The following is a 72,089-nucleotide window of genomic DNA, read 5'->3' as shown; positions in this document are numbered from 1 at the left end:
CAAAATTGCTCTGAATATAATCTGTCAGAAAAAATATACAATGCCCTATTCTACTCTGTTTTGGAGTATGTACACCAACTCAGTATGCTCTCTCATGTAAAATACAGAAATTCTAATTTTACGTGAATCGAAAAAATTCTAGATATTATCTAGGCACCCCAATGTTAAAAGCAAAATTGCTATTAATATAATCTGTCAGATAAAATATACAATGCCCTTTACTTCTTTGTTTTGTAGTATATACACCAACCCAATATGCTCTCTCATGTATAATACAGAAATTCTAATTCTACCCACATCGAAAAAATATAAATATTATCTAGGCACCCCAATGTTAAAAAATAAATTGCTCTGAATATAATCTGTCAGAAAAAATATACAATGCCCTATTCTACTTAATTTTTGGAGTATATACAACAACTCAGTATGCTCTCTCATGTAAAATACCTAAATTCTATTTTTAAATGAATCGGTAAGTTTCTAAATATTATCTAGGCACCGCAATGTTAAAAACAAAATTGCTCTGAAAAAAATCTGTCAGAATAAAGGTACAATGCCTTTTCTACTCTGTTTTGTAGTATATACAGCAACACAATATGCTCTGTCAGGTAAAATACAGAAATTAAAATTCTACCCGAACCGAAAAATCTAAATATTATTTAGTCAACCCAATGTTAAAAACAAAATTGCTCTGAATATAATCTGTCAGAAATAATATACAATGTCCTATTCTACTCTCTTTTTGAGTATATACACCAACTCAATATGCTCTCTCATGTAAAATACCGAAATTCTAATTTTACGCGAATCGAAATAAACCTAAATAATATCTAGGCGCCCAAAAGTTAAAAGAAAATGGCTCTGAATATAGTCTGTTAGAAAAAATATACAATGCCTTATTTTACTCTGTTTTGGAGTATATACACCAACTCAAAATGGTGTCTCATGTAAAATACAGAAATTGTAATTTTACCCGAATCAAAAAAATCTACATATTAATTAGTCAAACCAACGTTAAAAACAAAATTGCTCTGAATATAATCTGTCCGAGAAAATATACAATGCCCTATTCTACTCTGTTTTGCATTATATACACCAACTCAATATATTCTTTTATGTAAAATACAGAAATTCTATATTTAAGCAAATCGAAAAATATCTAAATATTATCTAGGCACCCCAATGTTACAAGCAAAATTGCTCTGAATATAATCTGTCAAAAAAAATACACAATGCCATTTTTTACTCTTTTTTGTAGTATATACACCAACTCAATATGCTCTGACATGTAAAATACAGAAATTCTAATTTTATAAGTATCGAAAAAATCTAAATATTATGTAGGCACGTCTATGTTAAAAACAAAATTGCTCTGAATATAATCTTTCAGAAAAAATATACAATGCCCTATTCTACTCTGTTTTGGAGTATGTACACCAACTCAGTATGGTCGCTCATGTAAAATACTGAAATTCCAATTTTACCCGTATCGAGAAAATCAAAATATTATGTAGACAACCCAATGTTACAAACAAAATTGCTCTGAATATAATCTGTCACAAAAAATATTCAATCCCCTATTCTACTCTGCTTCGGAGTATATACAACAACACAATATGCTCTATAATGTAAAATACAGAAATTCTAATTTTACTGGAATCGAAAATATCTAAATATTATCTAGGCACCTCAGTGTTAAAAAAAATTGCTCTGAATATAATCTGTCATAAAAAATATACAATGCCCTATTCTACTCTGTTTTGGAGTATATACACCAACTCAGTATGCTCTCTCATGTAAAATATCAAAATTCTAATTTTACGTGAATCGAAAATAATCTAAATATTATCTAGGCACCCCAACGTTAAAAGCAAAATTGCTCTGAATATAATCTGTCTGACAAAATATACAATGCCCTATTCTATTCTGTTTTGGAGTATATACACCAACGCAGTATGCTCTCTCATGTAAAATAACGAAATTCTAATTTTACCAGAGTCTAATAAATGTAAATATTATGTAGGCAACCCAATGTTAAAAGCAATATTGCTCTGAATATAATCTGACAGAAAAAATATAAAATGCCCTTTTCTACTCTCTTTTGTAATATATACACTACCTCAATATGCTCTCTCACGTAAAATACAGAAGTTCGAAATTTACGTGAATCAAAAAAAATCTAAATAAATCTAGGCGCCCAAAAGTTAAAAGAAAATGGCTGTGAATATAGTCTGTTAGGAAAAATATACAATGCCTTATTCTTCTCTGTTTTAAAGTATATACACCAACTCAGTATGCTCTCTTATGTAAAATACCGAAATTATAATATTACCAAAATTGAAAAAATCTAAATATTATCTAGGCACCCCAATGTTAAAAGCAAAATTGCTCTGAATATAATCTGTCAGAAAAAATATACAATGCCCTATTCTACTCTGTTTTGGAGTATATAAACCAACTTCATATGCTATCATGTAAAATACAGAAATTCTATATTTAGCAAATCAAAAAAAATCTAAATATAATCTAAGCACCCCAATGTTAAATAAAATATTGCTCTGAATATAATCTGTCAGAAAAAATATACAATGCCCTATTCTAATCGGTTTTTGCGTATATACACCAACTCCATATGCTCTCTCATGTAAAATACAGAAATTCTATATTTAAGGGAATCGTGTAAATCTAAATATTATCTAGGCACCACAATGTTGAAAACAATATTGTTCTGGGCATAATCTGTCAGAAAAAATATGCAATGCCCTTTTCTACTCTGTTTTGTAGTATATACAACAACTCAATATGCTCCTTTATGAAAAATACAAAAATTCTAATTTTACCTGAATTGAAAATATCTAACTATTATCAAAGCACCCCAATGTTAAAAAAAAAAAACTGCTCTGAATATAATCTGTCAGAAAAAATATACAATGACCTATTCTACTCTGTTTTGGAGTATATACACCAACTCAGTGTGCTCCCTCACGTAAAATACCTAAATTCGAAAATTACGCGAATCGAAAAAAATGTAAATAACATATAGGCGCCCCAAAGTTAAAAGAAAATGGCTCTGAATATAGTCTGTTAGACAAAATATACAATGCCTTATTCTACTCTGTTTTGGAGTATATACACCAACTCAGTATGCTCTCTAATGTAATATACAGAAATTCTAATTTCACCCGAATCGAAAAAATCTAAATATTATCTAGGCATCGCAGTGTTAAAAACAAAATTGCTCTGAATATAACCTGTCAGAAAAAATACACAATGCCCTATTCTACTCTGTTTTGGAGTACATACACCAACTCCATATGCTCTCTCATGTAAAATACAGAAATTCTATATTTAAGCGAATCGAAAAAATCTAAATATTATCTAGGCACCCAAAGGTTAAAAGCAAAATTGCTCTGAATATAATCTGTGAGAAATAATATATAATGCCCTATTCTTCTCTGTTTTGGGGTATATATAACAACTCCATATGCTCTCTCATGTAAAATACAGAAATTCTATATTTAAGCGACTCGAAATAAATATAAGTATTATCTAGGCACCCCAATGTTAAAAACAAAATTTCTCTGAATATAATCTCTCAGAAAAAATATACAATTCCCTTTTCTACTTTGTTTTGGAGTATATACACCAACTCAGTTTGCGCTCTGAAGGAAAATAGAGAAATTCTAATTTTACCCTAATCAAAAAAAGTAAATACATTTTAGGCACCCCAATGTAAAAAACAAAACTGCTCTGAATATAATCTGTCAGATAAAATATACAATGCACTATTCTACTCTTTTTTGGAGTATATACACCAACTCCATTTGCTCTCTCATGTAAAATACAGAAATTCTAATTTTACTCGAATCGAAAAAATCTAAATATTATCTAGGACCCCCTATGTTAAAAACAAAATTGCTCTGAAAATAATCAGTCAGAAAAAATATACAATGCCCTATTCTACTCTGTTTTGGAGTATATACAAAAACTGCATATGCTCTCTCAGGTAAAATACCAAAATTCTAATTTTACGTGAATCGAAAAAAATCTAAATAATATCTACGCACCCCAAAGTTAAAACAAATTGGCTCTGAATATAGTCTGTTAGAAAAAATATACAATAGCTTATTCTACTCTGTTTTGGAGTATATACACCAACTCAGTATGCTCTCTCATGTAAAATACAGAAATTCTAATTTTACCCGAATTGAAAAAATCTAAATATTATCTAGGAACACCAATGTTAAAAACAATATTGCTCTGAATATAGTATGTCAGAGAACATATACAATGCCTTATTCTACTCTGTTTTGGAGTATATACACCAACTCAGTATGCTCTCCCATGTAAAATACCGAAATTCTAATTTTATGCGTATCGATATACATCTAACAAATATGTAGCCACCCCAAATATAAAAGAAAACGGCTCTAAATATAGTCTGTTAGAAAAAATATACAATTCCTTATTCTACTCTGTTTTGGAGTATATACAACAACTCAGTATGCTCTCTCATGTAAAATACAGAAATTCTAATTTTTCCCGAATCAAAAAAATCTAAACATTATCTAGGCACCCCATTGTTAAAAACCAAATTGCTCTGAACATAATCTGTCATAAAAAATATACAATGCCATTTTCTACTCTGTTTTGGAGTACATACACCAACTCCATATGCTGTATCATTTAAATAAAGAAATTCTATATTTAAGCAAATCGAAAAAAATCTAAATATTATCTAGGCACCCCAATATTAAAAACAAAATTTCTCTGAATATAATCTGTTAGAAAAAATATACAATGCCCTTTTCTACTCTGTTTAGAAGTATATACACCAACTCAGTTTGCACTCTGAAGGAAAACAGAGAAATTCTAATTTTACCCTAATCAAAAAAATCTAAATATTCTTTAGGCACCCCAATGTTAAAAACAAAACTGCTCTGAATATAATCTGTCAGAAAAAAGAAACAATGCCCTATTCTACTCTTTTTTGGAGTATATACACCAATTCCATATGCTCTCTCATGTAAAATACAGAAATTCTAATTTTACACGAATAGAAACAATCTAAATATTATCTAGGCATTCCATCATTAAAAACAAAAAGGCTCTGAATATAATCAGTCAGAAAAAGTAAACTATGCCCTATTCTACTCTGTTTTGTAGTACATACACAAACTCCATATGCTCTTTCATGTAAAATACAGAAATTCTATATGTAAGCGAATAAAAAAAATCTAAATATTATCTAGGCACCCGAAGGTTAAAAGCAAAATTGCTCTGAATATCATCTGTCAGAAATAATATATAATACCATATTCTACTCTCTTTTTGGAATATATACACCAGCTCCATATGCTCTCTCATGTAAAACACTGAAATACTTATTTTACGTGAATGGAAAAAAACCTAAAGAATATCTAGGCACCCCAAAGTTAATATAAAATGACTCTGAATATAGTCTGTAGAAAAAATATACAATGCCTTATTCTACTCTGTTTTGGAGTATATACACCAACTCAGTATGCTCTCTCATGTAAAATACCGAAATTCTAATTTCACCCGAATCGAAAAAATCTAAATGTGATCTAGGCACCACAATGTTAAAAACAAAATTGTTCTGAATATAATCTGTCAGAAAAAATATACAATACCCTATTCTACTCTTTTTTGGTGTATATAAACCTACTCAGTATGCTCTCTCATGTAAAATAGAGAAATTCTAAATTTACGTGGATCTAAAAAAATCTAAATATTATCTAGGCACCCCAAAGTTAACAGCAAAATTGCTCTGAATATAATCTGTCAGAAAAAATGTACAATGCCCTATTCTACTCTGTTTTGTAGTATATACACAAACTCCATATGATCTCTCATGTAAAATACAAAAATTCCATACTTAAGCGAATAGAGAAAATCTAAATATTATCTAGGCAACCCAATGTCTAAAACAATATTGTTCTGGGTATAATCTGTCAGAGAAAATATACAATGCCCTTTTCTACTCTGTTTTGTAGTATATACACCAACTCAATATGCTCTTTCACGTAAAACACAAAAATTCTAATTTTACCCGAATCGAAAATATCTAAATATTATCAAAGCACCACAGTGTTAAAAAAAAAACTGCTCTGAATATAATCTGTCAGAAAAAATATACAATGACCTATTCTACTCTGTTTTGGAGTATATACACCAACTTTATATGCTCTCTAATGTAAAATACAGAAATTCTATATTTAACGGAATCCAAAGAGATCTAAATATTATCTAGGCACCCAAATGTAAAAAGCAAAATTGCTCTAAATATATTCTGTCAGAGAAAATATACAATTCCCAATTCTACTCTACTTTGGAGTATATACACCATCTCAATATGCTCTCTCATGGAAAATACAGAAATTCTATATTTAAGCGAATCGAAACACATCTAATTATTATCTAGGCACCCCAAGGTTAAAAGCAAAATTTCTCGGCATACAATCTGTCAGAAAAAGTATACAATGCCCTATTCTAATCTGTTTTGGAGTATATAAACAAACTCAATATGCTCTCTCACGTAAAATACCGAAATTCTAACTTTAAGTGAATGGAATAAAAAACAACGAATATCTAGGCGCCCCAATCTTCAAAGAAAATGGCTCTGAATATAGTCTGTAAGATAAAAAAAACAATGCCTTATTCTACTCTGTTTTGGAGTATATACATCAACTCAGTATGCTCTCTCATGTAAAATACAGAAATTCTAATTTTACCCGAATGGAAACAATCTAAATATAATCTAGGTGCCCCAAAGATAATGGAAAATGGCTCAAAATAAAGTCTGTAAGAAAAAATATACAATGCCTTATTCTACTTTATTTTGGAGTATATACACCAACTCAGTATGCTCTCTCATTTAAAATACCGAAATTCTAATTTTACCCGAATCGAAAAAATCTAAATATGATCTAGGCACCCCAATGTTAAAAACAAAATTGCTCTGAATACAATCTGTCAGAAAAAATATACAATGCCCTATTCAACTCTTTTTTGGTGTATATAAACCAACTCAGTATGCTCTCTCATGTAAAATAGAGAAATTCTAAATTCACGTGGATCTAAAAAAATCTAAATATTATCTAGACACCCCAAAGTTAAAAGCAAAATTGCTATGAATATAATCTGTCAGAAAAAATATACAATGCCCTATTCTACTCTGTTTTGGAGTATATACACCAACTCCATATGCTCTCTCATGTAAAATACAGAAATTCTATATTTAAGCGAACAGAGAAAACCTAAATATTATCTAGGCAATCCAATGTTAAAAGCAAAATTGCTCCGAATATAATCTGTCAGAAAAAATATCCAATGGCCTTTTCTACTCTGTTATGGTGTATATACACCAACTCAATATGCTCTCTCATGTAAAATACCGAAATTCTCAGTTTACGGGAATCGAAAAAAACCTAAATAATATCTACGCGCCCCAAAGTTAAAACTAAATGACTCTGAATATAGTCTGTATACAATTCTTTATTCTACTCTGTTTTACAGTATATACACCAACTCAGTATGCTCCCTCATGTAAAATACCGAAATTCTAAATTTACGCAAATCGAAAAAAATGTAAATAACATCTAGACGCCCCAAGTTAAAAGAAAATGGCTCCAATGTTAAAAGAAAAATTGCTCTGAATATAATCTGTCAGAAGAAATATACAATGCCCTACTCTACTCCGTTTTGGTGTAAATACACCAACTCAGTATGCTCTCTCATGTAAAATACCGAAATTCTAATTTTACCCGAATCGAAAAATTTTAAATATTATCTAGGTACCCGAAGATTAAAAGCAAAATTGCTCTGAATATAATCTGTCAGAAATAATATACAATGCCCCTTTCTACTCTGTTTTGAAGTATATACACCAACTCAAAATGCTTTCTCATGTAAAATACCAAAATTATTAATTTACGTGAATCGAAAAAAATCTAAATATTATCCCGGCACCCCAATGTTAAAAACAAAATTTCTCTGAATATAATCTCTCAGAAAAAATATACAATGCCCTATTCTACTTTGTTTTGCAGTATATACAGCAACTCCATCTGCTCTCTCATGTAAAATACAGAAATTCTATATTTAAGCGAATCGAAAAAATTCTAAATATTATCTAGGCAACACAATGTTAAATGCAAAACTGCTCTGCATATATTGTCATAAAAGTATACAATGTCCTTTTCTACTCTGTTTTGGAGTATATACACCAACTCAATATGCTCTCTCAGGTAAAATACGGAAATTCAAACATTACGCGAATCAAATAAAGTCTACATAATATCTATGCGCCCCAAAGTTAAAAGAAAATGGCTCTGAATATAGTCTGTTAGACAAAATATACAATGCCGTATTCTACTCTGTTTTGGAGTATATACACCAACTCCATATGCTCTCTCATGTAAAATACTGAAATTCAATATTTAAGCGAATCAAAAAAATTCTAAATATTACCTAGGCACACCAATGTTAAAAGCAAAATTGCTCTGTATATAATCTGTGAGAAAAAGTATACAATGCCCTATTCTACTCTGCTTTGGATTATATGAATCAACACAATATGCGCTCTCATGTAAAATACCGAAATTCTAATTTTACCCGAATCGAAAAATTCTAAATATTATCTAGGCACCTCAATGTTAAAAACAAAATTGCTCTGAATATAATATGTCAGAAAAAATATACAATGCCCTATTCTACTGTTTTCGAGTATATACAACAACTCCATATTCTCTCTGATGTAAAATACAGAAATTCTAATTTTACCCAAATCGAAAAAATCTAAATATTAACTACGCACCACAATGTTACACGCAAAATTGCTCTGAATATAATCTGTCAGAAAAAATATACAAGGCCCTTTTCTACTCTGTTTTGTAGTATAAACACCAACACAATATGCTCTGTCATGTGAAATACAGAAATTCGAATTCCACCGGAATCAAAAAATCCTAAATATTATCTAGGCACCCAAATGTTAAAAGCAAAATTTCTCTGAATATAATCTGTCAGAAAAAATATACAATGCCCCATTCTACTCTGTTTTAAAGTATATACACCAACTGCATATGCTGTCTCATGTAGAATACAGAAATTAAATTCTACCCGAAACGAAATAATCTAAATTTTGTCTAGGCACCCCAATGTTAAAAACAAAATTGCGAGAGGGGACTAAAGATGGCGCTGTGAGAACAACCCAGGATTGGAGCCCGCGTTGAATCTGGAAACGGTGAGTCAGTGCTGCATTTCCAGACTGATCTTTGTTGCCCACAGAACGGAGAAACTCCCAAGTATAAAAAGACACGGGATGCCAGGCAGTAGGTCTGCCTGGCGAAGCCATCAGCCGGGGTGTCGGCGGCCGGCCCTACCCAGCAATCCCCACAAGGCACGCTTCTCCGGGTGCCATGTTGAACCGGCAACCTGAGACTTGAGAGGGCTGGACTTGAGACTGAATGAGACTTGCACAGTAGCCCAGCCCAGGGGATTGCAGGGACAGATGGTTTGGGATACCCAGTGAAATGAACAAAACCGCGATTTCAAACTATCCCAAGCAGACGGCCCGAGACGCTCTGTGGGGGAGGGGCGTCCACCACTACCGAGGCAACCCGCCCCACTGAGATACACGCCCACTGCTGACGCATCCAGCCATTGCCGAGGCAACCCGCCTTAACTGAGATACACGCCCACTGTTGACGCATCCAGCCGTTGCCGAGGCAACCCGTCCCTACTGAGATACACGCCCACTGCTGAAGCAGCCTGCCTTTGCTGAGGCAACACCCTACAATGAAGAGACTCCGCCGCAGGGCGTGGCGAAGACCACAGCAGAGCCTGCAGGAACAGGGCGAATCACACAACAGCAGGGTGGAGCCTGGCAACCAAACCAAGCTAGTCTGCCTTCTAGCTGGGCAGGACACCTCATCGAACATCCAAAAATAAAGCCCAAACCCCTCAATACAGAGCATTTGAGAAAAAAATAAAAGGGTTTTTTAATGAGCGCTGTTGCAGCAGAATCAAACATAGCAGCCTAACAGCCCTGAAGGAACAACAGAGCGCACAGCTCAGCAAGTAAACCCCTATAAAGTACAAACTGTCTCCTCAAGCAGTTACCTGACCCCTCTATATCCAAAAGACTGATATTAGGCAGGCATCATCCTGGGGCAAGGATAGCAGAAAAAGAAACTGGTAGCATCCCTCGCTGTGCCACAGCAGCTAGAGGTGCACCCCAGACAAGCAAGGTCTGGAGCAGACCTCAGCAGTCGTACAGCGAGGGGCTAGACTGGTAGAAGGAAAACCAAGCAACAGAAATACTCCATCATCAACATTCTGGGTGTCCACTAGGAGACCCAATCGAAAAATCAGCAACTACGCAGACGACCAGCGGACAAATCCACAAAGAAGGGAAGAAACCAGCGCAAAAAGGAGGAAAACACCCGAAACCAGAACACCTCGCCTCCTAGAAAGGAACAAAACACCTCACCAGCAAGGGAACAAAGCTGGACAGAGAATGACTGTGACGAAATGATGGAACTAGACTTCAGAAGATGGATAATGAGAAACTTTTGTGAGCTAAAAGATCATGTATTAAATCAATGCAAAGAAACTAAGAACCTTGAAAATAGATTTGAAAAAAGATTCGAGGAAATGATAACAAGAATGGATAACTTAGAGAGGAATATGAATGAATTAAAGGAGCTGAAAAACACCATACGAGAACTTCGCGAAGCAAACACAAGTTTCAATAGCCGAATTGACCAAGCAGAAGAAAGGATATCTGAAGTCGAAGACCAACTCAATGAAATAAAACGAGAAACCAAGATCAGAGAAAAAAGCACAAAAAAAAATGAACAAAGTCTCCAAGAAATGTGGGACTATGTGAAAAGACCTAACCTACGTTTGATAGGTGTACCAGAAGGGGACAAAGAGAATGAACCCAAGCTGGAAAATACTCTTCAGGACATCATCCAGGAAAATTTCCCCCACCTAGCAAGACAAGCCAACACTCAATTGCAGGAAATACAGAGAACACCACAAAGATATTCCGCAAGAATATCAACCCCAAGGCACATAATCGTCAGATTCAACAGGGTTGAAATAAAGGAGAGAATACTAAGGGCAGCCAGAGAGAAAGGTCGGGTCACCCACAAAGGGAAGCCCATCAGACTCACAGCAGATCTCTCGGCAGAAACACTACAAGACAGAAGAGAGTGGGGGCCAATATTCAACATTCTTAAAGAAAAGAACTTTCAACCCAGAATTTCATATCCAGCCAAACTGAGCTTCAGAAGTGAAGGAAAAATAAAATCCTTTGCGAACAAGCAAGTACTCAGAGATTTTGTCACCACCAGGCCTGCTTTACAAGAGCTCCTAAAAGAGGCACTACACATAGAAAGGATCAACCAGTACCAGCCATTCCAAAATCACACTGAATGCTAAAGAGCTTCAACATAATGAATAACCTACAACAACTAACAGGCAAAACGGCCACTTAGCATCAAAATGGCAGTATCAAATTCACACATAACAATATTAACCCTAAATGTAAATGGACTAAATGCACCAATCAAAAGACACAGACTGGCAAATTGGATAAAAATCCAAAACCCATCAGTGTGCTGTATCCAGGAAACCCATCTCACATGCAAGGATACACAAAGGCTCAAAATAAAGGGATGGAGGAAGATTTACCAAGCTAATGGAAAGCAAAAAAAAGCAGGAGTTGCAATTCTCATCTCTGATAAAATAGACTTTAAAGCAACAAAGATCAAAAGAGACAAAGAAGGCCATTACATAATGGTAAAAGGATCGATAAAACAAGAAGAGCTAACGATCCTAAACATATATGGACCCAATGCAGGAGCACCCAGATACATAAGGCAAGTTCTTAATGACTTACAAAAGGACTTAGACTCCCACACAATAATAGTGGGAGACTTTAACACTCCACTGTCAATACTAGACAGATCAACCAGACAGAAAATAAACAAGGATATCCAGGGCTTGAACTCAGACCTGGAGCAAGCAAACCTGATAGACATTTGCAGAACTCTCCACCCCAAATCCACAGAATACACATTCTTCTCAGCACCACATCACACCTACTCTAAAATTGACCACATAATTGGAAGTAAAGCACTGCTCAACAAATGCAAAACAACTGAAATCATAACAAACAACCTCTCAGACAATAGCGCAATCAAGTTAGAACTCAGAATTCAGAAACCGACCCAGAACCGCACAGCTTCATGGAAACTGAACAACTGGCTCTTGAATGTTGACTGGGTAAACAACGAAATGAAGGCAGAAATAAAGAAGTTCTTCGAAACCAATGAGAACGAAGACAAAACGTGCCAGAACCTCTGGGACACATTTAAAGCAGTCTCTAGAGGAAAGTATATAGCAATAAGTGCCCATATGAGGAGAACGGAGAGATCCAAAATTGACACCCTATCGTCAAAATTGAAAGAGCTAGAGGAGCAAGATCAAAAAAACTCAAAACCCAGCAGAAGACAAGAAATAACTAAGATCAGAGCTGAGCTGGAGGAGATTGAGACACGGAAAACCCTTCAAAAAATCAATAAATCCAAGAGCTGGTTTTTTGAAAAGATCAACAAAATAGACAGACCACTAGCCAGATTGATTAAAAAGAAAAGAGAGAACAACCAAATAGATGCAATAAAAAATGATAAAGGGGAAATCACCACAGATTCCACAGAAATTCAAACCATCATCAGAGAATATTACAAACAACTCTATGCACATAAACTAGTAAACCTGGAAGAAATGGATAAATTCCTGGACTCCTGTGTCCTCCCAAGCCTAAACCAGGAGGAAGCTGAAACTATGAATAGACCAATAACCAGGTCTGAAGTTGAGGCAGCAATTAACAGCCTACCACACAAAAAAGCCCAGGTCCAGACGGGTTCACAGCCGAATTCTACCAGACACACAAGGAGGAGCTGGTACCATTCCTTCTAAAACTATTTCAAACAATCCAAAAAGAGGGAATCCTTCCCAAATCATTTTGTGAGACCAACATCATCTTGATACCAAAACCCGGCAGAGACCCAATGAGAAAAGAAAAGTTCAGGCCAATATCCATGATGAACATAGATACAAAAATCTTCAATAAAATATTGGCAAGCCGATTGCAACAGCAAATCAAAAAACTTATTCATCATGATCAAGTAGGATTCATCCCAGGAATGCAAGGCTGGTTCAACATACGCAAGTCTATCAACGTAATTCACCACATAGACAGAACGAAAAACAAAACCACATGATTATCTCAATCGACGCAGAGAAGGCATTTGACAAAATTCAACAGCCCTTTATGCTAAAAACCCTCAATAAACTCGGTATCGATGGAACATATCTCAAAGTAATAAAAGCTATTTATGACAAACCAACAGCCAATATCATACTGAATGGGCAAAAACTGGAAGCATTCCCTTTAAAATCTGGCACTAGACAAGGATGCCCTCTCTCACCACTCCTATTCAATATAGTAGTGGAAGTTCTAGCCAGAGCAATCAGGCAAAAAAAGAAATAAAGGGTATTCAAGTAGGAAAGGTGGAAGCCAAATTGTCTCTATATACAGACGACATGATAGTATACCTAGAAGACCCCATTGCCTCAGCCCAAAAACTCCTGAAACTGATAAGCAACTTCAGCAAAGTCTCAGGATATAAAATCAATGTGCAAAACTCACAAGCATTCTTCTACACCAACAACAGACTTAAAGAAAGCCAAATCAAGAGCGAACTGCCATTCGCAATTGCTACAAAAAGAATAAAATACCTTGGAATACAACTCACAAGGAACGTAAGAGACCTCTACAAGAAGAACTACAAACCACTTCTCAACGAAATCAGAGAGGACACAAACAGATGGAGAAACATTCCATGTTCATGGTTAGGAAGAATTAATATCGTGAAAATGGCTATACTGCCCAAAGTTATTTACAGAATCAATGCTATCCCCATCAAGCTACCACTGACTTTCTTCACAGAACTGGAAAAAACCACCATGAACTTCATATGAAACCAAAAGAGAGCCCGCATAGCCAAGTCAATTCTAAGCAAAAAGAACACAGCGGGGGGCATCACACTACCGGATTTCAAACTATACTACAAGGCTACAGTAATCAAAACAGCATGGTACTGGTACCAAAACAGAGATATAGACCAATGGAACAAAACAGAGGCACTGGAGGCAACACAACATACATACAACTATACAATCTTTGATAAACCTGACAAAAACAAGCAATGGGGAAAGGAATCCAGGTTTAACAAATGGTGTTGGGAAAACTGGCTAGCCATGTGCAGAAAGCAGAAACTGGACCCCTTCCTGACACCTTACACTAAAATTAACTCCAGATGGATTAAAGACTTAAACATAAGACCTGGCACCATAAAAACCCTAGAAGGAAATCTAGGCAAAACTATCCAGGACATAGGAGTAGGCAAGAACTTTATGAACAAAACACCAAGAGCATTGGCAACAAAAGCCAAAATAGACAAATGGGACCTAATCAAACTCCACAGCTTCTGCACGGCAAAAGAAAAAGTCACTAGAGTGGATCGGCAACCAACAAACAGAATGAGAAAAAATTTTCGCAGTCTACCCATCTGACAAAGGGCTGATATCCAGAATTTACAAAGAACTCAAACAGATTTACAGGAAAAAATCAAACAAGCCCATTCAAAAGTGGGCAAAGGATATGAACAGACACTTTACGAAAGAAGACATATATGAGGCCAACAATCATATGAAAAAATGCTCATCGTCACTGGTCATCAGAGAGATGCAAATCAAAACCACATTGAGATACCATCTCACGCCAGTTAGAATGGCGATCATTAAAAAATCTGGAGACAACAGATGCTGGAGAGGATGTGGAGAAAAAGGAACACTTCTACACTGTTGGTGGGAGTGTAAATTAGTTCAACCATTGTGGAAGACAGTGTGACCATTCCTCAAGGCCTTAGAAATAGAAATTCCATTTGACCCAGCAATCCCATTACTGGGTATATATCCAAAAGACTATAAATCGTTCTACTATAAGGATACATGTACACGAATGTTCATTGCAGCACTGTTTACAATAGCAAAGACCTGGAATCAACCCAAATGCCCATTGATAATAGACTGGATTGGAAAAATGTGGCACATATACACCATGGAATATTATGCAGCAATCAGAAATGATGAGTTTGTGTCGTTTGTAGGGACATGGATGAATCTGGAGAACATCATCCTCAGCAAACTGACACAAGAACAGAAAATGAAACACCGCATATTCTCACTCATAGGTGGGTGATGAAAAATGAGAACACATGGACACAGAAAGGGAAGTACTAAACAGTGGCGTCTATTGGGGGGAAAAGGGGAGGGCCAGTGGGAGGGGGAGGTGGGCAGGGATAGCCTGGGGAGAAATGCCAAATGTGGGTGAAGGGGAGAAGAAAAGCAAAGTACACTGCCATGTGTGTACCTACGCAACTGTCTTGCATGCTATGCTCATGTACCCCAAAACCTAAAATCCAATAAAAAATTTAGAAAAAAAACATTGCTCTGAATATGATCTGGCAGAAAAAATAAATATACAATGCCCTATTCTACTCTGTTTTGGAGTATATACACCAACTTTATACGCTCTCTCATGTAAAATACAGAAATTCTATATTTAAGCAAATCGAAAAAAATCTAAATATTATCTAAGCACCACAATGTTAAAAGCAAAATTGCTCTGAATAAAATCTGTCAGAAAAAATATACAGTGCCGTTTTCTACTCTGTTATGTAGCATATATACCAACTCAATATGCTCTCTCATGTAAAATACCGAAATTCTAATTTTACCCGAATAAAAAATCTAAATATTATGTAGGCACCCCAATGTTAAAAGCAAAATTGCTCTGAATATAATCTGTCCGAAAAAATATACAGTGCTCTTTTCTACTCTGTTTTGTAGTATAAACATCAACTCAATATGCTCTCTCATATAAAATACAGAAATTCTAATTTTATACGAATCGACAAAAATCTAAATAATATCTAGGCGCCCCAAACTTAAAAGAAAATGGCTCTTAATATAGTCTGTTAGAAAAAATATACAATGCCTTATTCTACTTTATTTTGGAGTATATACACCATATCAGGATGCTCCTCATGTAATATACAGAAATTCTAATTTTACCCGAATTGAAAAAAATCTAAATATTATCTAGGCACCTCAGTGTTAAAAAGAAAATTGCTCTGAATATAATCTGTCAGAAAAAATAAACAATGCCCTATTCTACGCTGTTTTGGAGTATATACACCAACTCCATATGCTCTCTTTGGTAAAATAGAGAAATTCTATATTTAAGCGAATCAAAAAAAATTTAAATATTATCTAGGCACCCCAATGTTAAAAGAAAAATTGCTCTGAATGTAATCTGTCAGAAAAAATATACAATGCTTTTTACTTCTGTGTTTTGTAGTATATACACCAACTCCATATGCTCTCTCATGTAAAATACAGAAATTCTATATTTAATGGAATTGAAAAAAATCTAAAAATTATCTAGGCACCCCAATGTTAAAAGAAAAATTGCGCTGAATATAATCTGTCAGAGAAAATATACAATGCCCTTTTCTACTCTGTTTTGTAGTATATACACCATCTCAATATGCTCTCTCATATAAAATAACGAAATTCTAATTTTATGTGAATCGAAAAGAATCTAAATAATATCTAGGCACCCCAAAGTTAAAAGAAAATGGTTCTTAATATAGTCTGTAAGAAAAAATATACAATGCCTTAATCTAGTCTTTCTTGGAGTATATACACGAACTCAAAGTGCTCTATCATGTAAAATACAGAAATTCTAATTTTACGTGAATAAAAAAAAATCTAAATATTATCTAGGCACACCAATGTTAAAAACAAAATTGCTCTGAATATATTCTGGCAGAAGAAATATACAATGCCCTATTCTACTCTGTTTTGGAGTATATACACCAACTCCATATGCTCTCTCATGTAAAATACTGAAATTCTATATTTAAGCGAATCGAAAGAAATCTAAATATTATCTAGGCATTCCAATTTTAAAAGCAAAATTGCTCTGAATATAATCTGTCAGAAAATATATACAGTGCCCTTTGCTACTCTGTTATGTAGTATATACAAAAACTCAATATGCTCTCTCATGTAAAATACCGAAATTCTAATTTTACGTGAATTGAAAAAAATCTAAATAATATCTAGGTGCCACAAAGATAAAAGATAATTGCTCTGAATATAATCTGTAAAAAAGAATATACAATGCCTTATTCTACTATGTTTTGGAGTATATACACCAACTCAGGATGCTCTCTCATGTAAAATACAGAAATTCTAATTTTACCAGAATCGAAAAAATCTAAATATTATCTAGGCACCTCAAAGTTAAAAGCAAAATTGCTCTGAATATAATCTGTCAAAATATATACAATGTTCTATTCTACTCTCTTTTGGAGTATATACACCAACTCAGTATGCTCTCTCATGGAAAATACCGAAATTCTAATTTTAAATGAATCGAAAATAATGTAAGTATTATCTAGGCACCCCAATGTTAAAAAAAAATTGCTCTGAATGAAGTCTGTCAGACAAAATATACAATGCCCTTTTCTACTCTGTTTTGTAGTATATACACCAACTCAGTATGCTCTCTCATGTAAAATATGGAAATCCTAATTTTACACGAATCGAAAATGATGTAAATAATATCTAGGCGCCCCAAAGTTAAAAGAAAATGGCTCTGAATATAGTCTGTTAAAAAAAAAATACAATGTTTTATTCTACTCTGTTTTGGAGTATATACACCAACTCAGGATGCTCTCTTATGTAAAATACAGAAATTCTAATTTTATGTGAATCAAAAAAATCAAAATATTATCTATGCACCCCAATGTTAAAAACAAAATTGCTCTGAATATAATCTGTCAGAAAAAATATACAATGCCCTATTCTAATCTGTTTTAAAGTATATACACAAAGTCAATATGCTCTCTCATGTAAAATGCAGACATTCTATATTTAAGCGAATAAAAAAAACCTAAATATTATCTAGGCACCCCTATGTTAAAAGCAAAATTGCTCTGAATATAATCTGCCAGAAAAAATATACAATGCCCTTTTCAACTCGGTTTTGTAGCATATACACCAACTCAATATACTCTGTCATGTAAAATACAGAAATACTAATTCTACCCGAATCAAAAAAATCTAAATATTATCTAGGCACCCCAATGTTAAAAGCAGAATTTCTCTGAATATAATCTGTAAGAGAAAATATACAATGCCCTTTTCTACTCTGTTTTGGAGTATATACACAAACTCAATATGATCTCTCATGTAAAATACCGAAATTCTAATTTTAGGCTTATCAAAAAGACTCAAAATAATACATAGGCGCCAGAAAGTTAAAATAAAATGGCTCTGAACATAGTTTGTTCGAAAAAATATATAATGCCTTATTCTACTCTGTTTTGGAGTATATACACCAACTCAGGATGCTCTCTCATGTAAAATACAGAAATTCTAATTTTACCCAAATCAAAAAAATCTAAATTTTATCTAGGCACCCCAGTGTTAAAAAAAAATTGCTCTAAATATAATCCATCAGAAAAAATATACAATGCCCTATTCTTCTCTGTTTTGGAGTATATACTCCCACTCCATATGCTCTCTCATGTAAAATACAGAAATTCTATATTTAAGCGAATCGAGAAGAATATAAATATTATCTAGTTACCACAATGTTAAAAACAAAATCGCTCTGAATATAATCTCTCAGAAAAAATATACAATGCCCTATTCTACTCTGTTTTGGAGTATATAAACCAACTCCTTATGCTCTCTCATGTAAAATACAGAAATTCTATATTTCTGCGAATAGAAAAAAATCTAAATATTATCTAGGAACCCCAATGTTAAAAGCAAACTTCCACTGAATATAATCTGTCATAAAATATATACAAAGCCCTTTTCTACTTTGTTATGGAGTATATACAACAACTCCATTTGCTCTCTCATGTAAAATACAGAAATTCTTATTTTACGTGAATCGAAAAGAATCTAAATAATATCTAGGCGCCCTAAAGTTAAAAAAAATTGGTTCTGAATATAGTCTGTTACAAAACATATACAATGCCTTATTCTACTCTGTTTTGGAGTATATACACCAACTCAGTATGCTGTCTCATGTAAAATACAGCAATTCAAACTTTAAGTGAATCAAAAAAAATCTAAATATTATCTACGCACCCCAATGTTAAAAACAAAATTGCTATGAATATAATCTGTCAAAAAAAAATAAAATGCCCTATTCTAAACTGTTTTAAAGAATATACACCGACCGAATATGCTCTCTCATGTAAAATACAGAAATTCTATATTTAAGGGAATCGAAAAAAATCTAAATATTATCTAGGCACCCCAATTTAAAAATCGCAATTGCTCTGAATATAATCTGTCAGAAAAAATATACAATGCTCATTTCTACGCGGTTTTGTAGTATATATACCAACTCAATATGCTCTCTCATGTAAAATACAGAAATTCTAATTCTACACAAATCGAAAAGATCTAAATAATATCTAGGCACCCCAATGTTAAAAACAAAATTACTCTGAATATAATCTGTCAGAAAAAATATGCAATGCCCTATTCTACTCTGTTTTGGAGTATATACACCAACTCCATATGCTCTCTCATGTAAAATACAGAAATTATAATTTTACACGAATCGAAAAAAATCTAAATAATATCTAGGTGCCCCAAAGTTAAAAGAAAATGGCTCTGAATATAGTCTGTTAGAAAAAATATACAATACCTTATTCTACTCTGTTTTGGAGTATATACACCAACTCATTATGCTCTCTCATGTAAAATAAAGAAATTCTAATTTTACGTAAATCGAAAAAAATCTAAATATTATCTAGGCAACCCAATGTTAAAAAGAAAATTGCTCTGAATATAATCTGTCACAATAATTATACAATGCCCTATTCTACTCGTTTTTAGAGTATATACACCAACTCAGTATGCTCTCTCATGTAAAATACAGAAATTGTATATTTGAGCAAATCGAAAAGAATCTAAATATTATCTAGGCACCCCAATGTTAAAAGCAAAATTGCTCTGAATATAATCTGTAAGAAAAAAAATACAATGCTTTTTTCTACTCTGTTTTGTAGTGTATACACCAAATCAATATGCTCTCTCATGTAAAATACAGAAATTCTAATTTTACCTGAACCGAAAAAATCTAAATATTATCTAGGCACCCCAATGTTAACAGCAAAATTGCTCTGAATATAATCTGTCAGAAAAAATATACAATGCCCTCTTCTATTCTGTTTTGTTGTATAAACACCAACTCAATATGCTCTGTCTTGTAAAATACAGAAATTCTAATTCTACCCAAATCGAAAAAATCTAAATATTATCTAGACACCCCAATGTTAAAAGCAAAACTTCTCTGAATAAAATCTGTCAGAAAAAATATACAATGCCTTTTTCTACTCTGTTTTTGAGTATATACAGCAACTCAACATGCTCTCTCATGTAAAAAACGGAAATTCTAATTTTAGGTGAATCAAAAAAATCTAAATAATATCTAGGCTCCCCAAAGTTAAAAGAAAATAGCTCTGAATATAGTCTGTTAAAAAAAATATACAAAGCCTTATTTTACTCTGTTTTGGAGTATATACACCAACTCAGGATGCTCTCTTATGTAAAATACCGAAATTCTAATTTTACCTGAATAGAAAATAATCTAAATATTATCTAGGAACCTCAGTGTTAAATAAAAATTGCTCTGAATATAGTCTGTTAGAAAAAATATACAAGGCCTTATTCCACTTTGTTTTGGAGTATATACACCAAGTCCATATACTCTCTCATGGAAAATACAGAAATTCTATATTTAAGCGAATTGTATAAAATCTAAATATTATCTAGGCACCCCAATGTTACAAGCAAATTTGCTCTGAATACAATCAGTCAGAAAAAATGTAAGATGCTTTTTTCTACTCTGTTTTGTAGTACATACACCAACTCAATATGCTCTCTCATGTAAAATACCAAATTCTAATTTTATGTGAATCGAAAAAAAATCTAAATAATATCGAGGCGCCCCAACGTTAAAAGAAAATGGCTCTGAATATAGTCTGTTTTAAAAAATATACAATGCCTTAATCTACTGTGTTTTGGAGTATATACACCAACTCAGTGTGCTCTTTCATGTAAAATAAAGAAATTCTAATTTTAAACGAATCTAAAAAATCTAAATATTATCTAGGCAACACAATGTTAAAAACAAAATTGCCCTGAATATAATCTGTCAGAAAAAATACACAATGCCGTATTCTACTCTATTTTGGAGTATATACACCAACTCCATATGCTCTGTCAGGTAAAATACAGAAATTCTATATTTATGCGAATCGAAATAAATCTAAATATTATATAGGCACTCCAATGTTAAAAACACAATTGCTCTGAATATAATTTGTCAGAAAAAATATGCAATGCCCTATTGTACTCTGTTTTGGTGTATAAACACCAACTCCATATGCTCTCTCATGTAAAATAACGAAATTCTAATTATACGTGGTTCGAAAAAAATGTAAACATTATCTAGGCACAAGAATATTAAAAGCAAAATTGCTCTGAATATAATCTGTCAGAATAAATATACAATGCCCTTTTCTACTCTTTTTTGTTGAATATACACCAACACAAGTTGCTCTCTCATGTACAATTCAGTAATTCTAATTTTACCAAAATCGAAGAAATCTAAATATTATCGAGGCACACCAATGTTAAAAACAAAATTGCACTGAATATAATCTGTCAAAAAAATATATAATGACCTATTGTACTCGGTTTTGGAGTATATACACCAACTCAGTATGCTCTCTCATGTAAACTGAAATTCTCAATTTACTTGAATCGAAAAAAATCTAAATATTATCTAGGTACCCCAATATTGAAAGCATAATTGCTCTGAATATATTCTGTCAGAAAAAACATAGAATGCCTTTTTCTACTCTATTTTGTAGTATATACACCAACTCAATATGCTCTCTCATGTAAAATACCGAAATTCTAATTTTACATGTATCGAAAAAAATCTAAATAATATCTAGGCGCCCCAGAGTTAAAAGAAAATGGATCTGAATATAGTCTGTTCGAAAAAATCTGCAATGCCTTATTCTACTCTGTTTTGGAGTATATACACAAACTCAGTATGCTCTCTCATGTAAAATACAGAAATTCTAATTTTACCCGAATCGAAAAGATCTAAATATTATCTAAAAACCCTAATGTTAAAAACAAAATTGCTCTGAATATAATCATTCTGATAAAATATACAATGCCCTATTCTACTCGGTTTTGGAGTATATACACCAACTCATGATGCTCTCTCATGTAAAATACAGAAATTCGAATTTTACACGAATCAAAAATATCTAAATATTATCTAGGTACCCCAATGTAAAAAAGAAAATTGCTCTGAATATAATCTGTCAGAAAAAATACACAATGCCCTATTCTACTCTGTTTTGGAGTATATAAACCAATTCCATATGCTCTCTCAGGTAAAATGCAGAAATTCTATATTTAAGCAAATCAAAAAAATTCTACATATTATCTAGGCAACCAATGTTAAAAGCAAAATTGCTCTGAATATAATCTGTCAGAAAAAATATACAATGTCCTTTTCACTCCCTTTTGGAGTATATACACCAACTCAATATGCTCTCTCATGTAAAATACCGAAATTCTAATTTTAGGAGAATTGAAAAATTCTAAATAATATCTACGCACACCGAAGATAAAGGAAAATATCTCTGAATATAGCGTGTTAAAAAAATATACAATCCCTTATTCTACTCTGTTTTGGAGTATATACACCAACGCAGTATGCTCTCTCATGTAAAATACCAAAATTCTAAATTTACGTGAATCGAAAAAAATCTAAATAATATCTAGGTAACCCAATGTTAAAAGCAAAATTGCTCTGAATAAAATCAATGAGGATAAATATACAATGCCCATTTATACTCTGTTTTTGAGTATATACACCAAGTAAATATGCTCTCTCATGTAAAATACCAAAATTCTAATTTTATGCGAATCGAAAAAAATCTAAATAATATCTACGGGCCTCAAAGTTAAAAGAAAATGACTCTAAATATAGTCTGTTAGAAAAATATACAATGCCTTATTCTACTCTGTTTTGGAGTATATACACCTACTCAGTATGCTCTCACATGTATAATAATGAAATTCTAATTTTACATGAATTTAAAAAATCTAAATATTATCTAGGCACCCCAATGTTAAAGCAAAATTGCTCTGCATAAAATCTGTCAGAAAATATATACAACTCCCGATTCTACTCTGTTTTGGAGTATATACACCAACTCCATATGCTCTATCATGTAAAATACCGAAATTCTAATTTTACCTGAATTGAAAAAATCAAAATATTATGTAGGCACCCCAATGTTAAAAACAAAATTGCTCTGAATATAATCTGTCAGAAAAAATATACAATGCCCTATTCTACTCTGTTTTGGAGTATATACACCAACTCCATATGCTCTCTCATGTAAAATACCGAAATTCCATGTTTAAGAAAATCGAAAAACATCTATATATTATCTAGGCACCCGAAAGTTAAAATCAAAATTCCTTTGAATATAATTTGTCAGAAAAAATAAACAATGCCCTATTCTACTCTGTTTTGGAGTATGTACACCAACTCAGTATGCTCTCTCATGTACAATACAGAAATTCTAATCTTACGCGAATCGAAAAACATCTAAATATTATCTAGGCGCCTCAGTGTTAAAAGAAAATTGCTCGGAGTATAGTCTGTTAGACAAAATATACAATGCCTTATTCTACTCTGCTTTGGAGTATATACCAACTCAATATGCTCTCTCATGTAAAATACCGAAATTCTAATCTTACGCGAATCGAAAAAAATATGAATAATATCTAGGCGCTCCAATGTTAAAAGCAAATGGCTCTGAATATAGTCTGTTAAAAAAAATATACAATGACTTATTCTACTATGTTTTGGAGTATAGACACCAACTCAGTATGCTCCCTCGTGTAAAATACAGAAATTCTAATTTCATCCGAATCGAAAATATCTAAATAATATCAAGGCACCCCAATGTTAAAAGCAAAATTGCTCTGAATATAAACTGTCAGAAAAAATATACAATGCCCTATTCTACTCTGTTTCGGAGTATATACACCAACATCATATGCACTCTCATGTAAAATAGAGAAACTCTATATTTAAGCAAATCGAAAAAAATCTAAATATTATCTAGGTACACCAATGTTAAAAGCAAAATTGCTCTGAATATAATCTGTCAGAAAAAATATATAATGCCCTTTTCTACTCTGTTTTGGAGTATATACACGAACTCCATATGCTCTCTCATGTAAAATAGAGAAATTCTATATTTAAGCAAATCGAAAAAAATCTAAATATTATCTTGGTAACCCAATATTAAAAATAAAATTGCTCTGAATATAATCTGTCAGAAAATATATACAATGCCCTATTCTACTCTGTTCTGGAGTATATACACCAACTCAATATGCACTCTCATGTAAAATAGAGAAGATATATATTTATGCAAATTGAAAAAAATCTAAATATAATCTAGGCACTCCAAAGTTAAAAGCAATAGTGCTCTGAATATAATCTGTCAGAAAAAATATACAATGCCTTTTTCTACTCTGCTTTGGAGTATATACACCAAATCAATATGCTCTCTCATATAAAATACCAAAACTCTAATTTTACGCAAATCAAAAAAAATCTAAATAATATCTAGGAGCCCCAACGTTAAACGAAAATGGGTATGAATATAGTCTGTTAGAAAAAATATACAATGCCTTATTCTACTCTGTTTTGGAGAAAATACACCAAATCCGTATGCTCCCTCATGTAAAATACTGAAATTCTGAATTTTCCCGAATCGAAAAAAATCTAAATATTATCTATGCACCCCAATGTTAAAAGCAAAATTGCTATGAATATAGTCTGTCTGGCAAAATATAAAATGCCCTTGTCTACTCTGTTTTGGAGTATATACACCAACTCAATATGCTCTCTCATGTAAAATACCGAAATTCTAATTTTACGTGAATCGAAAAAATTCTAAATATTATCTAGGCACCCCAATGTAATAGCAAAATTGCTCTGAATATAATCTGTCAGAAAAAATATACAATGCCCTTTTCTACTACGTTTTGGAGTATATACATTAACTCCATATGCTCTCGCATGCAAAATACAGAAATTCAATATTTAAGCAAATCGAAAATAATCTAAATATTATATATGCACCCCAATGTTCAAAACAAAATTGCTCTGAATACTATCTGTCATAAAATATATACAATGCCCTATTCTAATTTGTTTTGGAGTATATACACCAAATTAATATGCTCTCTCATGTAAAATACAGAAATTCTATATGTAAGCGAATGGAAAAAAATCTAAATATTATCTAGGCACCCCAATGTTAAAAGCAAAATTGTTCTGAATATAATCTGTTATAAAAAATTTACAATGTCGTTTTCTACTCTGTTTTGGAGTATATACACCAACTCCATATGCTCTCTCATGTAAAATACCGAAATTCTAATTTTACGTGAATCGAAAAAAATCTAAATAATATCTAGGCGCCCCAATGTTAAAAGAAAATTTCTCTGAATATAGTCTGTTAGAAAAAATATACAATGCCTTATTCTACTGTGTTTTGTAGGATATACACCAACTCAGTATGCTCTCTTGTGTAAAATAGAGAAATTCTAATTTTACCAGAATCAAAAAAAATCTAAATATTATCTAGGCACCCCAATGTTAAAAACAAATTGCTCTGAATATAATCTGTCAGAAAAAATATACAATGCCCTTTTCTACTTTGTTTTGGAATATATACACCAACTCAATATACTCTCTCATGTAAAATACCGAAATTCTAATTTTACGTGAATCGAAATAAATCTAAATAATATCTAGGTACCACTAAGTTAAACGAAAATGTCTCTGAATATAGTCAGCTAGAAAAAATATAGAATGCTTTATTCTACTCTTTTTTGGAGTATATACACCAACTCCATATGCACTCTCATGTAAAATACAGAAATTCTATATTTAATCAAATCGAACAAATCTAAATATTATCTAGACAACCCAATGTTAAAAAAAAAATAGCTCTGAATATAATTTGTCAGAAAAAATGTACAATGCCCTTTTCTACTCCATTTTGGAGTATATACAGCAACTCAATATGCTCTCTCATGTAAAATACCGAAATTCTAATTTTACGCGAATCGAAAAAAATCTAAATAATATCTAGGTACCCCAATGTTAAAAAAAAATTGCTCTGAGTATAGTCTGTTAGAAAAAATATACAATGCCTTATTCTACTATTTTTTGGAGTATATACACCAAATCAGTATGCTCTCTCGTGTAAAATACAGAAATTCTAATTTTACCCAAATCGAAATAATCTAAATATTATCTATGCACGCCAATGTTAAAAAAAAAATTGCTCTGAATATAAACTGTCAGAAAAAAAAAACAATGCCCTATTCTACTCTGTTTTGGAGTATATACACCAACTCAATATGCTCTCTAATGTAAAATACAGAAATTTTATCGTTAAGCAAATCGAAAATACCTAAATATTATCTAGGCAACCCAATGTTAAAAACAAAATCGCTCTGAATATAATTTGTAAGAAAAAATATACAATGCTTTTTTCTACTCTGTTTTGGAGTATATACATCAACTCAGTATGCTGTCTCCTGTAAAATACCAAAATTCTAATTTTAACCGAATCGAAAATATCTAAATATAATCTAGGCACCCCAATGTTAAAAACAAAATTGCTCTGAATAGAGTCTGTCTTAAAAAATATACAATGCCCTATCCTACTCTGTATTGGAGTATATACACCAACTCCATAAGCTCTCTCATGTAAAATACAGAAATTCTAAATTTACGTGAATCGAAAAAAATCTAAATATTATCTACGCACCCCAATGTTAAAACCAAAAATGCTTTGAATATAATCTGTCAGAAAAAATATACAATGCCCTTTTCTACTCTGTTTTAGTATCATACACACCAATTCAATGTGCTCTCTCATGTAAAAATCCGAAATTCTAATTTTACGTGAAGAGAAAAAAATCTAAATAATATCTAGGCACCCCAAATTTAAAAGAAAATGGCTATGAATATAGTCTGTTAGGAAAATTATACAATGCCTTATTCTACTCTGTTTTGGAGTAAATACACCAACTCCGTATGCTCTCTCATGTAAAATACAGAAATTTAATTTTACCAGAATCGAAAAAATCTAAATATTATCTAGGCACCCCAATGTTAAAAACAAAATTGCTCTGAATATAATCTGTCAGAAAAAATATACAATGCCCTATTCTACTCTGTTTTTGAGTATATACACCAACTCCATATGCTCTCTCATGTAAAATACAGAAATTCTATCTTTAAGCGAATTGAAAATATCTAAATATTACCTAGGCACACCAATCTTAAAAACAAAATTACTCTGAATATGATTTGTAAGAAAAAATACACAATGCCATTTTCTACTGTGTTTTGGAGTATATACACCAACTCCATAAGCTCTCTCATGTAAAATACAGAAATTCTATATTTAAGCGAATTGAAAAAAATCTAAATATTATCTAGGCACCCCAATGTTAAAAACAAAATTCCTCCGAATATGCTCTGTCAGAAAAAATATAAAATGCCCTATTCTACTCTGTTTTGGAGTGTATACACCAACTCCATATTCTCTCTCATTTAAAATACAGGAATTCTATATTTAAGCGAATCGATAAAAATCTAAATATTATCTAGGCACCCCAATGTTAAAAGCAAAATTGCTCTGAATATTGTCGGTCAGAAAAAATACAAAATGCCCTTTTCTACTCTATTTTGGACTATATACACCAACTCAATATGCTCTCTCATGTAAAATACCGAAATTCTAATTTTACGTGAATCGAAAAAAATCGAAATAATATCTAAGCGCCCGAAAGTTAAAAGAAAATGGCTCTGAATATTGTCTTTTAGAGAAAATATACAATGCTTTTTTCTACTCTCTTTTGGAGTATATAGACCAACTAATTATGTTCCCTCATGTAAAATACTGAAATTCTAATTTTTCCGGAATAGAAAAAAATCTAAATATTATCTAGGCACCCCAATGTTAAAAACAAAATTGCTCTGAATATAATCTGTTAGAACAAATATACAATGCCCTATTCTACTCCATTTGGGAGTATATATACCAACTACACACCGTCTCTAATGTAAAATACAGAAATTCTAATTTTACGCTAATCGAAATAAATCTGAATAATATCTAGGCACCGCAAAGTTAAACAAAAATGGTTCTGAACATAGTCAGTTAGAAAAAATATAGAATGCTTTATTCTACTCTATTTTGAAGTATATACACCAACTGCATATGCTCTCTCATGTAAATTACAGAAATTCTATATTTAAGCGAATCAAAAAAATCTAAATATTATCTAGGCACCCCAATGTTAAAAACAAAATTGTTCTGAATATAATTTGTCAGAAAAAATATACAATGCCCTTTTCTACTTTGTTTTGAAGTATAAACACCAACTCAATAAGGTCTCTCATATAAAATACAGAAATTCTATATTTAAGCGAATTGAAAAAAATCTAAATATTATCTAGGCACCCCAATGTTAAAAACAAAATTGCTCTGAATATAATCTGTCAGAAAATATATACAATGCCCTATTCTACTCTGTTTTGGAGTATATACACCAACTCCATATGCTCTCTGATTTAAAATACAGGAATTCTATATTTAAGCGAAACGAAAAAAATCTAAATATTATCTAGGCACCACAATGTTAATAGCAAAATTGCTATGATTATAGTCTGTCTCGAAAAATATAAAATGCCCTTGTCTACTCTGTTTTGGAGTATATACACAAACTCAATACGCTCTCTCATGTAAAATACGGAAATTCTAATTTTACGCAAATCGAAAAAAATCTAAATAATATCTAGGCTTCGCAAAGTTAAAAGAAAATGGCTCTGAATATAGTGTGTTAGAAAAAATATACAATGCCTTATTCTAATCTGTTTTAAAGTATATACACCAACTTAGTATGCTCTCTCATGTAAAATACCGAAATTCTAATTTTAACAAACCGAAAAAATCTAAATATTATCTAGGCACCCAAATGTTAAAAGCATAATTGCTCTGAATATAATCTGTCAGAAAAAATATACAATGCCCTTTTCTACTCTGTTTTGTAATATATACACCAACTAAATATGCTCTCTCATGTAAAATACAGAAATTCTAATTTTACCAGAATCAAAAAACGAAAATTTATCTAGGCACCCCAATGTTTAAAACAAAATAGCTCTGAATCTAATCTGTCAGAAAAAATATACAGCCCTATTCTACTCTGTTTTGGAGTATATACACCAACTCAGTATGCTCTCTCATGTAAAATACAGAAATTCTATATATAAGCGAATCGAAATAAATCTAAATATTATCTAGGCAACCCAATTTTAAAAGCGAAATTGCTCTAAATATAATCTGTCAGAAAAAATATATAATGCCCATTTCTACTCGGTTTGTAGTATATACACCAACTCAATATGCTCTCTCGTGTAAAATACCGAAATTCTAATTTTACGCAAATCAAAAAAAATCTAAATAATATCTAGGCGCCACAAACTTAAAAGAAAATGGCTCTAAATATAGTCTGTCAGAGAAAATATACATTACTTACTCTACTTTGTTTTGGAGTATATACACCAACTTCATATGTTCTCTCATGTAAAACATCAAAATTCTAATTTTACCCGAATCAAAAAAACCTAAATATTATCATGACACCCCAATGTTAAAAACAAAATTGCTCTGAATATAATCTGTCAGAAAAAATATACAATGCCCAATTTTACTCTGTTTTCGAGTATATACAAAAACTCAATATGCTCTCAAGTAAAATACAGAAATTCTATATTTAAGCAAATTGAAAATAATCTAAATATTATCTATGCACCCCATGTTAAAAACAAAATTGCTCTGAATATAATCTGTCAGAGAAAATATACAATACCCTATTCTACTCTGTTTTGGGGTATATACACCAACTTCATATGGTCTCGCATGTAAAATACAGAAATTCTATATTTCAGTTAATCGAAAAATATCTAAATATTATCTAGTCACTCCAATGTTAAAAGCAAAATTGCTCTGAATAAAATCTGTCAGAGAAAATACACAATGCCATTTTCTACTCTGTTTTGTATTATATAAACCAACTCAATATGCTCTTTCATGTAAAATACCGAAACTAAAATTTTACCCGAATCGAAAAAATCTAAATATTATGTAGGCACCCCAATGTTAAAAACAAAATTGCTCTGAATATAATCTGTCAGAAAAAATATACAATGCCCTATTCTACTCTGTTTTGGAGTATATACACCAACTAAGTATGCTCTCTCATGTAAAATACCGAAATTCGATATTTAAGGAAAACAAAAAATATCTAAATATTTTCTAGGCACCCCATTGTAAATAGAAAAATTTATCTGAATATAATGTGTCAGAAAAAATACACAATTGCATTTTTTACTTTGTTTTTTAGTATATACACAAACTCAATATGCTCTCTCATGTAAAATTCCGATATTCTAATTTTACGCGAATCGAAAAAAATCTAAATAATATCTAGGCGCCTCAAAGTTTAAAGAAAATGGCTCTTAATATAGTCTGTTAGAGAAAATATACAATGCCTTATTCTACGATGTTTTGGAGTATATACACCAACTCAGTATGCTCTTTCATGCAAAATACAGAAATTGTATATTTAAGCGAATCGAAACAAATCTAAATATTATCTAGGCACCCGTATGTTAAAAGCAAAAATCCTCTGAATATAATCTGTCAGGAAATATATACAATACCCTTTTCTACTCTGTTTGTAGTACATACACACACTCAATATGCTCTCTCATGTAAAATACAGAAATTCTAATTTTAGCCGAATCGAAAAAATCTAAATATTATGTAGGCACCCCAATGTTAAAAACAAAATTAGTCTGAATATAATCTGTCAGAAAAAATATACAATGCCCTATTCTACTCTTTTTTGGAGTATATACAGAAACTCCATATGCTCTCTCATGTAAAATAACGAAATTCTAATTTTACGCGAACTGAAAAATATCTAAATAATATCTAGGCGCCACAACGTTCCAAAAAAATAGCTCTGAATATAGTCCATTAGAAAAAATATACAATGCGTTATTCTACTTTGTTTTGGAGTATATAAACTAACTCCATATGCTCTCTCCTGTAAAATACAAAAATTCTAATTCTACTTGAATCGAAAAAATATAAATATTGTCTAGGCACCACAATGTTAAAAACAAAATTTCTCTGAATATAATCTGTCAGAAAAAATATTCAATGCCGTATTCTACTGTGCTTTGTAGTATATACACCAACTCAATATGCTCTGATATGTAAAATACAGTAATTCAAATTTATCGGAATCGAAATAATCTAAATATTATTTAGGCACGTCAATGTTAAAAACAAAATTGCTCTGAATATAATTTTTCAGAAAAAATATACAATGCCCTATTCTACTCTGTTTTGCAGTATATACACCAACTCAGTATGCTCTCTCATGTAAAATACCGAAATTCTAATTTTACCCGAATCGAAAAAACCTAAATATTATCTAGGCACCTCAGTGTTAAAAAAATTGCTCTGAATATAATCACTCAGAGAAAATATACAATGCCCTATTCTACTCTATTTTGGAGTATATACACCAAGTCAGTATTCTCTGTCAGGTAAAATACAGAAATTCTAATTGTACGTGAATCGAGAAAAATCCAAATATTGTCTATGCACCCCGATGTTAAAAGTAAAATTGCTCTGAATATAATCTGTCAGAAAAAATATACAATGCCCGATTCTACTCTGTTTTGGAGTATATACACCAACTCCATATGCTCTCTCATGTAAAATACAGAAATTCTAATTTTACGTGAATTGAAATATATCTAAATAATATCTTGGCGCCCCAAAGTTAAAAGAAATTGGCTCGGAATATAGTCTGTTAGAAAAACTATACAAAGCCTTATTCTAGTCGGTTTTGGAGTATATACACCATCTCAGTAGGCTCTCTTATGTAAAATACAGCAATTCTAAATTTACACAAATAAAAAAAATATAAATATTATCTACGAACCCCAATGTTTAAAACAAAATTGCTCTGAATATAAACTGTCAGAAAAAATATACAATGCCCTATTCTAATCTGTTTTAAAGTTTATACACCAACTCCATATGCTCTCTCATGTAAAAATAGAAATCATAAATTTACTTGAATCGAAAAAATCGAAATATTATCTAGGAACCTCAGTGTCAAAAAAAAATTGCCCTGAATATAATCTCTCAGAGAAAATATACAATGCCCTATTCTAATCTGTTTTGGAGTATATACACCAACTCAACATTCTCTCTCATGTAAAATACAGAAATTCTATATTTAAGCGAATCGAAAAAAATCTAAATATTATCTAGGCACCCCAAAGTTAAAAACAAAATTGCTCGTAATATAATCTGTCAGAAAAAATATACAATACCCTATTCTACTTTGTTTTGCAGTATATACACCAACTCCATATGCTCTCTCATGTAAAATACAGAAATTTTAAATTTAAGCGAATCGAAAAAAATCTAAATATTATCTAGGCACCCCAATGTAAATAGAAAAATTTATCTGAATATAATCTGTCAGAAAAAATACACAATTGCATTTTCTACTTTGTTGTGTAGTATATACACCAACTCAATATGCTCTCTCATGTAAAATTCCGAAATTCTAATTTTACACGAATCGAAAAAAATCTAAATAATATCTAGGCGCCCCAAAATTTAAATAAAATGGCTCTTAATATAGTCTGTAAGAGAAAATATACAATGCCTTATTCTACTCTGTTTTAAAGAATATACACCAACTCAGTATGCTCTCTCATATAAAATACAGAAATTGTATATTTAAGCAAATCGAAACAAATCTAAATAATATCTAGGCGCCCCAATGTTAAAAAGAAAATTGCTCTGAATATAATCTGTCAGAAAAATATACAATTCCTTATTCTACTCGGTTTCGGAGTATATACACCAACTCAGTATGCCATCTCATGTAAAATACAGAAATTCTAATTTTACATGAATCGAAAAAAATCTAAATATTATCTAGTCATCCCAATGTTAAAAGCAAAATTGCTCTAAATATAATCTGTCAGAAAAAATATACAATGCTCTTTTCTACTGTGTTTTGTAGTATTTTCACCAATTCAATATGCTCTCTCATATAAAATACTGAAATTCTATATTTAAGTGAATCGAAAAAAATCTAAATCTCATCTAGACACCCCAATGTTAAAAACAAAATTGCTCTGAATATAGTCTGTCAGAAAAAATATACAATGCCCTTTTCTACTTTGTTTTGAAGTATATACACCAACTCATTTTGCGCTCTCAAGTAAAATAGAGAAATTCTAATTTTACCCTAATCTAAAAAATCTAAATATTCTTTAGGCACCCCAATGTTAAAAGGAAAATTGCTCTGAATATTATCTCTCATAAAAAATATACAATGCCCTTTTCTACTCTGTTTTGTTGTATATACACCAACTCAATATGCTCTCTCGTGGAAAATACAAATATTATAATTTTACGTGAATTGAAAAAAATCTAAATAATATCTAGGCGCCCCAAAGTTAAACGAAAATGCCTCTGAATATGGTCTGTTAGAAAAAACATAAAATGCCTTATTCTACTTTGTTTTGGAGTCTATACACCAACTCAGTATTCTCTCTCATGTATAATACCGGAATTCTAAATTTACGTGAATCGAAAAAAATCTAAATAATATCTAGGCACCCCAATGTTAAAAAAAAATTGCTCTGCATATAGTCTGTCAGAAAAAATAAACAATGCCCTATTCTACTCTGCTTTGGAGTATTTGCACCAACTTTATATGCTCTCTCATGTAAAATACAGAAATTCTATATTTAAGCGAATCGAAAAAAATCTAAATATTATCTATGCACCCCAATATTATAAGCAAAATTGCTCTGTATATAATCTGTCAGAGAAAATATACAATGCCATTTTCTACTCTGTTTTGGAGTATATACACCAACTCAGTGTGCTCTCTTATGTAAAACAACGAAATTCTGATTTTACCCAAATCGAATAAATATGAATATTATCTAGGCACCCCAATGTTAACAACAAAATTGCTCTGAATATAATCTGTCAGAAAAAATATACAATGCCGTTTTTTACTCTTTTTTGGAGTATATACACCAACTCAATATGCTCTCTCATGTAAAATACAGAAATTGTAAATTTACACAAATCGAAAAAAATCTAAATATTATCTAGGCACCCCAATGTTAAAAGAAAATTTCTCTGAATATAAACTGTCAGAAAAAATATACAATGCCCTTTTCTACTTTATTTTGGAGTATACACCCCAATTCAATATGCTCTCTCATGGAAAATACAGAAATTCTAAATATACGGGAATCGAAGGAAATCTAATTATTATCTAGGCACCCCAATGTAAAAACCAAAATATCTCAGAACAAAATCTGTCAGAGAAAATATACTATGTCCTTTTCTACTCTGTTTTCGAGTATATACACCAACTCAATGTGCTCTCTCATGTAAAATACCAAAACTATAAATTTACGCTAATCAAATGAAATCTAAATATTATCTAGGCTCCCCAATGTTAATAGGAAAATTGCTCTGAATATAATATATCAGAAGAAATATACAATGCCTTTTCTACTCTGTTTTGGAGTATATACACCAACTCAATATTCTCTTTCATGTAAAATACCGAAAATCTAAATTCACTTGAATCGAAAAAAATCTAAGTATTATCAAGGCACTCCAACGTTAAAAGCAAAATTGCTCTAAATGTGATCTGTTAAGAAATAACATACAATGCCCTATTCGTCTCTGGTTTGGATTATATACACCAAACCAATATGCTCTCTCATGTAAAATACCGAAATTCTAATTTTACGCATATTGAAAAAATTCTAAATATTATGTAGAAAAACCAATGTTAAAAGAAAATAGCTCTGAATATAATCTGTCAGAAAAAAATATACAATGACTTTTTCTACTCTTTTTTGGAGTACATACACCAACTCAAAATGCTCTCTTATATAAAATACCGAAATTCTAACTTTGCGCTAATTGAATAAGATCTAACTATTATCTAGGCACCCCAAAGTTAAAAGAAAATGGCTCTGAATATAATCTTTCAGAAACAATATACAATACTATTTTCTACTCTATTTTGGAGTATATACACCAATTCAATATGCTCTCTCATGTAAAATACCGAAATTGTAAATATACACGAATCGAAAAATATCTAAATATTATCTAGGCACCCCAATGTAAAAAGCAAAATTTCTCGGAACAAAGTATGTGGGAGAAAATATACAGTGCCCTTTTCTACTTTGTTTCGGAGTTTATACACCAACTCAATATACTCTCTAATGTAAAATACAGAAATTTTAATTTCACACGAAGGGAAACAAATCAAAATATTATCTAGGTACCCCATTGTTAAAAGCAAAATTGCTCTGAATATAATCTGTCAGAAAAAATACACAATGCCCGTTTCTACTCTGTTTTGGAGTATATACACCAATTCAATATGCTTTCTCATGTAAACTACCAAAATTCTAAATTTACGCGAATCGAAAAAAATCTAAATATTACCTAGGCACCCCAATGTTGAAAGCAAAATTGCTCTGAATATAGTCTGTCAGAAAAAATATACAATACCATTTTCTACTTCGTTTTGGAGTATATACACAAACCCAATATGCTCTCTCATATAAAATACCGAAATTCTTATTATACGCGAATTGAAAAAAATCTAAATATTATCTAGACACCCCAATATTGAAAGAAAATGGCTCTGATTATAATCTGTCAGAAAAAATATACAATGCCCTTTTCTCCTCGGTTTTAAAGTATATGGACCAACTCAATATGCTCTCTCATGTAAAATACCGAAATTCTAAATTTACGTTAATCAAATGAAATCTAAATATTATCTAGGCACCCCAATGGTAATAGAAAAATTTCTCTGCATGTATTTCGTCAGATAAAATATACAATGCCCTTTTCTACTCTGTTTTGGAATATATAGACCAACTCAATATGCTCTCTCATGTAAAATACAGAAATTCTAATTTTACGAGAATCGAAAAAAATCTAAATATTATCTAGGCACCCCAAAGTTAAAAGAAAATGTCTCTGAATATATTCTGTCAAAAATAATACAATGCCCTTTTCTACTCTGTTTTGGAGTATATAAACCAACTCAATATACTCCCTCATGTAAAATACCGAAATTCTAAATTTACGCGAATCAAAAAAATCTAAATATTATCTAGGCACCCCAACGTTAAAAGCAAAATTTTTATGAATATACTCTGTCAGAGAAAATATACAATGCCCTTTTCTACTTTGCTTTGTAGTATATACACCAACTAAATATGCTCTCTCATGTAAAACACCGAAATTCTAATTTTACGCAAATCGAAGAAATTCTAAATATTATCTAGGCACCCCTAGGTTTAAAGAAAATGGCTATAAATATAGTCTGTCAAAAAATATATACAATGCCTTATTCTACTCTGTTTTGGAGTATACAAACCAACTCAATATGCTCTCTCATGTAAAGTACCGAAATTCTGATTTTACGCCAATCGAAAAAAATCTAAATAATATGTAAGAACCCAATGTAAAAAGATAAACTTCTCTGAATATAATCTGTCAGAAAAAGTATACAATGCTCTTTTCCACTCTGTTTTGGAGTATATACACCAACTCAATATGCTCTCTCATGTAAAATACTGAAATTCTAATTTTACGTGAATCTAACAAACTCTAATTATTACCTAGGCACAGCAATGTTAAAAGCAAAATTGCTCTGAATATAATCTGTCAGAAAAAATATACAATGCCCTATTCTACTCTGTTTTGGGGTATATACATCAACTCAATATGCTCTCACATGTAAAATACCGAAATTCTAATTTACACGAATCGAAAAAAATGTAAATATAATCTAGGCACCCCAATGTTAAAAGCAAAATTTCTCTGAATATAGTCTGTCAGAAAAAATATTCAATGCCCTTTTCTGCACTGTTTTGGATTATATAAACCAACTCAATATGCTTTCTCATGTAGAATACCGAGATTCTAATTTTACGTGAATCGAAACATTCTAAATATTATCTAGGCACACCATTGTTAAAAGCAAAATTTCTCTGAATATAATCTGTCAGAAAAAATATACAATGCGCTATTCTACTTTGCTTTGGAGTATATACACCAAGTCAATATGCTCTCTCATGTAAAATACCGAAATTCTAATTTTATGCAAATCGAAAAAAATCTAAATATTATCTACGCACCCCAATGTTAACAGCAACATTGCTCTGAATATTATCTGTCAGAAAACATATAAAATGCGCTTTTCTACTCTGTTTTGGAGTATATACACCAACTCAATATGCTCTATTATTTAAAATATGGAAATTCTAAATTTACGCGAATCGTAAAAAATCTAAATATTATCTAGGCAACCCAATGTTAAAAGCAAATTTGCTCTGAATATGATCTGTCAGAAATAATATACAATGCCCTATTCTACTCTGTTTTGGAGTATATACACCAATTCAATATGCTCTCTTGTGTAAAATACTGAAATTCTTAATTTACGCTAATCGAAAAAAATCTAAATATTATCTAGGTACCCCAATGTTAAAAGCAAAATTGCTCTCAATATAATCTGTCAGAAAAAATATACAATGCCCTTTTCTACTGTGTTTTGGAGTGTATACACCAACTCAATATTCTCCCTCATGTAAATTACCCAAATCCTAACATTACTCTAAGTATCTCATAAAGTGCACAAGACCCCCTTGATGTTGTTTTTTATTACTAGGGGATTACAGATGACATTACTCACGATATGACTGCGGCTGTTTGCCGGTCCTGTGATAATGTTTCTAATATCCAGAGAAGGAGAGGGGAATGTTTCTGCCCATAGGCAAATCCTCTGAATACGGCAAGACGAGTACACCGTGCTGTGATATTTTCACTAATGTAAACAAGAAAACAATTATATTGAATTAAATATTGCAAGGTGTTAACCTTCCCTATAATTTTCCTTGTAATTTCAAGGGGTTGAGGAGGACATTTTTGTCAAAATGGCGGAGGTGTAACTTCAGCTATTGTCTACTATATAATTAAAAAGGATAAAATTATTATTTACATATGATATGATTGCCATTATCATATTACACCACATTTTCAAAATATCTGGGCCCCAGCAGCTGTGGGCATGGCAGCCAAGCGAGGGTGTCCGTATGCAACCAGGTTGGGCACTGCAGCTGCTACGGGCCCTTTGTGATTTGTCTGGGGGCTGCTTCGGGCCCTCTGGTGGTGGCTGTGGTAACAGCCACATAGCCAGAGGGTCTCTCAGCATCCAGGGAGGGCCTGGCGGCTGCTACTGTCACTCTGACAGGGCTATGGGCACAGCCACCTAACCAGGGGGTCCCTACGTAGCCAGGGTGGGGCTGGAAGCTGCTATAGGCCCTTTGGCGGGAGGTGTGGGGATACCCTGCTCTTCACAGGTACACAGTTTGCACCTATTTCTACATGTGTAGATTGTTTACATAATGGGCACACATTTGTACACATGTACATATAATATTATCACAATAAACATATATGTACATAATATGTGTACAATAAATATGTACTTTATACGTACCTAATATAGACAATATGTACTTTTTGGTGATATTATGTGATATCTACATATTATTGATTATATATCTTATTGTGATAATATGTATGTTACCACTGAAATTTTTAGAAATGTACATAGAGTACACTTTATGTACCTATGCATTGTGTACACATTATAGAAATAAATAGGTACATATTTTACAGATGATGTACATTTTTTCTACATGTGTATTTTGTACACATATGTACAGCAGAGTAAATGTACAGACTATACCTATTTTATACATTTATTGTGATATGTCAATAAATGTACACATGAGTACATTCTGGGATATAATTTTTAGCATATTAGACAGGAATTACACCGGTGACCAAAGTGGGTTTACACCCAGGTGCGCACATAGTTTATACATGTACATGTTGTGCTTATTATGTACTCATGTACAGAATGTACATGTCTACATTATATATACATAGGTGTACGCAGCATACATAGGTACATACAGTGCACACATATGTACACGTGCATATATTGCACATCTGTACATAATGGGTACATGATGTACATGTGTACACATCATATCACAATAAATGTAAATATACATGTTTGCAATATGTACGTTTATATTATGTATTACGTTTATTGTGATTATATATGCTGTTGTGATATGATATCATTGTGACATTACAAATGTACATATTATACACATTATGTACCTATGCATTGTGCACAGATTATAGAAATAGAAAGAAACATATTTTACAGGTAATGTACATTTTATTTACTTGTGTATTGGGTACACAGAGTAAATGTACAGATCTTACTTACTTTATACATTTATTGTGATATGCCAATAAATGTACACATTATGAGTACATTCTGTGATATTACATTTAGAATATTAGATAGAAATTACTCTGGTTACCAAAGTGGGTGTAAACTTATGTGTGCACATATTTTGTACATGTACATACTGTGCATATTATGTACTTGTGTACAGAAGGTAAATATCTACATTATATGTATGTATGGGTACAGAGTGTACATATGTACATACTATGTACATATATCTACACCTGAATTTATTGTACATCCGTACATAATGCGTCTATGCTCTACATGTAAACACATCGTCATACCACAATAAATGGTAATGTACATAATGTGTGAAATACGTACATTTATATTATGCATTACATGTGTATTGTGATTGTATATGCTGTTCTGATATCATTGTGATATTACAAATGTACATATTATACACATTATGGACATACCTATTGTGTACATGTTATGTACACATAAATGTACATATTGTACAGATTATGTATATTTATTGTACATCTGTATGGTGCACACATATGTACATCACAGTCAACGTACATATGGTACATATTCTGTGCATTGTTTGTAATATTTCAGTAAGAGTACACATTATAAGTATATTCTGGGATATGATTTTTAGTATGTTAGATAAAAATTACTTTCAATATCAAAGTGGGTATACACTTATGTGTGTCCATTTTGTGATATTATCCATCATATCCTGAGTAGGTGTTTCTCTCATTGTGAAAGCAGGTTTACACTCTCGGATTGCTCCAATATCAAGGCAAACTAAAACTCGTCTGTGATGTAGTTAATAATATCCTGAGGACAAAGGATGACCATACCCTGAATATCGCAGGATGTGTACACCACCACTGTAGTATTGTTTCTAATGTTCAAAAACGGAAAGGATATTACTCCAAATATCTCAGAAAGCACACAAGCCCCCCGTGATATTGTTTCTAATAACTAGAGAATTACAGATGACATTACCCACGACGTGACTGGGGCTGTACCCTGGTCCTGGAATATTGTTCCTAATATCCAGAGAAGGAGAGGAAAATGTTGCTGCCCATAGGGAAATACTCTTAATATGGCAAGAGGTGTACACCATGCTTTGATATGGTCACTAATGTAAGCGAGAAAACAATTACATTGAATTAAGCATTGCAAGGAATGAAACTCCCCTATGATTTTCATTCTAATGTCAATGGGGGTGAGGATGACATTTTTGTCAATATGGCAGAGGTGTAACTGGAGCTATTGCCTAATATACAAAAAAACAGAATAAGATTATCATTTTTATATAATATGGTTGCCAGTATCATATTACACCGGATTTGCAAAATAGCTGGGCCTCAGCAGCTGTGGGCAGAGCCCACAAGCGAGGGGACCCCTAAGCAGCCAGGGTGGGCCTGGGGGCTGCTCTGGGCTTTTTGGTGGGGTCTGTGAGCACATCGACCCAGCCAGGGGTCCCCGAGAAGCCATGGTTGGCCTGGGGGCTGCTACGGGCACTCTGGCATGGGCTGGGGGCACAGACACCTAGTCAGGGGGTCCCTAAGCAGCCAGGGTGGGCATGGGGGCTGCTACAGGCATTCGAGCAGTGTTTGTGGGCACAGCCCAATTGCCAGGGGGTCTCTAAGCATCCAGGCTGGGCCTGGGGGCTGCTATAAGGGGGGCTTTGGTAATAGCGTGCTGTGCATCGGTACATAGTTTGCACCTATTACTACATGTGTAAATAGTTTTAATATCGGGCATATATATGTACATGCGTACATATGGAGTTATCACGATAAATTTATATTTACATAATATGTGCAAAATACATATGTACCTAATGCATACCTAATGTGTACAATATGTACTTTTTTGTAATATTAGACAATATATATTACTGTGATTATATATCTTATTGTGATTAAATATATTTTATCACTAATATTTTAAGGAATGTGCATAGTGTACACATTATATACCTATGTATTCTGTACACAATATAGAAATATATAGGTACATATTTTACAGATTATGTACACTTTTTCTACATGTGTATTGTGTACACCTATGCACAGCAGAGTAAATGTTCAGACTGTACCTATTTTATACATTTCTTGTGATATGCCAATAAATGTACACATTATGAGTACATTCTAAAATATAATTTTTACCATATGAGAAATTACTCCATTGACCAAAGTGGGTGTACACCCAGGTGTGTACATAGTTTATACGTGTACATATTGTGCATATTAGGTACTCATGTACAAAATGTACATGTCAACATTATATGTATTTATGTGTACATAGTGTGCACATGCACATACTGTTCACACATATGTACATGTGCATATTTTGTACATGTGTACATAATGGGTACATGATGTGCATGTGTACACACGGTGATACCACAATAAATGTAAATGTACACGATGTGTGCAATATGTACATTTATATTGTGTATTACTTGTGTATTGTGATTTTATATGCTGTTGTGATTATATGATATCATTGTAATATTACAATAAATGTACACATTGCACACATTTCGTACATACCTATTGTGTACACATTATGTACCTGTAATTGCACATATTGTACAGATTATGTACGTTTTTGGTACATCTGTATTGTGTACACATATGTACATAACACTCTATGTACATATGGTATGTATCCTGCACATTGATTGTAACATCTCAATAAGTGTACACATGAGTATATTATGATAAATGATTTTTAGTATATTAGATAAAAATTTCTTTCTATATCAAAGTGGGTATACACCCATGTGTGTCCATTTTTTGATATTATCCATCATATATTAAGTAGGTATTACTCTCATTTTGAAAGCAAGTGTTCACTCTGTGATTGTTCCAATATCACAGGCAAAGTACAAGGCTTCTTTAATGTACTACTTAATATCCTGGGGACAAAAGATTATTATACCCTGAATATCGCAGGAAGTGTACACCACCACTGTAGTATCGTATCTAATATCCAAAAACGGAAAAGATATTACTCCAAGTATCTGATAAAGCACACAAGACCCCCGTGATATTTTTTCTAATAACTAAGGGATTACAGATGACATTACTCACGATATGACTGGGGCTGTCCGCCGGTCCTGTGATATTGTTCCTAATATCCAGAGAACGAGAGAATAATGTTGCTGCCCATAGGCAAATCCTCTGAATACGGCAAGAGGAGTACACTGTGCTCTGATATGGTCACTAATGTAAACAAGAAAACAATTTTATTGAATTTAACATTGCAAGGGGTGAAACCCCCTTATGATTTCAATTCTAATGTCCAGGGGTGTGAGGATGACATTTTTGTCAATATGGCAGAGGTGTAACTAGAACTATTGCCTAGTATATCAAAAACCAGAATAACATCATTTCCATATGATATGGTCGACAGCATCATATTACACCACATTTTCAAAATAGCCGGGCACAGCGCCCTAGCCGGGGGGTCCCTAAGCAGCCAGCGTCAGCCTGGGAGCTGTTACGGGCCCTATGGCGGGGAATGTGGTTATAGCTCCCTAGCCAGGGGGTCTTTAAGCAGCCAGGGTGGGCCTTGGGGCTGCTACGAGGGGGGCTGTGGTAATAGCCTGTTCTGCACAGGTACATAGTTTTATTTTATTTATTTATTTTTATTTTTTTTTTGAGACGGAGTTCGCTCTTGTTACCCAGGCTGGAGTGCAATGGCGCGATCTCGGCTCACCGCAACCTCCGCCTCATGGGTTCAGGCAATTCTCCTGCCTCAGCCTCCCGAGTAGCTGGGATTACAGGCACGCGCCACCATGCCCAGCTAATTTTTTGTATCTTTAGTAGAGACGGGGTTTCACCATGTTGACCAGGATGGTCTCGATCTCCTGACCTCGTGATCCACCCGCCTCGGCCTCCCAAAGTGCTGGGATTACAGGCTTGAGCCACCGCGCCCGGCCTAGGTACATAGTTTTAATAATGAACACATAGTTGTATAAGTGTACACATGGTGTTATGATAAATATATATGTACATATGTGCACAATACATATAGACCTAATGCGTATCTACTGTGTACAATATGTACTTTTTTGTGATATTACATGATATATATATATATATTACTGTGATTATATACGTTATTTTGATTATATATATTTTATCACTGATATTTTAAGGAATGTGCATAGTGTACACATTATGTACCTATACATTGTTTACACATTATAGAAATATGTAGGTACATATTTTACAGAGTATGTACATTTTTTGTACATGTGCATTGTGTACACATATGTACAGCAGGGTAAATGTACAGATTGTACCTATTTTATACATTTATTGCACTATGCCAATAAATGTACACACTATTACTACATTCTGAATTATTATATTTTGTATATTAGATAGAAATTTCTCCGGTTACCAAAGTGGTTGTACACCCAGGTGTGTACGTAGTTTATATGCGTACATATTGTGCATAGAAAGTACTCGGGTACCGAAGGTACATATCTACATTATATGTACACATGTGTAGTGTACATATGTACATACTGTACCCACATATGTACACTTGCATATATTGTCCATCTGTACATAATGGGTACATGATGTACATGTTTACATATCATATCACAATAAATGTAAATGTACATGTTTGCAATATGTATATTTATATTGATATTACATATTACATGTGTATTGTGATTTTATGTGCAGTTGTGATTATATAACATTGTGATATTACAATAAATGTACATATTGTACACATTATGTGCATACGTATTGTGTGCACATTTTGTACATATATTCGTACAAATTATAGTTTATGTACATTTATTGTACATCTGTATTGTGTACATGTATGTACATCACAGTCAATGTACATATGTTAAATATTCTGTACATTGAGTGTAATATCCCAATAAGTGTACACATTATGAGTTTTTTCTGGGTTATGACATTTAGTATATTAGATAAAAATGACTTCCAATATCACAGTGGGTATATACCCATGTGTGTCCATTTTGTGATATTATCCATCATATCCTAAGTAGGTATTTCTCTCACAATGAAAGAAGGTGTACACTCTGTGATTGTTCCAATATTATAGGCAAAGTGCAACGCTTCTGCGATGTAGTTCCTAATATCCCAGGGACAGAGGATGAGTATACTCTTAATATCGCAGGAAGTGTACACCACCACTGTAGTATTGTTTCTAATATCCAGAAACTAAAAGGCTATTACTCCAAATATCTCCAAAAGCACACAAGACCCCCGTTACATTGTTCTTAATAACTAGGGGATTACAGATGATATTGCTCACGATGTGACTGGCGCTGTAAGCCGGTCCTGTGATATTCTTCGTAATATCCAGATAAGGAGAGAAAAATGTTGCTGCCCATAGAGAAATATTCTGAATACTGCAAGAGATGTACACCGTGCTCTGATATGGTCACTAATGTAAACAAGAAAACAATTATATTGAATTAAACATTGCAAGGGGTGAAACCCTCCTATGCTTTCAATTCTAATGTCAATGGGGTGAGGATGACATTTTTGTCAATATGTCAAATGTGTAACTAGAACTATTGCCTAATATGTAAAGAACCACAATAACATTATAATTTCTGTGTGATATGGTTGCCAGTATCATATTACACCACATTTTCAAAATATCCGGGCCCCAGCAGCTGTGGGCACAGCGCCCTAGGCAGGGGGTCCCTAAGCAGCCAGCGTGGGCCTGGTAGCTGTTATGGGCCCTTTGGCGGGAGCAGTGGGTACAGCCCCCTAGCCGGGGGTCTTTAAGCAGCCAGGGTGGGCATTGAGGCTGCTACGAGCAGAACTTTAGTAATAGCCTGCTGTGCATAGGTATGTAGTTTGCACCTATTTCTGCATGTGTACATTGTTTAAATAGTAGGCACATGTTTGTATACGTGTACATACGGTGTTATCATGATACATATATATTTTCATAATATGTGCACTATACATATGTACCTAATACATACCTAATGTGTACAATACGTACTTTTTGGTGATATTACATGACATATATGTATTAGTGTGATTATATATCTTACTGTGATTATATATATTTTATCACTGATATTTTAAGGAATGTGCATAGTGTACACATTATGTACCTATGCATTGTGTACACATTATAGAAATATATAGGTACATATTTTACAGATTATGTACATTTTTGTACATGTGCATTGTGTACACCTATGTACAGCAGAGTACATGTACAGATTGTGCTTATTTAATACATTTATCACAATACGACAATAAATGTACACACTATGACTACATTCTGGGATTTTATATTTAGTATATTAGATAGAAATCTCTCCGGTTACCAAAGTGGGTATACACCTATATGTGTACCTAGTATATACGTGTATATATTGTACATACTGTGTACTCCTGTACAGAAGGTACATATCTACATTATATGAACATATGTGTAGTGTACATATGTACATACTGTGCACACTTATGTACATGTGTATATACCGCAAATCTGCACGTGTGCATGATGTACATGTGTACATATCATATCACAATAAATGTAAATGTATATAATGTGTGCAATATGTACATTTATATTGATATTATGTATTATATGTGTATTGTGATTATATATGCTGTTGTGATTATATGAAATCATTGTAATATTACAATATATTTACATATTGTACACATTATGTACATACCTACTGTGTACACATTATGTACATATAAATGTACATATTGTACAGATTATGTACATTTTTTGTACATCTGTATTGTGTACACATATGTACATCACAGTCAATGTACATATGGTACATATTTTGTACGTTGATTCTAATATCCCAATAAGTGTACACATTATGAGTATATTCTGGGATATGATTTATAGTATATAAGAAAAAAGTTACTTCCAATATCAATGTGGGTATACTCGCATGTGTGTCCATTTTGCTGTACCTTCTATTAATCTTTGCCATTGAACATGATAGTGAGAGGAGGTTCTTTTCTCTAACAAGGTTTTCTGTTAATATAACTCAACTCTACTACCTTGTGGCCTCTGTATCTTCCATTGTAAATTGTAATTACCTATAAAAGAGAATATTTTGACATCACACATCTACCTCTTGGATCCATCAGCCAGAGGCCTAAAATAAAAAAGACATTCACCCCACGAATGGTTATATAGTGGTTGACAACCCCACTTTCTTCTAGGTAAATAGTATCCTCTCTTTAACAGTAGCTACTTACAAGATTTGTGCAGAAAGAATGTGACTTTTTATCAGTATCTAGTTTATTCTTACATAAATTTCTAAAATACTGAGAGAATATTCTGATCATTGGTTATGTACTATTTTAATTTAATTTTTTCCTCTCAAATTTTATCTTAACTGCATACTCTACCCTGTTTATAAGACTGTCATATGGTTAAATTTAGTAGGTAGTAAATTATCCTGAGCACACAGAACAATTCTTTTTGTAATCAACTCTGAAACATCATTGAAAGAGCAAGGATATGGGAATTAGATTTATCTGGCTTTTCTTTCTGGTACTTACTTGCTCTCTGACCTTGGGCAACTTATGTATTGCTCTGAGTCTCATCTTCTTCATCTGTAAAATGATCATAGTAATACCTAATTCATATGCAGCTTGGAAATGTGTAATTTAGTGATTGATATAAAGTTCCTGATACAATTTCTGACAAAATAATAGACACCCCACGAGAGATAGCCATAACAATCAGAGTTTATATTCACATTAACTGGGATAAAATTGATCTGAAAATACAGCATAAAAAAGCAGCCAAAAATTCACAAGCATATATTTCGCTTGCCTTTTTATACAGAGCTGGAAAATTTCTCATCATTATCTCATCCATTGCCTGCAGCACGATCCTTCCAAAACTCCTCCTAAGACCGTCTGCCAAGGTGGAACACACTGAACCGCATGTGACTCTGCCTTTTCTGACTGTTTTTGCAAGATTTTTCTCATAGAGTATTATTAACAGAAAATGGGGCTGTTATCAAGGTGACTAGGAATGGTGCATTCTCAGTTCAGGCTCTGATGGAATGTCTACTTGATCTGGTGCAACTCCAGCTGTGCTCTTGGCTTTCCTCACTTTTGTGGTTCCGAGAATGCAAATATTCTCCTATGGCTTTCTTATTTTGTCTTTCTCCATGAGGTCTCATTCAAGTATAAACATTCCCTTCAATTTTCTCAACTCATTTTATATTGTCTGAATAACCTTGATAATTTTCCCTTTCCTAAAGCTATAGACCTTCTTTTTGTGTGTAAGAACAGATTACTCACAAATGTTTACTGTCCGCTAAACATTTATGTGTAAACGGTCCTTAATTCTACACACAAAATATCATCTCTACCAACATTTTACAACTATAGTCTTTCTATAGAGAACTATGAAAGGAACTTGCTCTAAAGGAGAAACTTCCAGAGCTAAACCAAGGGTCTGACAATTGTTAACAATATGTTATTCAGTAAAAATATTTTTTCAGTTAACAGAGAAGAATGCCATGGACAAAATGGCAAAACAGAACTTTTCAGCACTTATTCCTTCACAGAAACATCAATTTGAACAGCCATCCGTGCATCAAAGTGTCTTCAAAAGAGACAAGGAATCCAGGTGAGAGGTTATAGCACGTTTGTGGAGTAGAAAAGTAAGAAAAACGGCATAAAATAGAGTATAACAGAGAGTTTTCTATTATCTGCATTACCCCGCCCCTAAACCTGGGTAGTGTAGCATGGAAGGAGATACTATGTATGTGCAGAGAGGAGAGCAAATGTAACACCTGACTTCAACATCAACTCCAATGCCAGGCACAATTCAGTGAACTCAACACCAGGCAGGTTTCTATAGCCACAGGCTATGGGACAGACCCTGTCAACCCAAGCTCCAGGCCTTCCCCTATGGCTCTAAGATCTAATGCCTCCAACCTCCATGGCTCCTATCGACATAGGCTCCAGGCCTTCGCCACAACCAGGCCATTTATGGCTTCCCCAGGCTCCACACTGGTTACTATAGACTCGTAAGTGCCTGGATAAACAAACCTCTACATCGACACAGTGGAATATTATTCAGCAATGAAAGCAATCATCTTTGAATGTGGCTTTTGTTGCAGAAAAAAAGCACGTGAGCTATGAAGCCATTAAAAGACATAGAGGAAACTCAAATACATACTACTAAGTGAAAGAAACCAATCTCAAATGACCACTGACTATATGAATCCAAGTATATGACATTCTGGAAAAGGCAAAACTATAGAGACATCAAAACGTTCAGTGATTGCTGGGGGTTGAAAAGTGGGGAAGGATAAATGGGCAGAGCATAGAGGATGTTTAGGGCAATGAAACTACTCTGTGTGTTACTATAATGGTAGACACATGCCATTACACCCTTGTCAAAACTCACTGAATATACCACAGCAAGAATGGTCCCTAATGTCAATTATAAACTATGGGTGACAGTGATAAGTCAATGTTGGTTCATCCATTGTAACAAATGCACCTCTCTAGTGAGGAAGGCTGATAGTGGAGGAGGCTGTGCATTTGGGGAGGTGGGAATGTAGGAACTCTCTGTACTTTCCACTATGCCTCACTATTAACTTTACACTGCCCTAAAAATAAAGCGTATTTGAAAAAAGATTGAGCTGTTGATATAAGCCCAATGTCTACTTTGACGTCCAGAAATGTTTCTTTTAAAACGCTAATACACCACTTCCTGGAAGAAAATATTTGTTAACAAATTCTTTTCTAGAACAATTATTTTTGTGGGTGTTCCTGTCACAACTATACATAAAAATCAGAATATGCAGCAACATCCTGATACTCTAAAAACACAATACCAAAAACGTTAAAAAAAATCATTTCTAAATTTGATCTAAGCCAAAATGTGGAGAAGCAAAAGGGAAGAAAATTATTTCTGTATAATGAGATTATAGGTTGTTTCTCCAAACTCCTCTACAGTTTTCAGTATTTTCCAACTTCTATCATGGAGATATATAAATATAGAAGTAGATATGTAGATATATAGTCATTAGATATATATTTATATATAATAAATAAACAGATACCATTTTTATTATTTATTTATTTATTTATTTTTTGAGACGGAGTTTCGCTCTTGTTTCCCAGGCTGGAGTGCAATGGCGCGATCTTGGCTCACCGCAACCTCCGCCTCCTGGGTTCAGGCAATTTTCCTGCCTCAGCCTCCTGAGTAGCTGGGATTACAGGCACGCGCCACCAAGCCCAGCTAATTTTTTGTATTTTTAGTAGAGACGGGGTTTCACCATGTTGACCAGGATGGTCTCGATCTCTTGACCTCGTGATCCACCTGCCTCGGCCTCCCAAAGTGCTGGGATTACAGGCTTGAGCCACCGCGCCCGGCCTACAGATACAATTTTTAAAAGATATATTTATGTATTTTATATATTTATATAATATATACATGTTCATATATACATCATGTTATCACCATTATGGATATAAAGAAGGACATTAAAATAGTGAAAAGATTAAAATAAAATGTACCAAAATGGAAACAGTGATTTAACTCTGCCTAGCTTTATGTGATTAAACAAGGTATTTTTCAAATCTATTTTTCTTTGCTTTCTAGAGGCTTTATAATAAACCTATATTTTTATATTTAAAAGCCTAATTTTTATTAAACAAATAAAAATTCAGCAACACTGTCTTTAGAACATTTTTTAAATCAACTTGAGCATGAAGAAAATGTTATGACTATGGTGGTGAGCATTTTGAAAGATTAGCAGAAGCAGGGATAATGTGACACTTAGTTGATCTTTCAAGGGAAGCTAGACAAATGACACTTTTCGAAAAGAAAATAGTCACTAGTGTTGAAACATGGTATCGCCAGTATGATTAAGAAGGAAAGTGTCAACTTCTTCTGTGGAAAATTCTAACATTACCAAATGTAAGAAGGCAAATACTTCAACAACAGAAATGAAAAGTATCTTGCTTCATATATTTAACACTTTTTTAGAGTTTAATCCCAAAAAGTCTATTTTGAAGAAAAGAAAAAATCTTACTCGTGTATATTACCCTTTGCAGTGAACTGGCCAAATAAGTCTATCCAAGGTACGTTGAATACCGAGCATGCTGGAAACATTTTTATTGACATCATCTCTAATCCCTACAACAATAGTGCAAGGGAAGGTTTAACATCTTCTTTTTACAGAGAGGAAAGCTGAGGCTCAAAGAGGTATAGTAGCTCATTTAACATTACACATCCAATACGTGGTGGAGGTGGGACCTATACTTACATCTGTCAGACCTTAAAGTCTGTGTTCTTCTTTCTACCTCTCTGCCTCAGTCCAACAATTGGGATCTTTGCCATGATGCCTCACGAGTTCACGAGGCACTTTTCAGGAAGTTTTTGACTCAGACTTTATCACTCAGCAAGATACCTCAACTAATTTACAAAATGTGACTTGAAAAGCAGGTTGTAATTCCAAAAGCAAAAATCCAACCACAAAAGATAAAGTCTTAATCAGTAGAGCTTTACAGAAGGAAGTAATGTAGGTAGTAAGGGCACTTTTGGAAATGTCTGGAATTAGAGGAGTCGATGTATCACCTGTTGGAAATTGTACTCGCTTGGTAGCAAAATTTTTTTTGTGTTCACTTAAAATAATAGTCTTGTTGTTTTAAAACCAACGCACAGTCAGAGGGTGACTTGGATGTTTCTTTTTTATTCTCTTTGCCTTCTTGTTTTAAGAATGGATTTTTCCTAAATTCTAATTATTATTGTAACTTACATAAGTGCAGCCGATTTTGCTTTTAAGGATAAAACTACATTTAAGTAGCTTTGTCTGGATTATCAAAACCAGGCCCTGAAGAAGTGAGTTCCTAAAGGGTAGGAACTTTGCTTATGTCTTATCTCAGTTGTGTTAAACAGAATAACTGGCGCAAATTAGCAAATGATGCACTGAGGAATCATAGAACAAAAGACATTATGAAGAACTAAGTTTCAGATTCAGGGTGACGCTAAGGAGCTAGTGTACCAGAGGATGGTATGCCTTCTGCAATCACAAAAGCAGCATTCAGTCTGATCTGGGCTCTAAGAAGTGTTCCTTGAGACCTGAAATTTTATCCTAACACTGCCACTAACAGGTTAAGTCAGAAAGAGTTCACTTCCCAGAGCTTTCGATTTCTGGTTTCCAAATCAGCACAATGAGAAACTTAAAAGAAGGAAAGAGGAAAAAAAGAGAGGGTCAGAGATCCCTCCTGCTTGTACAATGCCATGATTTGGACACAGGGTTTGGGCAACCATGGCCCATCCACCAATTCCTGCCTGTCGTCTCTTGTCAGACAGCTCATGAGCCACGAATGTGAAAGAATTCAAAAAAGTAACAATATTTTGGGACATGTCAACAATTATATAAAATGCAATTTTCAGTTCTCATAAAAGTACTTTGGAACTCAGCCCCACTCCTTTATTACCCATTTCGATGGCTTCTTTCACACCACAACCACAGAGATGAGTAGCTGTGACAGAGACCATATGGGCTGCCAAGCCTAAAATATTTACTGCCTAGACCTTTCCAGAAAAAAAAAAAGATTGCTGATCTTTTACACAGACAATCAAGCAAGCGATCACCTGAGAACTTAAAATTTGTGTCTAGGACAAATGGGGCCTATATAAACTAGGGAATAATCTTCCCCACTACTTATGCAAGAACATTCACCCTTGAGAGAGCAGGCTACATGGCTTGACAGCACTACTGCCACCAGTCCAGACTTCCCCTCACCTGTGCCCTATAAGTGACCAGCATTTCTAGGCATCCGTGGAGCAGCGGGGTGCATTCTCATGGCTGGCCCCACACCTTCCCTTCCTCCTGCTTCCTCACATTCTATTTTCTGAGTGGTTGTCAAAGGAACGCTGAATTTTGCTGTCACTTTTTCAGACCCCAATTCCACTTATGACAGTCTTGGTACCAGGAAGCATTCCAAGCTCCTATCTCATCACCACAACCGCCTGCTTCTCACTTAGTCCAGACGAGCTTGCCACAGTGCACTTGCTTTTTAATCGCTCTCTCTCTTCTTGCCTTCACCTCCTCTCCCTCCCTCTCTCCCTGGCTCTTTCTGTCACACGGGTGTGTGCACATACACAAGTTGCGATTAGATAAAAGAAGAAACACTTTTTAAGTTCTTTCTAGACCTAATAGAAAATTCTTTTTTTTTTTTTTTTTTTTTTTACAAAAACAGAGCTGTTTTTTTCCATTGCAAAAGTGTGGGTGTCCTTCCTTTTGGAGAGTAACAATCATGTTCTACATGGCCTTCTGACACATTGCATGTTGTACATATGTGTGTGTGCACATGTGCATATGAGTGTTAGAGTATGTGTGTGTAGCAGGGAGGAAAGAGATGAAGGAGAGTGTGTATGTGCATGTTGGTTCACATGAGTGTGAGTGTGTGCATGCACGTGCCTGTGTGTGTGCACGTGTATGAGCATGCTTGTATTTGCGTATGAGAATGTGCATGTGAGAGAGAAAGAAAGAATGCGTGTATGTGTGAATGTGTATGTGTGTGTATAGCAGGGAAGAAGGGGATGAAGGAGAGTATGCTAAAAAGAGAACACCTCAGAACAGTCCAATAAAAGATTCCATATCAACATCATATCTTGTTAAAATACAGGATTCCCAAGTCAGTCACCTTCAAGCTGGAAGCCTGGAGTGTAAAAGGAGTGGGTGTTCTTCTCTGACAACTTATTGTCTAAGACAATTTTATGATCAAAAATATATTCGAATAAAAGTATCTGAGAAAAGTACATAAAGAGAATATAGCAAAATGTTAACAATGGTGTTCTTTGGGTGAGAGGAAGAAGAAGCAGGTTGTGGTTGATCTGTTTCTTTTAGTTCAACTATTCTGCATTCCTCACTTTTAAATTTTGGATATTAAGCTGGAGAGAAAGAACATGAATATAAAGATGAATTCGCTGAATGGAGCAACGAATGCTGAGTTAGCCAAAAATGTATGGCTACATTCTATTTCTAATTATCTGAGGGCAAATCAGAAAACACCACTTTCAGAAAAATTTTTTTTTTTTTTAAATGAAGGTTCGCTCTTGTTGCCAAAGCTGGAGTGCAATGGCACAATCTCAGCTCACCGCAGCCTCCGCCTTTTGGGTTCAGGCAATTCTCCTTCCTCAGCCTCCCGAGTAGCTGGGATTACAGGCACGCACCACCATGCCCAGCTAATTTTTGTATTTTTAGCAGAGACAGGGTTTCACAATGTTGACCAGGATGGTCTCGATCTCTTGATCTTGTGATCCACCCACCTTGGCCTCCCAAAGTGCTGGGATTACAGGCTTGAGCCACCGCGCCCAGCCAAAAATTTTTAAAAATGTCTTTTACGTTATTTTCCCTTTCAGCCTAAGGACTAAAAATTGAACACAACTGGATCTGCGCCATTGCCTCAAAGATTCTTAGCCTAGTTCAAGATCCATTGTCTGGACACTCCTGCTTTTTAGACAGAAAACAGGGCTAAATTCCTATTGACTTCCAAATACACAGACCCACACATTTGTCACAGTAGCCTCTCTCTCTCACCCTGTCTCTGTCCGTCTGAGTCTCTCTTTCTTTCTCTCTCTCTTCCCTCACATCATCCCCAAATCAGAATGCATATAGAAAAATTTGATTAACTGAAACATAGAATGACCAAGATTTTACTACAAGAGAAATACACAGACTTCAGCTAAGATGTTTGGTTGAATACCTGCATATGCCTTCACTCCATCATTAAACCACATTAACATGGGATGATTAAAAATAAATAAACCAACAAAGATAAAAAGAAAATAAAGACAATCCCTTCAGCATATAGAAAACTGGCAAGCAGAAGCTGTCAGTGACACCTCACAGAAGACACAGAGATGCTAAATCCCAAGCCAGTGGCAGGAAGGCAACCAGGATCCCCAACGGTTCAAGAGTTGGCAGCTAAATTTACCTAGGGAATTTATGTTTCAGTAGTAAGTAGATCCCAGATCCTCTCCCTAGAATCGGTGACTGCATCCCACGGTGGTGGCAGGGTGGAGGTTTCCTCTCTATATGGTAAAATTTGGTGTCTCTAGGCAGGAGCTCTCTAGACACAAGTGCTTAAATGCACACACTGAACACTGAGATCCTCCAGGTTTTCCTACCACTGAGTTCCAATGAGGGTGGCAGATACACTTGGTCAGAAGTTAAGATGATTTTTCTCTAGAGAGAATCTCTCTTGCTCAAGAAGAAAAGGTCTGACCCAGCAAGACCACCGCCCACAAAATGTTACAATCACAGAACTTCCATCAGCTTTTAGCTTTTCAGTGCTCCATTTTTTTCTAACAGACACAGACAGCTAAGGGTCACCAGGCGTCTGAGCAAAGCTTCTAACATGAATGGCCGAGACCAGAGCAACAAGACACATAAATGCAGCCTGAATGAGGACTGTTCTAGGAGATAAGACCTTCTGAAACCCATATGAATGTTCACGAAGAGATAAAAGTGTTACCATTTTCATGAAACTAGAACCAAATTTAAAGAAAAAGTAAACGCTTAGAAATTAAAAATATGACAGCAGAACTTGTGAAAAATTCTTGTTAGAATAGTAAGACAACAAAGTTGAGTAGATGAACCTTATGTCTTCCAGAAATAGCGATAAGAAAAAAGTTGAAATCCGGAGGAAAATTTGAACAGGTTCAACACTAAAATGATCAGAATTCCAAAGATAGAAATAGAGACAGACAGAGAGAGAGAAAAAAGAACAGACACACGCAGCAAATAAGAAAGAGAGAGATAAACCCTAACACAGTAATTGCTGGAGACTACAACACCCAACTTTCAGCACTGGACAGATCTTCCAGACAGAAAACCAACCAATCAACATGAAATTTAATCTTTACTACAGACCAAATGGAACCGATATTCAAGGAACATTTCATCCAATGACTGCAGAATACACATTTTTTCAACTCAACACATAGATCATTCATAAGTATAGAAGATACCTTAGGTCACAAAGCAGATGCAATCACATTTGAAATCAAAACTAAGAAATTCATTCAAAACCATACACTTACATGGAAACTGAGTAACTTGCTCCTGAATGACTCCTGGGTAAATAATGACATTAAGGCAGAAATCAAGAAGTTTAAGAAGTTCTTTGAAAGTAATGAGAACAAAGGTACAACTTACCAGAGTTTCTGGGATGCAGCTAGTCAAGTAGTGTTGAGAGAAATGTATAGTACTAAATGCTCACATCAAGAAGTGAGAACTCGGGACAGCTGCGGTGACTCACTCTTGTAATCTCAGCACTTTTGGAGGCCAAGGCGGGCAGATTACAAGGTCAGGAGTTTGAGACCAGCCTGACCAACATGGTGAAACCCCATTCTACTAAAAATACAAAAATTAGCTGGTGTTGTGGCACATACCTGTAATCCCAGGTACTCAGGAGGCTGAGGCAGGAGAACTGCTTGAACCCAGGAGATAAATGTTGCAGTGAGCCCATATCACACCACTGCACTCCAGCCTGGTTGAGAGAACAACACTCCATCTCAAAAACAAAATTGAGATCTCAAGTTAACTACCCAACATCACAATTAAAAGAATTAGAAATCCAAGAGCAAAGAACACCCTCAAAGCTATTCTGAATGGGAGTGGGGAGAGAGGGCATCTTTATCTTGTGCCAATTTTTAAGGGGAATGCCTTCAGCTTTTGTCCATTCAGTATGATGCTGGCTGTGGTTTTGTCACATGTGACTCTTATTGTTTTGAGGTATGTTACTTCAATCCCTGGTTTATTGAGAGTTTTTAACACAAATGAAAGTTGAATTTTATCAAAAGCTGTTTTTGCATCCATTGAGATAATCATGTGGGTAATTTTTTTTCTTTAGTTCTGTTTATGTGACGATGACATTTATCAATTTGCATATGTTAAACCAAACTTGCATCTCAGGGAGGGTGGTTGTGACCAGGAATTGATCAGTTTCCTCTAGATTTCTCAATTTTTTCAGGTTCAGTGGTTCACATCTGCAATCCCAGAACTTTGGGAGGTCAAGGTGGGTTGATCACCTGAGATTGGGAGTTCAAGACCAGCTGGATCAACATGGAGAAACCCCATGTCTACTAAAAATACACAATTAACCAGACATGGTGGCACATGCATGTAATCCCAGCTACTCAGGAAGCTGAGGCAGGAGAATAGCTTGAACTCAGGAGGCAGAGGTTGCACTAAGCCGAGATCTCACCATTGCCCTCCAGCCTGAGCAACAAGCACAAAACTTCATCTCAAAATTAAAGGAAAAAATGTGCCTACAGTTGTACATAATATTCTCTGAGGGTGGTTTGTATTTCTGTGGGGTCAGTGGTAATATTGCCCTTATTGTTTTTGATGGTGGTTATTTGAATCTCTTCCCTTTCTCCTTCATTAGTCTAGCTTCAAGTTTATTATTTTTTAACCAGTATGACTTTAATAGAGCAGTTACTGGGTAGTAAATTGAAACATACAGAGTGCCATCTCCAAGAGCAGTCATGATTTCATTTGGGTTCTTGAAAAATGTTAAGAAGTAGGTTGAGTTTTATTATTTTTTTCAGAAAACCATCTTTTGAAAAATTTATGTGGAACCAAAAACCGCCAAGGCAATCCTAAGCACGAAGAGCAAAGCTGGAAGCGACATGCTACCAGACTTCAAACTGCATTACAGGGCTACATGAAACAACGGCATAGTACTGGTACAAAAACAAACACATAGACTAATGGAACAGAATAGAGAATGCAGAAACAAAACCAAGCTTCTACAACTATCTGATCTTTGGCAAACTTAACAAAAACAAGCAAGGGGGAAAAGATTCTCCCTATTCAATAAACGATGCCAGGATAACTGGATAGCCATATGCAAAAGACTGAAACTAGACCCCTTCTTTACATTACATACAAAAATTTGCTCATGATAGATTAAACACTGATATGTAAAACCAAAAACTATAAAAGCTCTGCAAGACACGAGACAATACCATTCAAAACATAAGCACAGGCAAAGATTTCATCATGAACATGCCAAAAGAAAAGGTAACAAAAGCAAAATTGAAAACGGGTCAAATTAAAATGAGAAACTTTCACACAGCAAAATAAACTATCAACAGAGAAAACTGACAACCTACAGAATGTGAGAAAATGTTTGTAAACTATGCATTCCACAAAAATCTAATATCAAACATCGGTAGGGAAATTAAATTTACAAGAGGAAAACAAACAACCCATAAAAAGGTGGGCAAAGAACATAAACAGACACTTTTAAAACAAGACATATATGAAACAAGCAATCATATTAAAAAAGCTCAACGTCACTGATTATTAGAGAAATGCAAATGAAAATTATAATAAGATACCATCTCACACCAGTCATAATGGCAATTATTAAAGCAAAAAAAAAAAAAAACACATACTGGCAAGGTTAGAGAGAAAAACAACACTTACACACTGTATTCGGGAATGCAAATTAGTTCTGCCATTGTGAAAAAGTGTCATGATTCCACAAAGACCTAAAGAGTGAACTATCATTTGATTCAGCCAACCTAGTAATGGGTTACTAGGTATGTACCCAAGGGAATATAAATCCTTCTGTTATAGAGACATGTGCACGCATATGTCCATGGCAACACTGTTCACAATAGCAAAAATATGGAATCAAGCTAAATGCCCATCAATGGTAGACTGGATAAAGAAAATGTGGTACATATACAACAAAAAACACTAGGCAGCCACAAAAGAATGCGATCGTGTTCTCTTCAGGGACATAGATGGAGCTGGAGACTATTATTCTTAGCAAACTAATGCAGGAACACAAAATCCAAATACCAGATATTTTCACTTGCAAGTGGGAGCTAAATGAGGAGAACACAGGAACATACAACAGGCGGAAGAACAACACACACTAGAGCCTTTCAGAGAGTGGAGAATGAGAGAAGGAAGAAGATCAGGAAAAACAACTAAATGGGACTAGGCTTAATACTGGAGTAATGAAATGATCTGTACAATAAACCTCATGACAGACATTACCTAAATAACAAACCTGTGCTTGAACCTTTGAACTTAAATAAAAGTTAAAAAAAAAGGCAACTTCTCAAGTTGAATAACATAACCTCCTAGGTTTAAACACATGAACAAAACTCACACCAAGGAACATTGTCTTGAAAATCTGCAATATATGACAAAGGAAAACAGCTCTCCTAAGTTTTCAGAAAAGTTTTTTAAAAAACAGTATTTACAAAGAATCAAAAATCAGAATGATTTCAGGCTTCTCAACAGCACTACCAGAAGCTGGGAAATAATGGAGTAGTATCTTTAAAACTTGAATGGGAAATTATATTCAATCAAAAATTCTATGCCCCACCAGTCATGTAAGTGTAAGAAGAAATAAAGTCATATTTCAGAACAATTTGCTTCAGTGTATCCTTGCTTGAATAAGTTACTGGAGGATACAGTCCACAAACAAGAGATTCAGGGCACGGGGCAGTGCAAAACAACAGAGTGGGTTTGTATTTGTATTGAAAAGACAGCAGCATTCGAGAGTTAGGGAATACTGGAGGAGGAGTTTTCTCCAGCATCCCTGGAGCCCACACCTCTCATTTCCACATTCCTATGTCCCATTGCTGCCCATGAATTCTGATCACCTATTCCTTTGAGAGGTATTTCTCTCAACGATTAGCTGTAGTCAAGTGGCTCTTTCTTGGGCTACAGGAGGAAATCTATTGCTTTTCATTAAACATCAATTGGATTATCCTAGGCTTCAGGTCAGCATTATGCCATCAGCTGTACATTCTTGGGAACACATCTACTCACAAACTGGTTAAGGAACGTGGCCCTCCTACCTCTGACTTGTGTGATTCTAAGCAAGCTATTTAGCACCCTCTCATCTGTGAAACAAACATAAAGTTCTTATCTTGGGATAAGATAAACAGAAAGTGTTGAACAAGAACAGTTTCTTCTCCTCCAAGGCCAGACCATATGGAGGACCCTAAGACAGCCACAGTCTTGGTCAGTAGGACAAACACAAGGTTCAAATTGCACCATTAAAACTGTGGCCAAACGTTTGCTCTGCCTCTGAGTCACTCACTGTCATAAGGCTCTACCGGTTCCCATTCCAGATAGAAAGTGGGCTTTTGTTGGTTTTTGTTGTGTTATTCAAGAGATGGAGTCACCCAGGCTGGAGTACAGTGGCATGACCATAGCTCACTGCAGCCCCAAACTCCTGAGCTCAAGTGACCTTTCTGCCATGGCCTCCTGACAGAAGCTGGGCCAACAGGGCAGCAGGTATGCATCCCCACACCCAGTAATTTTTTTTTGAGAGATGGGGTACCGCTATGTTGCCCAGACTGCTCTCAAATTCCTGGCCTGAAGCAATTTTCCCATATTAGCCTCCTAAATTTCTAGGATTACAGGTGTGAGCCACTGTGCCCAACAGGTGTTCTTAAATGCAATTTCCACACTGCTATTCTGAAGAAGGGCAAGAAGCAAACAGTCCCTCCTTGAAACATAGAAAATAAAAGCATTCACTATTAAGTGGAGGCAGAGTTGATGATCAGCCAAAACTACTTCAACTGTAATCCAGAAGTCCCATTGATACAGGAGTTCTAAAGAAATTATTTAGTCAGAGATTGAAAGTATGGAATTCTTTGGTAAGGTTTCCCTTTGAATAAAAAGCAGCCCCAAAACCATTTCTAACAAAGAGCGGCCTGTAAAATCGAGCTGCAGATATAGACAAGCAAGCTGGAAGCTTGCACAGGTGAATGCCAGCAGCTGTAACAATAGGAGGCTACTTGGGTGCCAGGCATGCTCAACCTGACGGCTTCATCTTCCTTTTTCTTTATCAACCACAAGTGCAGTAAGGGACAGACAACATGCACTGGCCAAGTAGAAAACCTATATGCATAAGAAGATTCGGGTGGATAGCCAGCTTCTTCACGAGCTATGTAAAGCTCTCACCTGGTCCAACCCATATTTGGACCCTATGTAAATCAAACACCACCTCCTCAACAAGTCTATAAAACCTTTTGCAGTTCACCAGAAAACCAGAAAACACACTCAGAAGCCCCTCTCTCTCTCTGCAGAAGAGAGAGATGTTCTCTTTTCTTCTTTTGCCTGTAAAACCTCCATTCTTAACCTCACTCCATGTGTATTCACGTCCTTGATTTTCTTGACATGAGGCAATGTACCTTGGGTATTACCTCAGAAGGACAATGCTGCTTCATCATAGTGCTGTTTTGTTCAGGTTGTGGGACAAACGGCTCCTTTCCTCTGCAACCTCAGCTCAACCTTACTCAGGCCTCCTTCCAGCAGAATCACAGAGCCAAATGAAACCCCTTAAGTCTTCTTTTAAATTGGCAGCCGCGCCAAAGAAAGCAGCATGATGAGTTTCAGGTGGCCCGGGGTGGGGTCAGTGCTACTCTGGCTTCTCCGTGCTCAGTCCCTCTCAGTTCAAAAGCGCACCACGTGGAGCAATAGAACACCTCCTCATCTGGGTTTTAAAAATAGTGGGAGGAAAAGCGCTGTCTTCATGCTTATTTCCCTGGCAGAGGGGAGGTCATAAAACACTAATTTCTAAGCAGTGGACCAGAGTTTTACTGATCTCTTCTGTTACTTACTCATGTTTACCCAGAGAAACCACATCACAATTCTGAGTCTCCTCTGGCAAGAGAAGGAATCGGATTCATGATTCTCTCAGCCCCCTTTCCACAGTGGAGTTCTGACTCCACTTCTAAAATACTTTTCTGCAAGCCTCTGTACCTCATAAATGTTTTACTATACTCGAGACAGCAAAAAGAAGCACAGATTAGCTACTGTTTTCAGAACATTGGAAACATGCTGTCTTCTCCACGTTTGGCATTGGAGTCAAAGATCAAGCGCCAAACAGTAGTTGTCAAGAATCCTTTCATTTACAATCAGGTTCTAGGCTTTTCAAATGGTGTGGGCAAGAACCAGTTTTGCCAGAATAGGTTATTATCTACCTCTTACCTTTATAGGACAGGACTAAAAATTCTCTTTTTTAAGACAGAGTCTTGCTCTGTTCCCGAGGCTGGAGTGCAGTGGCATGATCTCGGCTCACTACAACTTCTGCCTCTCAGGTTGAAGTGATTTTCCTGCTTAAGCCTCCTGAGTAGCTGGAATTACAGGGGCCCACCACTACACTCAGCTAATTTTTGAATTTTTAGTAGAGACAGGGTCTCCCCATGTTTGCCAGGGTAGTCTCCAAAGCCTGACCTTATGATCTGCCTACCTGAGCTGCCCAAAGTACTGGGATTACAGATGTGAGCCATCACGCTGGGCATTTTTTTTAATTACACTGAAGACTTTTGAAAGGGTTGTGTGTTGTATGAACTCCCTCCTCACCCAATTCTCATGGACGGGAAAATGCTGCTGCTTCATTTTAAAGCTAATGAGCTGCCTGAACAGGAACTTCTATTTAACCATTCAAGCTGATTAGTTCACGTCCCTGAAGGCTGGAGAACACGGGAACTGCTATCCCATCTGAATACAATCCAAAAGCAAAAGGCTGTGGCCAAGTTGAAATAATGGGGCAGATAGAAGCGATAAAGACTGGAGCTGGGAGTGGCCCGTACTTCAAGTTAAGCCAAACAAAGGTGTTTGCATGTTTTATATGGGCCAAATAGGAATTCCATAATAGAGAAAACCATTGATTTTAAGGAGGACGCTGCCCTGAAAAGCTTCCTGCCAGGGGTAAGGAAGAGGCTGCCCAGGACCCCCAGAGGCAGGTGGTAGGAGGGCTCTTAGTGGCTTCCTAGAAACTGTATTACCTGAGGTAGTGAACTGCTGTCAGAGATCCCTACCAGGAGAATTTCTCAGGAACGCATGAGAAAGGGCCCAAAACTGCATGACTGCTCCTAAAATGTGACACCATAATACAGCTGAACTATTCAATAAAGCCCTATCTGTTCCTCTGTCTCTTCTTTCTCCCTGCCCCTATCCAACCCTAGAAGAGCCAGAAAGCACTGCTAAGAAGTGAGGGTGGGTGGTCATAAACAAACACACTGCCCTCCTTTCCCTTCCCACTGTGGGTTTCTCAGGCTGAGGCTGTCACAGAGGAGGAGGGATGAAAATTGTTTTCGTTGATATTTTATCATGAACATTTATGAACGTACAACAAAGTTGAAAAAACTTTACAGTGAACACTTTAACTGTATCTTCACCAACTTGGAGTCTTGTTTTATCTCATGTCCATCCATAGATCCATCTTTCTATCCATCCAGTAATCCATTATAGTTTTTAGGCATTTTAAAGTAAATTGCAGACATCAGTAACTCAACGTGCATTAACTACAATTTGGTACCTTTCTTTTTCCTTTTGGTGTAAAGTTTACAAATGATGAAATGCAAAAATTTTAAGTATGTATTTACCGAATTTTGACAAAAGTATACATATGTGTAACCCAAAACTCTATCAAATAAAGAACATTACTATAATCCCTGATATGGTTTGGCTGTGTCCTCACCCAAATCTCTTCTTGAATTGTAGCTCCCAGAATTCCCACGTGTTGTGGGAGGGACCTGGTGGGAGAGAATTTAATCATGGTGACAGTTTCCCCCATACTGTTCTTGTGATAGTGAATAAGTCTCACAAGAGCTGATGCTTCTATAAGAGGAAACCCCTTTTGCTTGTTTCTCATTTCTCTCTTGTCTGCCACCATGTAAGATGTCCCTTTGACTTTCTGCCGTGATGATGAGGCCTCCCCAGCCAGGTGCAACTGTGAGTCCCTTAAACCTTTTTTGAATAAAGTACGCAGTATCACGTATGTCTTTATCAGCAGTGAAAAAACGGACTAATACAATCCCAGAAAGTTTCCTCATGACTTGTCTCAGTCTCCAGCTCTGTACCCTTGGATTTTTTTCATTGTAGACTAAGTTTGCCAACTTTAGAAATTCCACGTAACTTGAATCATGTTGTGATAACCCTATATATAAGGCTTCCTTCAGTCCACAAAACAATTTTTATATTTATCAGTCAGGTTACACATATCAGTATCTCTTTCATTTTTATTGCTGAGTAGTATTTCATGCTATGAAATAACGTAGTTCGCTACCTGATCCTCTAATTGTGGTCACCAGAAATATTTTCAACTTCTGATTATTATGAGTAAAGCTATTGTGGTCTTCTATAAGTATTTTTATTAACATGTATTTTCACTAATTGGGGTAGATTCCTAACTCGGAAATTTATTATAGATGAGATGTATATTCGTTCTATAAGAAAATTCCAGAAATTTGACAAAGTAGTTGTACTGTTTTATAGTCCCATTAGCAATAGTTATAGTTGTGCTGTATTCTTGCCAACATTTGGTGTTTAGTCTTTCCCAACCTAGTTATTTTGTGGGGTGTGTAGTAGTATCTCACTGTGGTTTTAATCTGCATTTCCTTGATGTTAACCATTTTGTCCCACTTGTATATTATCTTTGCAAAGTGGCTCCCCAAATTTTTTCCCCTTCTAAACAGTAATTGTTCTCTTTTTTTCTTTTAGTTATTCTGTCATCCAGGCTGGAAGGCAATGGTGCAATCTTGGCTCACTACAGCCTCTGCTTCCTGGGCTCAAGCGATCCTCCCACCTCAGTCTCCCAATTAGCTGATACCAGGCTAACTTTTTGTATTGATATTAGCCAACATACAAGGCTAATTTTTTGTACTTATACTAGGTATCAGGGTCTCACCATGTTGCCCAGACTAGTCTCAAACTCCTGGCCTTAAGCCATTCATCCTCCTCGGCCTCCCAACGTACTGGCACTACAGGTGTGAGCCACTGTGCCCAGCCTTATTTTCAGGTTATAAAACTGCTTTCTATATTCTGGAAATCAGGCTCTTTACTGAAAATAGATTTATGACCATTTTCTGTCAGGCTGTGGCTTGCATATTCTTATGTTTAATGTATCTTTTAATTTTCCCAGACACATTTTCTGCAAAATTTGTGTTAGTTTTTGTTGTATTTTTCAGATACTTTGTTCATTTCATCTAAGTTGCAGAATTTGTCACCATGACGTTGTTTATGATAGTCTCTTATCCTTTTCACGTCTGCAGGATCTGTAGTGATAGTTTCACTTCGCTTTCACTTCTGATATTGATACTGACCATTTGTGTTTCCTCTCTTTTTTTCATTATCAGAGTAGCTTAAGGTTTATTAATGTTGATATTTTAAAACAACCAGCTTCTTTGCTTTGTTAGTTTTCTCTATTATTTTGTCTGTCTTCAATTTGGTTTATCTCTGCACTTTTACCTTTATTGTTTCCTTCTTACTACTTCGTTGGAGTTTTCTTTGCTCTGTGTGTGTGTGTTTTCAATCTTCTTTAGGTGAACATTTACGTCATTGATTTTAGACCTTTCTCTTTTTCTTCTATTGCAGTATAAGCATATACGGCTATACTTCCCTCTGGGAACTCCCGTAGCTGTAATTCATAAGTGTTGGCATGTTGTATTTTGATTATCCCTTAGAATAAAATATTTTATATTCTACCTTTTGATTTCTTCTTGGGCTTGTGTATTATATTTAATCTCCAAGTACTTGGAGCTTTCCTAGTTCTCTTATTGTTAATTTCTGTTTTAATCCTATTGTGGTCAGGTAACATACACTGCATGAATTCAATTTGATTTAATCTATTCAGTCTTGTTTTACGACCTAGCATGTGACCTATCCTAGTGAACACTACATGTACTTGAAACATACAGTATTCTGTGGTTATTGGGTGTCGTCTTGCATTGGTTTGTTTAAGATGGTGGAGAGTGTTGTTCAGGTCATCTGCATCTTGACTAAGATTTTGTCTAGTTTATCTATCAATTGCTTGGGAGATGGGTATTAAAATCACCAATCAAAATTGTGGATTGTTTGTTTATTCCTTTAGTTCAATTTTGTTTTGTGCAAATTGACGCACAAATTATTTTTAATCCATTTTTTTTGATGAAATGACTCTTCTGTAATCATGAACTATCCCTCTTTATCTTTGGAAATACTGTTTTGACTTAAGCATATTTTATTTGGTATTAATATAGCTTCTTCACACTTCCATTACTGACTGTTTGCATAGTATATCATTTTAAATGTACTCATTTAGGGTCAGGTACAGTGGCTCACACCTGCAATCCCAGCACTTTGGGAGGCTGAGGCAGGTAGATCACTTGAGGTCAAAAGTTTAGGACAAGCCTATCCAATGCAGTGAAACCCCAGCTTTCTTAAAAATACCCCAACATTTAGCTAGGCATGGTGGCAGGTTTCTGTATTCCCGGCTACTCAAAAGGCTGAGGCAGGAGAATTGCTTGAACCCAGGAGGCGGAGTTTACAGTGAGCAGAGATTGCACCACTGTACTCCAGCCTAGGAGATAGAGTAGGACACTGTCTTAAAAAAATTCAAATGTACTTATTTAGACCTACCTATATTTGTCTTCTTTTTTTCTATTCAAAGCGTGTATTTCCATATACAGCACTGGGTCTTGTGGGTTTTTTAAATCAATTCTGGCACTTTAATTGGAGTATGTGGTATGATTCAATAACATTTAACGTTATTAAATATAGATTTATTAGTGGTTGAATGATGTAATTGGATTCAAGCTTACAATTTAATGGTTTGTTTCATTATTTTGTTTGTTTTTGTTTGCATCCCCTTCCCCACTTTTTGTCCTGTCCCTTTTCTCCTGATGTCTTTTGGACTCTTTAAATACTTTTAAAATTTCATTTTAAAGTATCCATGACTTATTAGATGTAGTGGTTGAATATTCCTTATCTGAATTCCTTGGGACTAGAAGAGTTTTGGATTTTAAACTTTTTTCATATTTTGGAACATTTACATATACATAAAGAGATCTCTTAAAGATATAACTGAAGTCTAAACACAAAATTCACCTATGTTTACGTACACCTCATACACATAACGAAAATAAAATTTTACATATTTTTAGCAATTTTGTGCACGAATCAAAGTTTGTATACATTGAACCATCAGAAAGCACACATATCGCTATCTCAGCCATCGATGTGGTTGAATTTCAGATCTTGGAATATTTTGGATTTTGGGGTTTATGGATCAGAGATGCTCAACCTCTACCTGTTTTCATTGTTGATTATTTTATGTGTTAAATATGTAAAAAAGGGTTAAGTTTTCAGCTGAATGAGATTTTTGAGTTTGGAAATTAAACTAAACAGGATTTTTCTTAAGTTCCAGGATACAGGTGCAGAATGTGTAGGTTTATTATATAGGTATATGTGTACCATGGTGCTTTGCTGCACCTATCAACCGTTCATCTAGGTTTTAAGCTTCACATGCACTAGCTATTTGTCCTAATGGTCTCCCCGTCTCACCCTCCTCTGACCCCCAACTGGCCCCAATGTGTGTTGTTCCCTCCCTGTGTCCATGTGTTCTCACTGTTCGACTCCCAATTATGAGTGAGAAAGTGTGGTGCTTGGTTTTCTGCTCCTGTTTTGAACTAGACAGAATTTCTTAATATCTTAAATTGCTCAGTGAAATAGAAAATATCAAAGATTCTACCCAACAGGTGGGTAAGAATGAGTCCACGTAGCAACTTTGATAAAGTGAAGGGAAATAACAAACCATTTCTGATTGCTCCCTGCCACAGCCAGTGCATTCAACCTTTTTACTGTCCTTTTATTATTTTTTCATTGTTCTTACAGTCATTATTATTTTTCCCCAAATGAAAAAATAAAAGTGGTGGGATTGATAGTGAGGAAACAGACTGACAGCTGCCCCTACACCTGAGTTTAACTTTTGAGAAATATAGTCAACATGATGATTTTCACACAGGGCTAGTAGGCCTTCTGCATCTGTTATAATTCCTGTTATGTTGTGGACAGAAAATAAATTTTTCTCTCCATGGGAACCTGTTAGTGATACTTGAGAACAATGTCAACTGTAGACCAAAACCGAATACAAGTGGAAATATTGTTTCATTTTTTTTTTGCAGTATTCCTTTTTTAAGACCTGAGATAGGAGGATAAAAAAGGAAAGAACTATCGACATGTGCAACAACATGGCTGAATATCAAAAACATTTTCTTGACTAAAAGAAACCTTACATATGGAGTGATCACAATATAATTCTATTTCTATCAAACTTTAAAATCTGTTCTGAAAAAATATTTAAAAGTATATTTGGGTTCGGGACCGACTAAGAGGAGGCAAAACTGAACTTTCTAGTCTCTGCTGTGATCCAAAACCCATGCTATAAACTTTGTACACAGTATCTCATTTAATCCTCAAAATCACCCTAACAGGTAGTTACTGTCACTTCCTCTACTTCAAACAGAACATAAAGCTCAGAGAATCCAGGTACTGTGTTGCTTTTTGTTTTGTTTTGTTTTTTGAGATGGAGTTTTGCTCATGTCACCCAGGCTGAAGTGCAATGGCGTGATCTCGGCTCACTGCAAGCTCCGCCTTCTGGGTTCAGGCAATTCTCGTGCCTCAGCCTCCCAAGTAGCTGGGACTACAGGAACGCACCACCATGCCCAGCTAATTTTTTGTATCTTTAGTAGAGATTGGGTTTCACCATGTTGACCAGGATGGTCTCGATCTCTTCACCTCGTGATCCACCTGCCTCGGCCTCCCGAAGTGCTGGGATTACAGGTGTGAGCCACCATGCCTGGCCCGGTACTGTGTTTTACACCTACTTAGAAGTCACCAATTCCTAAAGTTCTATAAAATGTTCTAAGTAAAAATGAATAAAGTAGGCAAAAAAGACCATGTAAATAGCATTTCTACAAATATCTCCTAAGACAATTTTCACATCGATGTCCAAAGACATTTACAAGACCGTTTTCCACAACACTGTTTAAAATAATAGAAAACTACAAGCAACCTACATGTCCATGGAAGAGTTAGATTCTTTCTCTTATTTCCGTATAATGCAATACTGTGCTGATGTAGAGATATCATATTCATTTTTAAAAATTACATTCACCTTCTTCTCATGGATCCAAGGAGATATGTTAGAGAATATCTATTGCATTTGGACATAAACATAAATACAAAGGAAATAGTAGGGGCTCTCTACAAGTGGTTATATATTGGAAGAGGAAGAAGAGAAAAATAAAAGGGATCATGAACTTTGTATATGCTTTGGTAGTGTCTGGTTTTGTATATAACTTGAATTTTTCATAAATATATTTTACAGTCTGCATAATTACTAGGTAAGAAGACAAGTAAGTCACTTTAGTAAAAGTTCTTCCAATTACTGCAACTGATTTCTACAGCCAGAATGTTCCCAGAACCTGAAAAGAGGAAGCACTATAAATGGAAGGCAGAAATACTGACACTAGAGGGCCAGAGCTGGAGAGGGTGGATCTAATGCAGCAAATCCATCAGCAGTTCTCATCGCCATCTTTGAGAAACCTCACAATTTTCCGTGCGTAATAAATGATTTAAATTGAAAACAAATCCATGACAGTGGTGCATGAGAAAGGTTACATGTGTCCCGAATAATAAAGTCTGCGCACAATATAAATTAAAACATACCATTTTACATTCATAAGATTGACAAACAAAAAGTAAAAGCCTAGGAATATCAAGTGAAGCCAAACACAAAACAAGTTTCCCCACATTTCCTGTGGGAATACAAATTGTTACAACTACTTTAAACAATTGGAAATTCATAGTAAAAATGAAGACAAGCCTCCCCAACAACTTACCAATCCCTCTTCTGGGAACACAGTAAGAGAGATTCTTCCCAAGAAACCTGTAAACAAATGTATATGGCACTATGCATGTAATTGTACATCGTGGTATTTCCATATGGTAAAGTATTATTCGGCAGGGAAAGTAAGTAGACCAGAGGTAGACATTTCAATATCAATAAGTTTTAGAAAATAAAATTGAGTATAGGAAGCTGCAACTATATCTGTAATGCTTTGTTTTGCCAGGAAAAGAAAGGGACACGTGGGGAGGGCAAAGGACAACAAAAACTAAACAATCTGAAACACATGCAGAAAGATACCCATATTTTAAAATTTTCCATTGCTGCTTATATTAGTTTCTGTCTTTTCTATACGCTTGAAGTACTTGATAATCAAGAAAATATAAAAGGCATAGGAAAAAGTATTCTGAGAAAATACATCGAAAGGTTTATGGTTATTAGATTTGGTAAGATTTTAAATGACTTTAATTTTCTTTGTTATATCTCTCTATATGTCCTAGTCATACCATATTAAATGTGTATTTCATTTATGACAATAAAAATGTATTGTTTAAAAACTCCTATATATGCAGTTTTATCTGACATATGATGAAACTCTACGAAACATAGATTCAGCAAAAATACTGAGAACAAGAACAAAAATAATGATATTAAGAGTTGTTGACTTTTGGATGGAGCTATGAGTGACTTTACATTTATCTCTAAACTCGATTTTTCTATAGTGGGCAAATAAAATATTTGTGAAAGCTAGATTAAATAGAAAGCTATAGGTTTTAAATGAAAAGGAATTCAAATAATTTTCCAGCATGATAAAATGTTCATATTCCTAAATATGAACTACTTTACAAAAGCACCAGTGATTTTAAAGAAACATTAGATGATTTTTAAAGGAAGTCAGTTATGATACTGCAGTTTATAGTGATACTGAGTGTTTGCTAGCTCCACTAATCAGGATATTAAGTTAATAGTATATAATATGCCATAAAGAAATTATATGAGCAGAGGTTACTGCAAAAGGAGAACACAATGATTTTAAGTGGGCTGGTGACCTGAATTTCTTCCAGTGAGGGGAAACATCAGAGTCATTTGATCAATGAAGTGCCTTTTATAAATCTTCAGGAAATCTCCTATGAAGGCTTTAAGAAGATGGATTTCTTATTACTTCTGATGTACGTTCCCATGAAATTTTTCCATTGCCACCATGGGCCTGCCCAGCCTAAGAGATGGAAACTGTGAGTCCAGCCCACTGACGCCCACCATCAGTAAAAAGATTGCACACTGAGGAGGCCATGACCAACCTGCTGACTGAAATCTATACTGTAAAAGGATGATGCTGTTCCAGCAATCCTGAAACCCTGCCCTAGGATCAATGCAAATTGGTGTCAACCTTAGAATTTCAATACGCCTAGGCAGATAGTTATCTTTAAATATAAGAACAGTATCATTTTCTGGAGAAACCAAAAGAATCCAGAAAAATTCTACAGTAGTCTACTCTGCCCTTCCTCCCCGTTCCGTCTTGTTAGTAACAGCCAAATCCAGGCACAAAGATGTCCTAACTTCTACACCTGAGGTTGCCCACAACTTGTGCTAGGTGACGCATCTTATAGAGCACATATGCAAACAATTATGGGATCTGAAAAACAATAACTCAGGCAGAAACATTAGGAATTGGTGCCCCTAAGTGAACCATTGGGAAAAAAGGAGGCTTAGAGAGTTTAAACAACTTTCCCCAGTAGCTGATAAGTTACGGTGGCCTTAGACAAGCTGACAAGAGTGGTAGCAAAAAGGCTTCAAGGATTACAAATTGTTCTACTATAAGGTTTTAAAAAGGTTTCAAAGGCAAAGAAGAACAAATGAAGCCATGAATTTTACAATCTACATATTTTTAGCCCTTTCTCTTTTTTGCTTTTCTTGGGTAAACTAATTAGACCCTGCAAACACATTCCCACCCACAATGTTGTCTCCATTGCTTTAGGGCCTCACCTCTGAGCAGCCAGAGGAAATGCAGCTGACCCCTTATCTAGTTAACAACCTTTTATACTCTGCCCTTTCGCTTTGCTTTCTCCATGCCACCATAAGACATACAAAGATTCTTCTGCCTCCAAGATGCTGCAGCTTTCTTCTCAGCTAGTTACCCCCAGCTAAAAATAACTGTTTCACATACTCAGAGATATATGGCAATCAAGCAACCAAGTGCCCCTTTTGCCAATGACATGTTTTTTAAAAATATGTTCAATGAGAGGCTCTTTGAAAATTACTCACTTTTTTCTGAGTTGCAAAGGAAAACGAAAGGCAAATTATGGCTCTATAAGCAACTGTTTGCACAGATCCCATTAATTGGCCATCCACAGGGCTATTGACAACTAGCTCTTTTCTCTTGTCATTTCGCTTACCAGGCAGAAATGATTACAAACTTAATTTCTTTGGGGGGTTATTTAGGTTAGAGAGGGCCCCTTGATAATGCAGAAGTCATAACGGCCACCAGAGACAGGAGAACAATAGCTCCCA

Source organism: Callithrix jacchus, chromosome 20 (genome assembly GCF_049354715.1).
Source record: "Callithrix jacchus isolate 240 chromosome 20, calJac240_pri, whole genome shotgun sequence".
In the NCBI taxonomy this organism is placed as follows: Eukaryota; Metazoa; Chordata; class Mammalia; order Primates; family Cebidae; genus Callithrix; species Callithrix jacchus.
Note: the sequence above shows the minus strand (reverse complement) of the source record.